General features: G+C 36.5%; 4 protein-coding genes across 10 annotated transcripts; 3 read left to right on the forward strand and 1 right to left on the reverse strand.

Moving 5' to 3' along the window:
- The first annotated feature begins 4,835 nt into the window (after positions 1 to 4,835).
- Positions 4,836 to 21,878, forward strand: LOC133871808 (chloroplast envelope membrane protein). Of its 4 annotated transcripts, none has more exons than XR_009900875.1 (8): positions 4,836 to 5,907; positions 6,882 to 6,967; positions 10,208 to 10,381; positions 16,148 to 16,262; positions 19,403 to 19,500; positions 19,945 to 20,080; positions 20,790 to 20,911; positions 21,514 to 21,878. XR_009900875.1 is itself a non-coding variant. In XM_062309233.1 (7 exons), the coding sequence occupies exons 1-7, from the start codon at positions 5,296 to 5,298 to the stop codon at positions 20,856 to 20,858; spliced, it is 1,290 nt and encodes a 429-aa protein (XP_062165217.1). In that variant the 5' UTR covers positions 4,836 to 5,295; the 3' UTR covers positions 20,859 to 21,201. The 4 variants fall into 4 exon arrangements, 1 of the variants encoding a protein (XP_062165217.1); XR_009900876.1 differs by lacking the exon at positions 21,514 to 21,878 and adding an exon at positions 20,993 to 21,201; XR_009900877.1 differs by lacking the exon at positions 21,514 to 21,878 and adding an exon at positions 21,017 to 21,201.
- Positions 21,879 to 25,064: 3,186 nt separating this feature from the next.
- On the forward strand, positions 25,065 to 35,437 carry LOC133870797 (squamosa promoter-binding-like protein 12). Its single transcript, XM_062308019.1, is given in 8 exon segments — positions 25,065 to 25,180; positions 26,493 to 26,639; positions 26,917 to 27,356; positions 27,478 to 28,340; positions 28,579 to 28,715; positions 29,068 to 29,322; positions 34,908 to 35,191; positions 35,193 to 35,437. Coding segments are annotated over 5 exon segments (1,530 nt in total). The 5' UTR covers positions 25,065 to 25,180; positions 26,493 to 26,639; positions 26,917 to 27,356; positions 27,478 to 27,675; the 3' UTR covers positions 35,382 to 35,437.
- Positions 35,438 to 37,781: 2,344 nt separating this feature from the next.
- LOC133870265 (YTH domain-containing protein ECT1-like) lies at positions 37,782 to 46,327 on the forward strand. 2 transcript variants are annotated; one of them, XM_062307351.1, is made up of 8 exons: positions 37,782 to 37,962; positions 40,765 to 40,802; positions 40,918 to 41,095; positions 41,491 to 41,567; positions 41,673 to 42,089; positions 42,926 to 43,465; positions 44,457 to 44,669; positions 45,500 to 46,327. In XM_062307351.1, the coding sequence occupies exons 1-8, from the start codon at positions 37,920 to 37,922 to the stop codon at positions 45,902 to 45,904; spliced, it is 1,911 nt and encodes a 636-aa protein (XP_062163335.1). In that variant the 5' UTR covers positions 37,782 to 37,919; the 3' UTR covers positions 45,905 to 46,327. The 2 variants fall into 2 exon arrangements, with proteins under 2 accessions (XP_062163335.1, XP_062163336.1); XM_062307352.1 differs by having other exon boundaries at positions 37,858 to 37,962; positions 40,973 to 41,095.
- A 72-nt stretch (positions 46,328 to 46,399) lies between these two features.
- LOC133870266 (uncharacterized) lies at positions 46,400 to 60,172 on the reverse strand. 3 transcript variants are annotated; one of them, XM_062307354.1, is made up of 15 exons: positions 59,898 to 60,172; positions 59,476 to 59,690; positions 58,817 to 59,338; positions 58,139 to 58,240; positions 57,962 to 58,014; positions 56,460 to 56,517; positions 55,784 to 55,866; positions 55,119 to 55,196; positions 52,467 to 52,546; positions 51,744 to 51,940; positions 49,925 to 49,999; positions 48,936 to 48,976; positions 48,568 to 48,673; positions 48,118 to 48,200; positions 46,400 to 47,580 (listed from the first exon to the last, which is right to left on the reverse strand). In XM_062307354.1, the coding sequence occupies exons 2-15, from the start codon at positions 59,638 to 59,640 to the stop codon at positions 47,460 to 47,462; spliced, it is 1,764 nt and encodes a 587-aa protein (XP_062163338.1). In that variant the 5' UTR covers positions 59,641 to 59,690; positions 59,898 to 60,172; the 3' UTR covers positions 46,400 to 47,459. The 3 variants fall into 3 exon arrangements, with proteins under 3 accessions (XP_062163338.1, XP_062163339.1, XP_062163337.1); XM_062307355.1 differs by lacking the exon at positions 59,898 to 60,172 and having other exon boundaries at positions 58,139 to 58,237; positions 59,476 to 59,817; XM_062307353.1 differs by lacking the exon at positions 59,898 to 60,172 and having other exon boundaries at positions 59,476 to 59,817.
- Positions 60,173 to 64,401: the final 4,229 nt, after the last annotated feature.

Raw genomic sequence — 64,401 nt, forward strand, 5'->3', positions numbered from 1 at the left:
TAACCTCCATTTTAGTCTCTTGCAATCACACAATATCAGCATTCCACTCCCTCAGCAACCTTCTAATCTTCATTCTTTTCTCGGGCTCATTCATGCCTCGCACATTCCATGGAATGATCATAGGCTTCATGATTAACATTTACCAACCCGCCCCTTTCTTGCCAATCTAGACGACTGACCTCCTTTCACTTCATAATTCATCGAGCATTCCAGCCTCTTCACTTCATGTTGTCCTCGATTCTCAATTTTTACACTCAGATCAGTGATAGGACCCATCCCACTGTGATAACGATTGGCATCAATAGCATTGAACAAAGCCATCAATTTATCTTCATATCTAGCACAAGACAGACCTACAACGTGACATAAGTCTTTAACCCTCTCTACAACCCACTCTGTAGGTACTGAGTTAGCCCAAAATTGTTCCTCCAAAACCGCCAAAGGTTGAATATCCAGCAGCTTGCTTCCCCACTGTCATCATATGTACGTGGCACCACTTCTAATGAATCAAAACCCTTAACCCCACACCTAGATCCATCTTCACAACCCACATAACCCCTAGTACCTGGTTCACTCTCCACAAACATTGATACAAACCTAGAATTTTTGTGTCCTTCTGACCCCTTACCCATTTGTGGTGACCCCATCTCGCCCATTCCAAACAACCCCACCTCGATAGCTACATCACACGGACTCATTCCCCCCTTATCATTGCGCCCTTGAACCACCCCATCACCCAGCCTCTCTCCCACATCAATGCCCCGACCCACACGAGCATTAGAATTAAAAACCAACTAAAATTCACCATCAAAATGGCTTTCATCTCCCCCACAAAGCTGATCCTCGGCGTTCTCTACCACGAACCCCTTGCTTGCTTCCACCGCACCACGCCTTGTGTCCATGTTCTCCAGAGACTCAGGTAGTGAAATCCATATGCTGGCCATCCTCGTGCCCCCATGAACACGATCGGCTTCCTCTGGTTCAGACCCAATCTTCTTCAATGTCGCCTCCTATCGCCCATCAGTAGCATCTAGAGACCCAAACCCTATATCGGCGGCCCCTAGCTCAGTATCAACTTCACTGTCATCATTTCTACCCTCAAAAGCTTCTCTGCCATCTTGTCCAGTATCCTGTCAGCCTCAGATTGTATCGGCAACTTTGATTGAGACTGACGACTGTATGTGATCGTCGGACTCCCATTCTTTTCTATTATGTTTTGGGCTTCGAGTTTTTCCTTTCCCTTGGTTTGCTGCAAGCCCAAATCTTGCTCCTTCAACTGGCAGAGTCCATCATTCTCTTCCTCTCCCGTTAATGTCTTTTCTTTGGTTTAAAAGTATTAAATGTTGCAGGGCCTTCTATTGGCCTTATATCATCTTTAATCGATATCAGCATATTCTTCAATGTTTCCAGCTATAATATTCCTTCCACAAAACGCATATGCATGAAATTCGCGCCAACATTACCCATATGATCTCCAACCACCAATTGCATCTCCTTCATTCCTGCTTTTTCCATATTCAACAGTGCTTGATCTCCAGGGTTTCCCGAACTGCCCCTGCTGGATGCATCTTTTTCCAGTTCTTGTCCCTGCCCTACTAGCACCGCCACAAAATTTTTGCCTCCATGATTCTCCGGCTTCATCACCACCGTATGGGCTTCTTGTATCTTCCCACCTTTCTTCCCCCCCATCATTTGTCTTCATATAGAATTTCTCTAGCCTCCTCAATTGTGCAAGACAGTTAGCCCATCAACTACCTTCGCTTACCTAATCACAAATGTCTAACGACCACCATTTCCATATTTTGACAACTCCAAAAATCTACCATGACTGTTGCCTTGTCATAGGAGAATATGGTTGATCCTCCCCCCGAAAAGTCCTACAAAACTCACGCACCTCCTCACCCTGCTGAAATTCGTCCATCAACCTCCTAAGCCAACCTATGCTCAATCTACTCAAGAAAATTGCTTTGAAGAGACCTTGACTTCTCTCTGCAATTCTTACACCATCCCCCACACGAAACTCAGAACGAATCTCAAAGGATTTGACTTCTACACACACACAAAAAAAAAAAAAAAAGAAGAAGAAGAAGAAGCCCACATAACCCATCTTGACTGCGGATCTTCGTCCTAAACAGGCCCTTGAGGACAAGAGATTTGTTGGTGTGTTTGGGGAGGTCAAATAGGGCGTGGTAATATTATGGAAGTATGAAAGTTCACTCCATTAGGTTTAATGTGATGCATTTGGAGAGAGTGGAATGCTTGGAGCTTTGAAGATGTTGAGACGTCAATTATAAGAGCTGAGAAGGATTATGTTCAGCACCTTATATACTTGGAACTCCGCATATCATAGCTTGATCTTTTCTAGCATATATTTTGAACTCGTGTTCATATTTTTTTCTTGATTAGAGTTTTCTTTTGTGTACTAGGGTTGCATCTTTCTGTGCTTGAGATTGAATTACTTACATGAAAAAAAAGAAAAAAAGTGATTAATGTTTCTTGTTAAAAGAGGATGTAATGTGGGTGCATTGGAGAAGGATCCTTTCCATTTCATTCGGATCCTAGTCCAGGTGCATCAGGGTTTGGAAATCCTAATGATTGATTTATGTTTTGTTGTATATCAACAAATTTATGGGAATAAATTTTACTTATCCAAAAGAAAAACAAAAAAGCACAATTGTAACTATTGTTTCCATATATTTACCTGCCCGCCTATCTTGGAAATTAAAAGTGAAGACAAAAAAATGTGTCATTACATAGATTTGGGTTTAATTAGGTCCAACGTGAGGTTAATTAGATTGGTTTTTAGGTGTGTTGGATTGAGATGGGACCATTTCATCTTATTGAGATTGGTTCTTTGCTTGTTTGAGCTTTTCTTTTTGGTGTGATGCTGCAAAAAATAAAAAATAAAAAAATAAAAAAAAATCATTTTTATTTTGAGCCTACGAAGTGTTCGATGAAATGCTCGGGTGAAAAACGACATCTCTAGCATAAGAAAAATGGCCTCCCAACAATAAAAGAGCTCTTGCTGATTGTTCTTGAACCTTATTGTCACATATTTGACAATCCAAAGCTATTATCATTGCCTCTGTATACATTGAACTCCCTCCATAGTATTACCCTGCAACTTAAGTGCTATTGGCTATGGTGATTGCTCAAGAATGCACAACTGTATTGTACAAATGGCTTGTTTGGTTGCTCATAATATTTGAGGAACAATTTATGTTTGTATGACGGTAAAGGCGCAAGACTTAGAAGGTGCTAATTTTGGGCTTGTATTCCTATGAACGGTGACGGGAGAAACATTGTCCCAACGGGAAGGTTTTGACTTTTGTGAAAACGTTTTGTTGGTCTAACCAAAGAAAATGTGTAGAGCTAACAAAACGTTTTGTGCAAATGTTTACCTTTGATGCCCTCTCAAGGGGAGGGGAGAAACACTTTTGCCCATGCCTCTACCTATCGAAATTTTAATTTAGGGTATCCATCTTTCAAATTTTTTTTTTTTTTTTTTTTTTTTTTTCAATTTCAACTCTCCGTTAGAATTTTCCGTTAAATCCTATCAAAATTTCAAAATAACCCGTGTTTACTTTTTTTAAGAAAAATTTATAAAAAATTTTAAAGATTCAGACATGGGTATTTTTACAAATTCCGTTAAATTATGACAAATATCAAAATCCTAATAATTGTTTTTTTTTTCCTAAAAAAAAGGGGTATTTATTCCAGACAAATTAGGGTGCAATGCCTACCCAATAAGGAATAGGATCCTCTCCATTTCAAATGAAATGGATATTATCTATTTTATGGTTAGGATTTAAAGTTGATGCATTTAATAGTGTAGATGATTTCATATTATTTAAATTTTAAAAATATATGTCAACATTGACTTCATAGATACTATTAGATACATCAATTTTAAATCCTGACCCTTCATTTGAAATAGATAGTATGACAATCCTTTTTTTTTTTTTGATAATAGAATGAATTGCATTACTCAATAAAATCTTCTAGCTCCGCGATCGCTAGTACAATAGTTTGAATGAAGGAATGACACTCCCCTATCAAAGTGTTATCTAGAGACCGAGAAATTGCACATTTAGCTATCACATGGGCTGCCATATTAGCACCTCTCTTTACATGATGCACATCGACAGAGATAAAAGAATGAATGATAGACTAGATATCTTTAATAATTTTGCCACAAGCTTGATTACATACCTCCTCCTTCATCAAAGCCGACATCACCACCAAAGAGTCTCCTTCCAAAATCACCTTTGCTACCGCCGCCTCTCTGCCAAAAGAAATTGCATGACAAGCTGCTATTGCCTCTGCCAGTAGTATGACAATCCTATTCCTACCTAATAAAGCAAATAATTCAACAATTAATTGTAGGGATTCTAATTCCTCCCATCCCACTCCTATCTCACAATTGTCTACGTGGACTAATAATGTAGGAGCAACCCTAGTGAGCTCTCTATTTCAAAATTTTCACCAAATTTTGGTGAAAAACTCAAAAAAGTCTACTTCAACAAACTCTCTATAATTTTTCTATTTTGGCTATTGTAAGAATTTCACTCTAAATTTGGCTCACAAATTTCATATGCTATTAAATATTTAATAATTTATCTCTCATTTCACTTTAAAAAAATATTTAGAAAGTTTGATGTAGGAAGTTTGTTAAAAGCAGTAGTTAAAATAATAAAAGAATAAGATAAAAATGAGACACCAAACAATTCTCTTATTGGAATATGTCCGCCACTGCAGTTGGAAGAGAAAAAGAAAAAGAAAAAGAAAAAGATTGACTGTAGCTTTAAAGACGAGATCCTCAAACGAAAAGAAGTCACGTCATTTTTACAAAGCCTGGGCAATCAGTTATCTACTAGCCCAACCCAAAACCGTTATCCTATTATCCGTACAGCTCAAGCTCAAGCTCAAGCTCAAAGAGAAGAAAAGGCGCCCCCCTCCCCCTTTTCTCAGCTACTCTTCCCTGCGCATTAGCAACCAAGAAAACTTGAGGTGGGGTTTGGCTGTTTATGCATTTACTCAGTTGGTAATCGATTTTGCACTCTTTGATGCTTTACTTTCTTCGGTTAATCTCGTGATGCATTCCTGGAATTACATAGAGAATCTTTCGTCAGTTTTTGGTTGAACTATGAACCGCATGTTAGACCCTAAACAAACCAAAGAAAGATGTCGTCTTTGAGTGTGTGGGTAGGGAATGAGGGTTTTAGTTGTCTCACGAGCACAACTTGGATTGCTTTATTGCTTTTTTGAGAAGCTGAAAAATGTGGGGTTACATTCATGTTCTTAATGAGCACTTCAATGGTCTTATGCCACAACTTCATCTTCGCTAACCGGAAAGTGCGTCGGGGATTGTGTTCTTTCCACGATTCATCTAATTCTGTGGCTCAATTGGGTTGTAAGCGCAGGTGGGTTAGTGGGTTTATTCCGAATGCTAAGAAGAATAGCCGCAATTCGAGGAAAAGGAGTTGGTGGCAGAAGTTCTTTTTCGATGATGAAGGGAATTGGCTTGGTTTGAAGGATGATGACATGCTTGAGGACCAATCGGAGGGCTTGAGTGATGAAGAGTTGTCTGAAGGAGACAAGTTTGAGGCGTGGAAGAGGAGGGCTGAGGCGATCATAGAGTTGAGGGAAGCACAGGAGGATATGGTGAATGAGGAGAGTCGGAGGTGGGAGGATTGGCTTGTGGATGGGACAAACCATGTTAATGGTCCTTCCTGGAGTCAAGATTGGGACAATGGAGCAGGGGAGTCGAGGGAAGATGTGGCAGATCCCACTGAGATGGTTCCTGAGAGGGGTTGGGCTGAGTCTGTGAGGGATTTGGTCCTTGGTCAGGAAGATGATGATATGCTCTATGAAGACCGAGTATTTCGGTATGCCTCACTGAATTCGGTAAGAAAATATATGCAACTTCTTCAGCTTTCTATTTGTGAGTGTGTTATCAATATAATATGTTCGTATGAAGTGCTACTCTATATGAATATGCATCACGTTAATATTTATGGGTTTCTACTTTCTAATGCTATTCATCTTGATGCATCCTCACAAATAATCATCACATATCAAATGGTTGAGATGGCAAATTGACAACTTCTCAGTAAGGCAACACAAACCTGGTATTTGTGTCTGACCATCTAGAGCACTTGAGTGGTCTTTTAAGATTTTGACACTGAAATTTTCCTTTTGTTTGTTCTCTTCATGACCCTGGTCAAAGTGCTTGATTTCTGTAATAATGCGTCTTTAAGTAAGAGGAGTTCATAAAGTTTCTTTCCAGAGAGAAATTCTTTTGTTGCTCAATTTGATTTTTTGGTGGACTTGAGATCCCCTGTATAGGGATTTCAGGTGTCTGCATACTGCAGGGTATCTAATGCTTTGGATGTTCAGTAATAGGTATAAAATCCTTGGGACAGGCACACAATCAATTTTGAATGGAGCGGAACATTTATAAGAACTGCATATTCAATATACTCTTGGTTTTCAGGTGTTGGAATATCTGGATATGAATGCTGGTCCTTCAAGACTGCTGCTGCTGTAGTCTGATTGTGGAAGCATCTCTGTTCCAAAGCTTTAATTAAGCATCTTGGTGTTGTGATTTGTGGGTGTCTGTGAGAAAGAGAGTTTAATAACTTAAATAATTGAATTTTGACAGTTATATGGCATTAGATTTCTCTCTTCATTACAACATGCAGTGCAGTATTAAGAGTCATAATATGAATTTAATTTTTTACTTATGAAAAAAAAATTGAGTTCAATTATTTTACTCCATCAGCCTGCCTATAATCGTTCTTTTAGAAATTTGGATAATGTGCTGATTTCTATTGTTAAACGTAACTCGATGTCCTAAGCTATATCCTTCCTTGTTTCAGGCTAAATTTTTGGCTGTATTGATAATTATACCCTGGGCCTTGGATTTTGTGGTGCATGACTATGTTCTCATGCCTTTTTTGGACAGGTAAGTTTTGAGACAGTGTGATTTTAGCTTGCATATTGCCTAAGATTTTCAAACAAAAATATGATAACGAATATTCTTTTGCCTAATTTTTCAAGATTAAATATTCTTCTTTGCTTGAATACATACACTCTCCCAAACTTGATGACTGTCTCTTAATCATTGTATGTATCCTTTTGAACTTCCCCCTGAGCATTTTCTGAACTTTAAAGGGAAAGCAACCAAAAATCTTGAATAATTATAAATGAATATTAACTTTCTTTCCATTCTCTGTAAGGGTAGCAGAAGGAACTACATTCTATAGGACATTTCCTTCCATAGCTAGAAAGCCACTAAATGCTGACGCAATGTGAAATTGCCCATTGATGCAGTAAAAATCCAAGAACACTCCAAAATACTAAGAATAACTTAGATTAAATGATTAGAACAAGAAGAACATGTTTGATTAGATGGACATCTCATATTTTTTAGCTCACAAACATAACAAGGAGATTGATTACTTAGTCACTCTCTATTAATTAGCTGGTTCATGCATCTATTGATATTGTAGTCCAGACAAAGAGTGCAACATTGGTGGGACTTGAGCATGCCAAATTATCGTTACTGAAGAGGAATTTACAATTAATGGTTGCTTGTGTAAATGAAAACCGCTGAGATTATTATTGGGATCCAGGCAACAACGAGTTTATCAACTTTTTTGGAAATGATACAAAGAAAAATGTCTTTGTTTACAATAGAAAAAATTTCCTATAATGAACTGTATAATAATTGGAAAGCACTGAGTGTTGGAATCAGAAGCAACACTAGATGATTTAAAACATGTGATAGCTCCTTGTCACTGAAATTCTTCGTGAAATATAAGGATGGAGGACTAGGATCAGAGCCTTTTGGCTTATATGGGCAATTTGGGCCTGTTTGATGGCGACAAAAGCGTACAAAGCTGGGAATGTATTAGTAACAGGCCATTGCTCACATCATTAGTCTAGTCAAACATTCACTTTATCCTGGTCAGTTGCCATCCACCTGAAGCTGGATACCTTTCTTATTGGATATGCCTTTTATAGATCCTTTTGAAAGCTGATATGCAAGAGGAAGAAGCCTCCTTTTTTCACATTCATTAGTGTTTCCATATTTCAAGAGTAACACTACTCCTGTAGCTTTCCAACTTGACACTTACTTCCTATGGAGATTTTTTTTTTTGATAAGTAAATGAAATTTTATAAAAGCGTAAGGCGCCCCTCTAAGTACACTGGAAGTATACACAAGGAAACGCCTAAGAAGACAAAGAAAAACGAACAAGAAAATCAGAAAAGCTAATACACACGGGAAACAAAAAAGCCTCCGTCCAAAGATACAACGTATGAAAAAACGAAGCAACAAAATTCTCCATAGAATTCTCCAAGTCTTCAAAACACCTAAAATTTCTCTCCTTCCAAACACACCAAAGAATGCAAATAGGCACCATCTTCCAAACTGCAGCACTCCTTGACCTACCTGCCTTCCACCAACATGCGAATAAATCGACAACTCTCCTAGGCATAACCCAAGAAATACCAAACCTAGAAAAGACATGATTCCACAAAGTAGTAGCCACATCACAATGAAGAAGAAGATGGTCTACAATTTCCCCGTCTCTTTTGCACAAGTAGCATCTATCCACAATGATGATCTTTCGCTTCCTGAGATTATCCGCTGTAAGAATCTTTCCAAGGGCTGCCGACCACGCGAAGAACGCCACCCTCGAAGGAGCCTGAGTCCCCCACACACTCTTCCAAGGGAAATGACTGCCCTCACAGCCGGCCAAGGAGCTGAAATAGGACTTAACCTTGAACACTCATTTCTTGGAAGGGACCCACCTAAGCCTATCAGCACGATCTCTACTCACCTTGGCTAAATGCAACACATGAAAGAAGGATGCAAAGACACCCACTTCCCAGTCATGTGCCTCTCTAAAAAAGCTCACATTCCACTGTATAGAGCCGTCCAAAACCTCCATATTATCCGCAACGGAAGCATCCTTCATCCGAGCTATACCAAAAAGAATAGGAAATGCTTCCTTCAACACCCTATCCCCGCACCACAGATCATGCCAAATATAAGCTTCACTAGAAGATTCAACAAATATAAGATGTTTTTGCCGTTGAATTTTATATAAAATATAAGAACCAAGCCTTGCAGCCTACATGGGTAACTTTTTTTGCATCCCTAACAACAACAATAGCATTTAAAGCTGGGAATAGCCTGTAACAGGTCCTTGCTCACACCATGGTCTAATAATTTTTTCCCCTTTCTCTTTATTAGTTGCTACTCACCTGAAGCTGAATAACTTTATTATTGGACATGCCTTTTCAAATAATAGGAACAATTTGATAAAATAGAAAAAAGGTTGGGGAATCAATTTACATTATTCATCAATATAACCCTTCATTGTTGCGACTATATCATGAAACATCTTTGCTTGTGTTTGCTTTTGAGTTGATTTCGTGCCTTCTGCTGTATGTTAAATGCTCCCATCATTATCTTTATACGGATAGATGATAGATGAGATAAATTTTATATCATTCTACTAATTGAAAAGAAAAGGAAAAAAAAAACATTCTCCTTTAGTTTCATGCTCAGATAAAATGGTTCTGCTAAAATATGTCATAAATTCACTATATCACTTAACTAAAGTCTTTGGATTTGATTTTTACTTTGATAACATTTGGTAACATAAAATTTAATTGCAAGAAGAATTATGGGGATAGTTTGTCTTTACCAATATTCCTGATTACTAGTCAGGAATGCACATGAAGATATTGGACCTACAAGCATGCACGTGCATGGACATATTTGTTGGTTTTGAAACAAAAAAATCAAGTTAAGGGTTTTCTTTATACCAAATTTAATTTCTGTATTTTCTGACCTTTTCCATTCTCCTTCCCATATAATTATTGTTTATAAATAGGTAAAATTCCTGTTGCAGATACAACAGATGCCTTGTTGAAGCTTGACTTTAACTGTTTGTATTAGAATGTTGTCCCTTTTTTTTTCTTTTTTCTTTTTTTCTTTCTTCAATTTTTTTCCCGATTACTATAGTGATGGCTGATCCTAGATTTTGTATAGAATGATGGATGCTTTTGTTCTAGCTGAAGTTAAAGATTTGTTGGTAAATTTACTTGAATCAAGGATTCCTTTGTCTGCTACTGTGCTTGAACCTAAATTTCCTGAATAGTGAATCAGTAACGCATGTTTTATGAACAGATATGTAAAGACGGTTCCACTTGCGGCACAGATGCTAGATGTGAGAAGAAATCAAAAGCTTGAAATGGTAAAAGAATTAAAAATTGAGAGAGCAAGATTCAAGCTTGAGGTAGACATTGGTAAATCTCCACCTCTTTCTGATGAAGAAGTTTGGTGGGAGTTACGGCATAAAGCGTAAGTTTAGCACTCTTTTGTGTTCCAATTTCGCCAGATCTTGTTTGTGATACTATCTTATTTTGTATTCATCTTGTTGTTGTGGTTGCTAAAATTGTATCAAGTTGAGTAAGGGTTAGATAACAAGGAACTACTTATGCACAAAGAAAGTTAAAAGTAGCAAAACTTTAGAAAGAGTGAGAGATAAGTTTGCTACCCTTACCTATCAAAAAAAAAGTTTGCTACCCTTGAATGCATGACCACATAGAAGGGCCTGATTGGTAAAACTCTCTAATGGCATCATTGTGCTGTTAGTCCTACAGTGTAATCCTCCACATGTTTCACAGCATTCAGGCTGCTAAGACTTTAGAATTGGATCGAAGAATTTGAATAAAGTTAGTTTGGGAAAACGCTTATAATCTCTCTTAAGCAAATTTATCAAGCAGTAAGAGACCTGACATGTAATGTAGGTAATGTTGTCACATGATATTATGGCACCAAAACCATCCTCTCAAATGAAATAATTTTGTTGTAATTGAAGTCTCCAACAGTCAGCTAAGAAATCTTTCTCCTCTTGGTGGTATATCTATTTGTCTTTCTTATCTTTTATGTATGATAAGACACAAAACTAATGAAATATACAGCAAGATATGAGAGGGGAGAAGAACTTGTAATGACAGGAAGAAAAAAGCATGCAGCTCCACTGAAAACTGGCAGCTTAAAACTTCACAAGGCTGGCTAGAATTACGACAACTTGACATGATATATATGCTGAGCTTGTCCCTCTTAGAAGTTCACCTTTTGTTTTAAGGACTTTCCTGTGTATTAGCTGATCAGGGTTCCATGATATGTAAATTCTACAGTTTCTAATGAGGTCGACTCTCTTAAAGATAAGATACCTCTGAGGACCAGGAAACTGCTTATTAGTTGAATGACAGAATGAGAAGAATTATTTTCCACTAAAAGAATCTCTATAGTACTCTTGATCACATCATTTATTCCTTTCTAAAGCCAATAAAAAATTAGCCAAAGACGAGAAAGAAGAGAAGCCACTAATCTGTAATAGAAAAAGGCAAAGACAATATTTCTTGCATCGGTCTACTCTCAATCTCAAGAAGACATGGATCTTTTGGTGATATGCAATGAACATTGACCTTGAAATTTAAATTCATAAAAAAGAAATGATAAATTGAGAACAAAATTTTTGGTAAAAATCTAGATTAATGGCAGTTGCTATATTCTGTCAAGAGGACTTTCTGCCTTAGGGGCAATTGCTCTTGGGCGATAGGACAGCTACAGCACGTCTCAGATTATTAGAAAGTTTTCCAACTTAGCAGTGACGGAATGAGAACCTTGAAACATATGCAAATTCATACAATGATATCCCAGTTGACAAGAGTCCTCCAGATTTTCCACCTAAAGAGCACAAAATCTCTTGATCCCCGTTCTCCGCAGACCATGCAACTTCATTAATTATTTATCGATCAAATTATAAAGAGTTTAGTTTCCATCTGCAAGGATTTTAGGCAGTAAAATCTGGTCATTAAAATGTCGTGCAACTTTGTCAGGGCTTTGTATGGTGTGATGGCATATTACCGGCCAACCATTGGTCTAATTGAGGCATATAGGCAAGGCTAGGGTTCTCAAGAGGCATAGTTAACTTAAGAAGTCCTACAATATGATCATGCATATTCTCATAATTATGTATATGAAATATCTGTAACCAAGAATGAAGGACTATGAATAGCAGAAGTTTGTAAAGTCTGCATATTTGAGTAAATTCCTCCTTTCCACCCTAAATTATAGGGTCATTTACAATATTCCCCTTTAGTCTTAAATTTGAGCAATCAACCTTCTACATTATGAAATTAGGTACAATGTCTCCTCACCGTTATATTTTTTCCATTTATTTTTTCATATTTAACCTTAATTTTCAAGTTCTTATCAGGTGTAATTTAACCTACTTTCAGTGGTGGAAATTAATGAAGGGGTTAATCAAGTGATAAGCACATTAAATTCTAAGGCTGAATAGAACAGAAATTGGGAAAATTTTAACAATTAGTCGAAATTGCGATTGACTCCATAGTTTAGATGGTTGATTGATCAAATTTAAAGTTTACACGGGACGTTGCTACTAACCTTATGGTTTAGGATAGGAAAATGTAATTTACCCATTACTTTTTTTCAAGTTTAGCAAACACTGGTAAATCACAGTTAACTTATTTCATTGATTACTTTTATAAGTGCTGGTGGTTGTTCTAGAAAAGCTATATAATTAGCCAACTACTGGTACCACTTATTTCTTTGTTCCTTGGCTCCTTCACCATCCTTAGTACTTTGTACTCTGTCACCATGAGTTTTGGTTTTGGGTGATAGTGACTCCCTCATAACAGCCTAAGACCCATATGTTGCTACCAAACTGGTTGTAACACATCTCTCATGGAAAATAGGAAGAAATATGTTAACATAGTACCATTTGTCTAAGCTTTTTTTACCAAAGCCTTGGTTTCCATGGCATCACATGTTTATTCTATTGTATAAGAACAAGCCCAAAGGAAACCAAAAAGTTTTCCTGGAGAGAACTTAGCATTTACATCTATATTGTTCTGTCATTTTGTAGATTTTCGGTTAATACTCCAAAATAGTTCACGGTTAATACTCCAAAACAGTTCAGAAACTCATATGTATCCAAATGTTAATTTTCTTGTTATAGATGGTATAATCTAATGTTCTACCTGGTCTCATATTCGTTAGAGTCTCCAAAATTACTACCACACTTGGAAACAAGAAGCTTAGTACCAATCAAATTTAAAATTCTTCTCACTTAAGATACCAATGTTAATTGAAACATGTGGGAAAGACATCATAATGGGAATTTGTCAGTCTTGACTTTGTCTCCTATCAAATAAAAAGTTCATAAATGAGTAAAGTTTCGACTTATTAGCTTAGTGGGCGGAGTGTACAAAATTGTTGCCAAAGTTCTAGCTAATAGTTGAAAATGCTTTCGTCAAGGGTAGGCAGATCCTAGACTTAGTTCTCATTGCCAATTAGTGCATTGATTGTTGGCTTAGATTTGAGGTTTCAGGTGTGTTGTGCAAATTGGATATTGAAAAGGCTTTTGACCATGTCAATTGGGACTTCCTTTTGTACATGTTAAATGGGTGACATACAACATATCCTATGTGCGCTTTTCAGTCTTGGTGAATGGGACTCCGTTAATTTTCTTTAGTAGCTCCCGTGGCCTGAGGCAGGGAGATCCACTGCCCCTTTCTATTTGTTATTGTTATAGAGGCGTTAAGTAAAATGATTTCAGCTTTAGTGGATGGGGGTCTTTTATCGGGCTTCATGGCGAGGTCAAGGAGTGGTGGTGCTATCAACATTTCTCACCCCCTTTTTTTTTTGTTTGCGAATGACACATTGATATTTAGCAAGGCAAATCCAGATCATCTTCGCAATTTACGTAGTTTGTTTTTATGCTTTGAAGCGGTTTATAGTTTAGTATTAATCTATCTAAATCAGAATTAGTCCTAGTTGGCAATGTAATGAATGTCTGGCTAGCATTTTGGGCTACATGGTATCTTTCTTGCCTATGAAGTACCTAGGTCTTCCCTTGGGAGCCAAGTCTATTTGGATAACATTATTGAAAAGGTAGAGCGTTGTTTGGCTGGATAGAAGATGATGTACTTGTCAAAGGGTGTGGGAGAGTTACATTGATTAAGAGCACTTTATTTAATCTGCCTACCTACTTCAGGTCCCTTTTCCCCCTTCCAATTGGTGTGGCCAATCACCTAGAGAAGTTGTAGCGGGATTTTTTGTGAGGTGGTATGGGTGAAGAGTTCAAGTTTCACTTGGTTTGCTGGACTAAGGTGTGTACTCCGATATCCGAAGGAGGGTTGGGAGTTTGGAATTTGCTTATGTCCAGCCAAGTTCTTTTGGGGAAATGGCTTTAGCTCTATGTTCATGAGAGAGAGGCCTTATTGGAGGATGATTGTGGATTCTAAATATGACAGTGCTTGGGGTGGGTGGCGTTCAAATGAGGTCCATGGAATGTATGGGGTAGGGCTTTGGAAGAATATTAGGAGGGGATGGGGGGAGCTTTCTAGCCATACTAGATTTGAGATGGGGGATGGCTCTGAAATTCGATTATGGCGTAATGTTTGGTGTGGGGATCAAGTCTCAAGACAACTTTTCTAAACTTGTTTAGCATTGCCAGTTAAAAGGATGCTGCAGTGGAAGACCATTTGAAGCTTTCTAATGCCCTCCATAAGTGGAATATTAATTTTCTCAGAGTGGCTCACGATTGGGAGATGGACATATTTACCTCATTCTCCACTTTGTTGTATTCCGTTAGAGTGAGACTGGGTGGTGAAGATAGTCTTTGTTGGATTTTTTCTAGGAGATGATTGTTTGATGTTAGATCTTTTTTTGATAAGTAATAATTCATAAAAACACAAAGGGGCGCAACCCTAGTACACAGGAAGTATACAAAAGAGCCCCTATCGAGGAAATAAACGAACATGAAAGTAAAAAATCAGCAAACGACATACGACCCAGGCTATGCGCCGACACCCACAGATATAACATATTAAGCACATTTCTACAAATAGCCCCAACTGTAACCTCCACATCCTCAAAAAGCCTAGAATTTCTGTCGCACCACAAACCCCACAAAACACATAAAGGAACCTGTTTCCAACTACGGATAGCAGAATCACGACCCGCAAGGTTCCCCAACCACTCATTAAATCCAAAACACTACTAGGCATAACCCACTCCACCCCAAACAAGCTATAAAAGTAACTCCAAACAACCCGCGCCACGTCACAATGAAGAAGGATGTGATCAACGGATTCCCCGTGCTTCTTACACATAACACACCACTCTACCACCACAATACCACGCCTACGTAAATTATCATGAGTTAAAATCTTTCCTAAAGCTGCTGTCCAAACAAAAAACGCCACCCGCTTTGGAGCTTGAACACTTGATGTTAGATCTTGCTACAATGTTCTTGTTCCCCATGATAATACTCCTTTGGAGGAGTATTTGGCAGAATAAGGTTCCTTTGAAAGTGACTTTCTTTGCATGGTCGGCTGCTTTAGAGAAGATTCTCACCAATCTAAGGAACCGACATATCATTGTGGTTGAGTAGTATTGCATGTGTAAGAAGAATGAGGATTCAATGGATCATCTCCTACTCCACTATGAGATTGCATGTGCTCTTTGGAATACTATCTTCAACAATATAGGGCTGGCTTGGGTTTTGCCTAGAAGTGTAGTAGATCTCTTTGCCTGATGGAGCGCCATGGGTAGGTTTCAGCTTGATTCAATTTGGAAGATGATTTCGACTTGCCTTGTGTGGTGTCTTTAGAGGGAAAGAAACGATTGGAGCTTTGAGGACCGTGAGAGAACCTTAGTGGAATTAAAGCTTTATTCTTTAAGGCTCTTTTTCCTTGGGTTGCTACCTCAAATTTTAATATTTTTAATTATCATGTTGTTTTTAGATCTCTATTCTGCTTCTAACTAAGTTTTTTTCTTGTATATTCTCTGTGTACTTGGATTGCGCCTTTATGCCTTTTAATGAATTTACGATTACTTATTAGAAAAAAAAAAAAAAAAAAAAAAAAAAAAAAAAAAAAAGAGATGTTACGGTGACAATTTTATGTTAAACATTTGTTGCCCCCAGAAAAGCTTTCTTTATGTTCTATTCTTATGAAAGTAAATTTCCAATTTCAATTACTCTAGTGAATGCTATTTTTATAGGCTTTCTATTTGTTTCTTCAACAGATTAGAGTTGAGAGATGAGTGGAGGTTAGAGAACCGTAGAGCATTTGCCAACATATGGTCAGATGTGGTATTTGGGATCTCATTATTCATTCTTTTATACTTCAATCAGGCTAAAGTAAGTTACCATTGCTCTGTCATATCCTTTTTTCTTTTTTTTTTTTTTTTGTGCAAGAATTCTGTTGCCTATTACTATTTACCACAAATTTTCTAATGCATCCATAGTGCTTTAGTGAATCCTAGTCCATGAGCTACTGCAGATGACAATAATCATAGATCTGCTTTCTGTCTACTGGTTGTACCATCCAAAATATGTTTGTAATTCAATCTCATTAGAAAGTGTAGAGGGGTACAATCCTAGTACACAAGAAATATATAAGAGAAGCCTCCTATTAAGGAGAAAAAGAAAAACAAAAGTACAAAAAATTAGAAAAACTAAAAAATTGCAAAGTATTATACGCCACTATCCATGCATGAAGAGATTTGAACATAATATTTTTTAGCTCAATCCTTTAATCCTCAACCTCTTGACCCTCTCATTCAATTCTCTCACATTCTGTGGTACAATGTTAGGTTTTATAAGGAACACTTAGAGCCCCTCCCCTCTCCTTTCACTCTATTGGAGTGGCCTCCCTTAATGTCATAATTAACCGGACAAACCAACCTCTTTAATTCACGGTTGCCTCTGTTAGCTGACTTAGAACATAAATCTGGAGTACTAGCCAAACTGTTCTGATGTTGACTTGCTCGGATCATTGTAAACATTGCCATCATTTGATCCTCAAACCCCTCACATGACAACCCCACTACATGACATAAAATTTTCACCCTCAACCACCCAGTCTGAAGACACCGATCAAGGCAAACCCTGTTCTTCAACTACAACGTGGGTGGCTATTAATGGTTCACTTCCCTTAACCTCCTCACCATGATATGGCACAACAACCATAGAATGATGAATCACATCCCCACAAGAAGAAAACATACCATTTTCAATCTCATCTCTATCCAAATAGTTGGCCCACGCCACCTCTAAATTATGACCCTTTATGCTCCCTTCCCCCACCTCGTTCTCCAAAGGAACCAAGGAGGTCCCAGAAAACCAATTCAAAAAAGGCCCACTAGCCCCTTGTCCACTGTCTAACACTTGTTGCAAAAACTTAGCACCCACCTTAATTGTCTCAAAGGAGAGAGAATCTCTACCACACATTTTCCCCACCCTCTGCCTTCTCTGCCCCTCGAAATGACGATGAAGCATCTCCACCCTCGTACATCGTATTCCAATACCACCAAGAACCTTCCATGATTATTCGCACGTCCTTGTGCAACATACACGCTGCTACCAACCCTAAAAGCCCGATAGAATGCTCTCAAATTCTCTCCTTTAATCATCTCCTCCACCGTCTTCAACAACCACACCACACTTGGCTTGCCCAAGATCACCGCTTGAGATATTCCCCTGCTCCTCTCGACAAAATGAATACCTACATCCCCCCCTTCTGACAGAAGCTTGAAAGATTTTGATTTGACATAGAAATAACCCGTTGCTAACAAACAAAATGACAAATATCAAAATTCCGGTGACTATTTCGTCGAGACGTGCCCTCACAAGCCAACTGCCATCGCATAACTTTACTTAATTTGTAAACACAACTCTACTAATGGCATCCGATAGATCAAACTATGCGAACAGTAACATGAAAATAATGTAAGTGGGGTTGATTAAGTGATTGCACTGAACTGGCTCAGTTGTTTTAAGAGTAAGGATGTACAGCATCATATGTTTGTTATTTAAGAAGAAAAGAAACCCAGTTAGTTCATTGGCCTATAAAGATCTAGAAGCTAGACCAAGCTAAGTGAACAGTAACATGAAAATAATGTAAGTGGGATTGATTTAGTGATTGGCCTGAACTGGGTCAGTGTTTTTAAGAAGCAAAAATGTACAGCTTAAGCATTTCCTACGTATAGGAAGCTTTAAAGGATTATGCGTTGTCATTGCCAATGTAAGTGGCTAAATAGGGCCTAGATCTGCAGCTCATTATATTGTTAAGCACTCTATTCTTGTTCATCTTGGTCCTAGAAGAAGCTAACTAGTGGCTAAATTAGAGGGTGCCTAGACTGATCTCTTGTCAACATAAAAATACAGCAGACTTACCATACCCAGTGAGCACATGCTTCAATTCTTGAGAAAACTTTTGTTGGTATGATGGTATAGGAAAAACGGTCGCATGCATTTTAATCTTAAAGTGGTAAGTTTTTAAACATGAGCATGAAAGAACATATGTCAAATTAATTTGGCTTTGTTTGTGTTCAGAAATTGTCACAAGATACTAAATATGACTAGATCAAAAGGCTGATTGGCATATAACTACATTGCTTAGTGGCAACATTCAGTAAGATGCAATTTGTATGCCTACACCCCATATACTTAATATGTTTTTCCTTCACTAGGTAGTTTCCTGTGAATTTTATAAGCCATGAAATGTGTGTGAATGATGAAACAGGAATTATAAATGTTATCCTGAGAGCAATATTCTTAAATGTATCTCTTCCCGCTCTTTCCCCCTCTTCATCTTAACAAATAATTGAACTAGTATATCGCAAATGGTCACCCTTCAGTACCTCATGACCATCTAATATTACTATCTGCTCATTTCTACTCCGACTTTTTATTAAATTTACATTCCACATAATACCATCCACAAACAACATGCACCAAGGGATCTCATCTTGGATAGGTTTAGTGAGCTCATCCATCACTAAAAGCAAATATATAAGGATCCAAAGCTGATCCTTGATGTAATCCTATGGTAATTGGAAACCCAATCGGCATTCTTCTATAGTTCTTACGGTAGGTATTGCTCCCTTAACATATCTTTGATAATATTAATGTGCATAGCCAAAGCACCCTTCTTTTCTAAGACCCACCACATCACGGCCTCTTTATTCTTATAAACGTAATATCTAATCAAGCAATACATATGAATAGTGATTGTGAATTCTTCTTCTTATTATTTAGACAATATGTTATTAATGGTAGCATCTCAAACATTTTCAATCATGGGATTTGCCTTGAGATTCTTTTTGTGGGTGCTGAATGGGTATTGTCTTTCACTATTGCAACATGCCAAAATCTTTTCTCTTTTCTTTTTCTGCTTAAAGATATATAGTCAAGAGACAACATCTTAAACTGCATCTAAGTTTCACGGATTTTCTTACTAATCATCAATTCTTCTCTTTCTTCCCTCACTTTTGCAGGTAGCTTTGCTGAAGTTCACGGGTTACAAAATAATAAATAACATTTCAGATACTGGGAAGGCATTCTTAATTATACTTATCACAGATATTTTTTTAGGGTAATATATTCTGGTCTTCATAAAATGTAACCATTAGTATGCATTTTCTGTTGAATTAAATATGACTAGTGCAATGAATTCATTATAGTGATGAAAATTAAATGTGGCGTTATTTGATCCTAACCAAAATATTGTTTTCGTTTGATAATTTCACTTCTTTCCCTTGAGATTCATTTTTTATGGAAAAAAATTCCTTTTGTTATTTGTTCATGTGGTACAGCATATACAGATTGAAGTAGGTCAAAATGTTTTAGCTGAGTCAGTTTAAAACCTTTTCCTCATGACTCCAATCTTCTTCTTCTTTTTTCTTTCTTTCCCTTTTTTTTTTTTCCTCATGTAATCTTGCCAAATCCCTTATACTATTTCTATAACTTGGTTCATGTTGTGTGACTGATTTTCTGCTTCTCAAAATTTTAACTCTAACATGAGGTTATGGACTTGCAGGTATCACTCTGAATCTGGATGGCAGACTTTGTTAGAGATAATTGTTGAGCATTATGGGCTCGAGGTTGATCAGGCTACTGTAACCATATTTATCTGCCTAGTTCCAGTTATCATTGATGCGTGTGTGAAACTCTGGGTATGTTCTAGACTTGATTATTTTGAACAATTTTATGTCTTCCTGTTGATTTTCTTGCGAGTGTCACCCCAGTTCCCCCATCATATAGTTATTCCCTGTCACTGTGCTCCACAGCATTGTAAAGGGACTGAAGTCTTATTTCATCAAAACAACAAATACATGTCCATGTGAACGTGTGTATTTGTGTCTCTTCTGTAAAGGGTTCTGAACAGAAGAGTGTCTCTGGCTTAGAGGAGTTAATATGTTGGGTGTGGCTATGGTACCTGGCCTTTTGAATACTTAAATTCTTTTGTCAAGTAGCACTTTTGGAGCAAAAGATTCCAAATACTTTATTCTTTTGTCAGGTGGCGACTGCGAAATAATTATGAACTTTGTATATGTTGATTATTAATTTCTGACAACTATACACTCCTTTCCCAGTTTATTTGTAATTGTGGGGCTGGAAGTGCCTCGCATCTCCCTCCACCTGTGCTTATCTTTCTTGGTAGAAAAAAGAGCAAAATGTAATGTTGTTGTGTGATCAATTGTTTTGTTTGTGATTTATGATAGATGCATCTCATAAAATCTTTTTTTTAATTAACCTTTAAGGAAAGTATATTCTTAAATTTTAGCAATTTATTCAATGATAATCATGCTCTCTTATATAAATGTAGTTTTGTTTCCATTTGTGATTGGTTTTATCTCATATTTTGTTGTGCTTGTGGCCCAGTTGTTCAAATTCCTTCCAAGGTTATCCCCTAAGGTGGCAAACATTTTCCGCGAAATGAAGCGTCACTAGTGAAATTTTTAATTAGGGTTTCCTCTGGCCATTTGAAGAAATTCTGAAGGAAGGTAATTTGTCAAGTTTTTTCCTCTGCGATTTCTTCCTCAATCTTCCTTTTTATAGAGAGGCGTATATGGTTTTGAATGTAGTTGGCTATTCTATATGTAAACCAGGAGCTTCTTGTGTTTCAAGCGCCAGTGATTCACTTGGATTTATTGTAATATAGTGAAAGATCAGTCTTTACTATGAAAAAACATGAGATTTTGTTCATCAGCTCAACTATACCTTTTCATAATGACAATAGAGACAGCCTTGTATTCACAATATAAAGATATTGTAGTACTTCTCATTTGAAACAGGCATTGTAACACCCTTTAATTTGTTTCCTTTTCTTTTATTTTATTTTTTGGTATGACTAGTCACAACTGGTGAGTTTAGATGCTTAATTGTTTGGACAAAGTTTTCCACCAAACTATGTTGGGAGGAAATTTGTTCAACCCGCTCTATTAAATTGGCATTTGCCCTTATGCTTTCTCTTGTTTAGACGCACATGAGAATTACACGCCCTAACAACACATGTCAATTTATATTGAAAGTACAAATGTGAGATTTAGCATTCTCTTAATATTTTTACTGATCTAGTTGGCCCTTAATTTTTGGATCTGAACAGGTGGTGACCACACTCCACAGGGTTTTGGTTCCTAAAGCCAGCTGGTATATTTCTTGTTTGTTTGTAGCCATTTAATGTTGGGGGGTGTGTTTGATATTTTTTTTTCTAGTTTGGTTTGCTTAGAGACTAAGGATTAAATTTAAGGTCCCCCACGGCACCACAACAATTTGACTGCAACAATTTTGTTTCTTAACAACCACGCTAGCTAAACAACAAAACGCCGATCAAGCTGTAATAAAAGCGACTTCAATGCCACGCGGATTGCAGAAGAATGAATTATTTATTTTATTTTATTTTGTAAGTGAAGAATGAATTATTAATTAGTCAATGAATGGTGTGTGACCGCCATATTGATATGGAGAAAAGTCTAAGTCTTTCCTTCTTCCATACAGGCTACAGCTTTTTGATCATTCATTCATTGAATATGTGCATCCAAATATTGCAGCTCTTTAATATAGGTCTGAAACTTCTGCATCATATACTTTAATGCTCCCAATGACTTTGGAGGGCACCAACTCTGAACTAAGCTTCTTTTTTTTTTTTTTTTTTTGACAATATTTCTAATGATATTAATGCAATGGTAGCTTAATTATGGCTTAAGTACAATTTTAACTATGTGTATATAAGCTCTTTGGCACCTTCCCTCCCCTTGCGAGAATTACATATTTTTTTTAATAGCATGTGTTTTTCACATGTTTTTTTTTTTAATAACATTAATAAGAATTCATGTGCTTTTCACATGCTTTATAAATGTATGTCACTTTATTTGAACAGTTTGTAAGAATTAGTCGCAAACCAATTTGTATTACTTTCACAACCTATTTACTATTTGAATCATTGATGAAATGAGAAAATGGGCATTGATTAGAACAGTAGAATTATTTGTTTGACATTTTAGATTTATTTTACCTCCCTGTACTTAAGTACTGAAATTAAGCACAATTCAATGCTGAGTTGCTTTTTATTATAAATTTTGGTTCTCTTATTATGATAATAACAACATTGGCATATTTTGATTAGGCTTTCTTGATACTTTGGGATTTTGCGAGTACCAAGTATGTTATTTATTATTGTTTGTTACTTTTATTAAGACATTTTTTGTTGATTTATAAATAACTATCACAATATGCTAAATAATTTTATTAAAATATCATTAGAGTATGTGTCATTAGCCCTGAGTTGTTTATTGTGAAAAATCTCAAAACTAATAGGTAAATAACTTTTTAGGTTACAAAAAAATCTTATATTACATCATGGGTAGGTAAAAAAACAATTGATGCATTTTTTAAGTTTGGTTATTTTTTGTGATACACATATTGTGTTATAATTTATATTTTGAATTGTGTTTATCATACTTTTATATATTATAATAAAAACATATAGAGAGAACAAAAAAATAAAAAAAAGTTATTACATTTTATTTTAGTTATCCCCTACTAATACAAATTCCTGCTTTGCCAAAAAGAATGGGATAAAATGGGTTGTAGCTTTGTGTCTAAGTCACGGAATGAGTAATTTATAGGTTGGATTAAAATCTTGTGGTACTACGTACGGATATAGTGTTAAGTTATTGTATATTAATAAGTGAGTGAAGTCACCAAAAGAGAAAGGGGTACCATTAGATCAATGTTGATAAAGTGGGCCATCGTGAATGTTGGTTGCGGAGCGCAGTGGTATGTTACAATTTTAAGTATCTCACATGGTTTAAATACAATTTTAACAATATGTATTTAAGCTTTGAACAACCCCCATTGCAAGCTGGCTTTCAATTGCGAGTTCTATATGAAGTTTGTATCAGATTGCTTCTCACAAATCCGGTTCTTGTGTAATGAGGTTGTCCATTCTTCATGTAAGAGGGCACTCAACCCCACCCTGCTCAGGCGAGCATCACAAGTATGTAGAGTCCAAATTATCTAAACACTTACTGAAGGAGATGGCTCAAATACTTGAAGTTACTCATTTTACCTTATCCCTGTATGCTTGTCACATCAAACTAAGGCCAAGGGATTGTTTCTTCAAAAGAGCTGCCGACTTTTAAAAGTTCAAAGTAGATCTCTCAAACTGTTATTCACTGTTGTTTTCGTTTTGGACCTATTATTAAGGGAGCATTCCCTTAGGATCCTTCCTTATTTTTTTCATTCGAACCAAGAGTGTTAAGAATTTTGGCTTTGTAACAATTATTCTTAATTCAAATAGAAATAGAAAAAGAAAAAGTATAAGTGGAGCTGTAAAGTTGAGCCAAGATACCCATTGTTAAATGGCTTAAATCTAGGTAGCCATCTATAGATGTTGTAGGTGTCTAAGCGTCCTTTTTGATCTTGTTACAAAATGTCATTCAGAATATTAGGGCTATGTCAACTGTCAAGACATATAAACGTCACGCCAAGCGTGGCAATATTAGTAATAATAATTAGGGTTTTATTTGCTCTTACTTGAACGCCGCCGTATTTGGCCATCACTGTATTTACTTCTGACTTTTGAGCTATCTAAAATTTTTTTTTTTTTTTTTTTTTTTTTTTCAAGAGAAGCTCCAAGTTTTGCGTTACTTTAAGACCGCAGACCTACATGTGTCTTGTACCTGTCGGCGTGGCAGCACTTTCAAAGACATGAAGTGCTTTTGTTTGTACAACACTAAATGGCTTACAAAACAGTTTATAGGATATGTTTGGCAACCGGTGAAATTTTTTTTTTTTTTTTTTTTTAGTTAGTAAAAAGTGATAAGTGTAATATAAAGTAAAAATAATTTGTATAGAAAAATGAAATTTTTTTGAATTGTATTGAATTTCTTTTATTTGAATAATAATAAAAAATTATTAATGTGATATAAAAAGTGAAAAAAATTAAAATGTTTTGATTGTTTTTGAAAAATGCAAAAATAAAGTAGAAAAAAGTAGAAGTTGGTGCCAAACATATCCTATATATATGTCTTTGTCCTAATTAACTTTTAAACTACAAAATTAAAGAACAATCATTTCTTCAAATTTTCATATTCACACAAGTTAGCTAGTTTCATTGATGTGGATCGGAAGAAGCACACCCATGACTATACAAACTTGCTTCCGGCCGGGGTGTTTTAGGTGAAAATTCTATCAAAGCATTTGATTAAACAGCATATTATATATATATATATATATATATATATATATATATATATATATATATATATATATATATATAATGATAAAAATACAACACTTTTACAACAAGTGTACAACAGCTTTCTATTATATATTTTGAATTCTTTGATAATATTTTTATTTTGAGAATATAAAACAAAAGAGAGAAAACAAAAATTGTAAACAGTATATAAAGATAAATTGTATCTCAAAAATAAGACGTTCATCAGAGAAGGTAGCTGAGGGGCACTTCTGTAGTTCTCCCCTAACACTGAAGATGGGCACGTTCTACAGTAAACAACATCTTCTGAAACCAGAAGCACCGGACCGGACACGTTGCATCACATAATTGAGTGGGGCACACGAAATTTAATCCCCATGCTGGTAACGTTAATAGTTATTTGCAATACTATAAATAGCAAGAAATCTGTGGCTTGCCTTTCTTCCTGCCTCTCACTACTTTCCACTTTTGGTACAGACCAACACCATCACTGAGTCCACTCGCCCTCTGACTCAGCCCACATGGCCTGAGCCAGTGGTTTCCAGCACCCGTAAGTCCTGAAATTTCTTGCCTTTTTCTCTCTTTAGAAATGGGTTTTGCTCTGATTGTGAGAATTCCTCTTTTTTACTGGATTTCTTTTTGGTTTTTGGAATTTTAATTTTGAAACCCTAGAAATGGGTTTATTGGAAAATGGGTAAAAGGTAAAAGTTTTTTTTTTTTTTTTTTTAATTTCCCCTTTTGTTTTTAATGATTTTGTGCGTGAAAGTAAAGTAAGCCCTCGAGCTCAGAAGGCTGCTGCTGCTGCAGAAAAAAACTTAAAGATGGGCTCTTTATTGGTGAATCAATGAATGGGGATAGCTCAGGGAAAAAAAAATGGATGGGTATAAGAGTAGCTCCTAGTATACTACGCATAGTGGTGCCAAGCTTTAGAGTGGTCCACTTTATAACTTTGCATCTTCATGCATGCATATATGTATGCAGATGGGTATGTATGTACACGTATATGTAACTTCACTGGTATGGACAATGACAACAACCGCACAGTAATAAAAGGGTTTCTAAAATTTATCATTTAGGGGTAGAATGTGCATGTGGGTAGTTGGGACAATGTTTTTAGTATTAAATATTTGTAATCTATCCTTTTCTTTTCGAGGGGTATAAAATTAATCTGTCAAAAAGTTTTGAGAATTTTGTTTTTGGTTGGACTTAGAGCTTGTTTTGAGATATTTTTGAGCAGGAAGCAAATTTCTAAGTGGTTTTGTGTGAGAGCTGCATGCCTGCATGGATTTGTTGAAGCAAGTGGTTGTAAGTTATGATAGACATGGTTATATAAGATTGGGCCAAGGATTCTTAAGACTTTCTTCTGCACATATGTTTTTCTTAAGTTTGTGCAGTAATTGGAGCAGAGTTTCGTGGGTTTTGTGCAGAAGTGCTTGAAGTAATGATGCATCAGGGTCTAGATGAATGGGTTTAGTCAAAGATCCTTTAGCTTGGTATCCACTGACAAAACGGCCATAGTTATGTTGATATTCATGCTTCTGTATTGTTTGGACTGGGTTTCTCATGTAGTTATCAAAGCTAATGTAGAGTGAGGGGCTATTGAAACAGACGTTTTTTTATTGGACCATGTAAATTCATTTATACACATGCATCTTAGGACACCTCTCTGTCAAACTTATAGTAGACAGAAGTGTGATCAATTGTGTGCAATAATTGTTGTTGAGAAAGAAGTGACACAACTAATTAATTATAGCTACAAGGTGATAATGTTTGACTTGGATGCCCATTAAATTGCTGCTTTGAGGGTAGTTATTGGTTAAGACGGTGACTCTTTTTACAATTTTGTGTCATTATCTTGTCAGAAATTATAGGGGGGTGGGGAGAGAGGCAAAGACAGAGAGGAGGGAGTGAAGTTCACTTGTAGAAGATATAAAAGAAGAGTCATTCAGTCAGTCTTTTGTGCTGTAATTCAGCGCTGTCTCAACAAAAGGGTTATCTTCTGGCTAATGGTAACTCCTACTTTCTTAAGAAACTATGTGATAAAGAGGGTTTTCTGAGACAATGAATATTAATAAACACTTACTGTGAAGTTCAGAAAAAATAAAAGTAAAAAAAAAAATGCTACTTTTTGCTGTTTTGGTTTAAATCTTGATTCTGATTGAGTAGGACTTCTTTGACCATTGCTGTGATTGATTCTAGCTTGGAATGGCAGTTACAGTTCTAGTTTGAATATTCTAAATTGCTACCCTTTACTGAATTTGTTGACTTTTTATGATGTGTGACTAGGATTCTGTTATGTGGCTTGGAAGGGTCTGGAGGGCATAGTGTTTGAGTGGTGACTTTTGGGGTAATGGGTTGGCAGAACCATTCCGATGAGATGTGCCTCACAATTTTATTTTGGCCAGAATGGGAAGGAGAAAGATCCACGTGGAGGCCTTTGACAGATTGAATTTCAGTTGTTTGTTTGGTGGGGAGGGAGATTAGGAACTAATGGGACAAAGGCACTGAGAGTGGCATATTCAATGGCACGGCAACTGTTCTTTTTTGGTTACTTCATTTTTTGGTTTTTGCTTTATTCTATGGGTCTCTTCTAGACTCAGGGATCAGAGGTCCCAATCTGGTCTGTTTGAAGGGAGCGACAGAGAAATTTGCTTCCTACGCTTAGATGTTGATGCTCAAGTAGAGGGGAATGGAGAAATGCTGCAATTCCAAGATTTGAGTTGAAGGTAACCTCTTTACTTGAGCTTTATATGTCAGAGCATAATAGATAAGTCACATGTTTATCAACTAGTGTTTTATGTGGCTCTTGTCTGGTTCTAATTTCTAGTCCTTACCCTTTTCCTTCAGGTAGCACATTTTATCAAGAGTGTGATTGTTGACGGCCCTCTGCAATATCTTACTTGCTTTCATCATTTTGGCAAAGCTTCCTACTGGTGGCTACAACCTTTGACCAAATTGAGCTATTGCATGCAGGATCCAAAGAGAAAATTTTATGCACATTGTATCTAGGACAGATTGTGAATTGCGCATAGTTCTTTTTATGAGATGGACTGGAACTCAAAAACTGCCTCGGAGTGGGACTGGGAGAAATTAGCTGGGTTCAGTTCCAAGTCAACTGATATTCCAGAATTGGTACAACCATCAAATCATGAGATTGAAGGAGATGGAGGGGTCGATAATGGATCTGTATATTCATCTGGTGGTGGTGGTGGTTTCTCAGGTTCTGATTTGGGGCATGGTTCTTCATCTAGAAGCTCCATCTCTGCTTCAGCTGATTCCTCTGCCAAGGAGGGAAGTAAGAGATATGGGGTTGTTGATGAATTTCCTAAAGATTTAACTGAGAGAAAAGAATGGTCCAGGGTGGACAATACTGGGAATTTTCCATCTCTTGGGGCTTCTGTCAGCTCTGGTGAACCAATAATTGGTTTGAAGCTTGGCAAGCGAACTTATTTTGAAGACTTGTGTGCAGCAAGCACCACTAAGACATCAACTATATCTATGATTCCTACATCCTCAGCTGTTCCCACAAAGAGGTCTAGGGCATCTTATCAGAGTACACAAACCCCACGTTGCCAAGTTGAAGGATGCAATCTTGACCTAAAGTCAGCTAAGGATTACCATCGCAGGCATAGAATCTGTGAATGCCACTCAAAAAGCCCAAAGGTCATTGTTGCTGGAATGGAGCGTCGGTTTTGCCAACAGTGCAGCAGGCAAGTTTGTTTTGATCTTGATTTTATAAAGGCACATTGCCAATTGTAGATCTTGATATTCTTCATAGTTTATTTATCAAAAAAAAAAAAAGAAGATATTCTTCATAGTTTATCTTAGTGACTTTTTTGCATTTTCAACACTTATTGATACTGAGATTTTGTTTGTGCCAAGTCTCTGTGAGGTTATCTTATAATAAAATGAATTTGTTGATGTGACAATTGGTTTGTAATATTAAAGGTTCCATGAACTGTCGGAGTTTGATGATAAGAAGCGAAGCTGTCGTAGGCGTCTCTCTGATCACAATGCACGGCGACGTAGGCCACAGACAGAGGCAATCCAGTTTGATTCTTCTAGGCTGTCTTCATCACTATATGGTGCTAATTTTTAATTCTGAAAATTTCAGTACTTTTTATTTAGCCCAGTAGTTATAGAACTTAATTGATTCCAAACTTCCTTCATATGCTGTCTATGTGCATTTAAGCCATCTTTTTGTTGAAAGTGATTATTAGAATGGTAAATGTTCTTATTCTCTAAATCTTTTTCTCCTCTAAAAGTGCCTATTAGGGTTATTATATATTTGTTATGGAAACATTTTTTTTTGCATCATTTATTTCTAATGATATATAATTGTTTTATTATCTTCCCCATAGAACCATTTTCTCTGATTCATAACCAATCATTGAAGCAAGGTTACATATTTTTCGGTTTTGGGGTTTAAATGTACAGATGGGAGACAGCAGATGAATCTTATGTTGAATAGGGTTCCATTGTCAACTGCAAATCCAACATGGTCAAGTGCATGCAGCTATAATAAAGCCACCCATGCCGGAGATTCTGTAGCTAGACCTACAAAAACCGGTGGCATTGATAGGCAGCTGAAATTGCTCTCAGATGAGATGCCAGGTGCTCCTTCTATGCTACAAACAGATTCAATCAAGATGTTGTCTTTTGAAGGCAACACACCTCGAGTCTTTAGTCAAGGTATCTTCCCTTGCTATTATATAAAACTGTTTGTATCGCAGGAACTGTTAGAAATAAATTTTTATGTCTTAGCTGAGTTGTAAATTCAAATATACCGTCAAATGTGCTCAGATGTCCAAGAAAACAGGCAAGTTCATATTTACCTTTGGAAAAACTTGCACAGGACAGTGTATAATAAAGAGTGATTGTTATAACAATGAATGATTATTCCCCTGAAATTCTAATCTGATATTACATTTATCAGCTCCTCTCTGATGCAACTCCATTATTATTTTTTTCCCAAAATCTGTGGACCAAAATCCCACAGATTGGCTGCTGTCATTGGTGCTACTTCCATGAGGAATAGCAACACTGCTTATGTCAACACAACTTTTAACATCGCCATCATTGGCTTTGAAGCTCTACTACCTCTTCCATTACCATCTCCTGCTACTACCATAGTTAGTTATCGTCTTTCTGGGGTTGTGTCCTAATAGATTGCTCTCTAATTACTCTTATAGCAGCATTATTTGTCAACAGTTAGGATATCTAGTGTTTATCCGTCTACAATTAAGCATTCATGTTACAATTTAAGAAATCAAATTTCCATGAAACCACCTGATGTTTTATTCGGGAATATTTGAGTCATAGCTTTGGTTGAACAAACAATTTTAACTTAACCCTTGCTGAATGATGCACATATGGTAACCGATTCAGTGTTCCCAATCAACCTTTGCATTTTGTGGAAACATTTTATGCAAACTAAGGCTTCAAGTACTAGGTTGATGTAGTGGCCATAATACAGCTGGAGAGGAAATATCCTCTTAGGAAGCCTGATCCTAAGGCTAGCCTCTGCCCCAAGCAAGAGACCTTTTTGGTCCAATTGTAATGTGTTCACTTTAGGAGAATAGTTTGTAAGTCTTTCTTATAGCAAGTGCTACTTTTGGTAATAAAAAAACCCTCTCCCCATCCCCACCACCTTTTGTTTTCTTACTCTATGCTTAGAAATTTAAATTTAAGAAGTAATCAAGCAAAATATCACGGCATTTATAATGTTTATTGTATCATATGTTGTGTGAACATCAAGCTACTAGGCAACTAAAAGGGCCAGTCTATAGTCTCTCTTAGGTTTTTCGACATTTGTGTTTCTCCTCATTGTGGCTTAGTAAAATTATGGAAACAAAAAGATGATTCTCACCACTGAGTATCATTTCTTCACATATATCCATGAGCATTGAATCAGCACTTTGTCAATTATTGGCTTCAAGAATTAATTGTTAGATGGACAATGAATAAGATAGTCCTCAGTTGGTAGATGGATCAATTTTCATAAAGTTTTTCCATAGAGGGGCTAACTCAAATAGGAGAACAACTCGATCGAGTCACTTTTGGTAAATGGATCAATTTCCTTTCTTACCGAAAAGCGAAGAAAGGCAATGTAGGTCAATTGGACGTTTCTCTCCTTGCAGAGGCTGTGGCGGCATTAGTGTTCCGAAGGCGCAGTCTTGGGGTGTTCTTTCTCAGGCCTCGGTCAGGGCCGTGGTCTAGCCCACGTTGGCGCCAGGTGGAGGAGGGGTTGGTTTGGATCCCTTGATCTCGATGGAGACCGAACCATTTCAACTCTCGAAGATGGGGGATTGTCTTCTTGCGGAGGTAGTGTCAGTGGTTGCGGCGCTTCCTGTGCTGCATACTGATGGAGTGGTAGCTTCTAGGAAGACTGATGTTTAGCATTCTACTCCGGGGAGGAGATTCCTTCAGCGGGGTTTTCTCAAATTGAGTCCGGTAGTGCAAGTTTCTCATCATCTATCGCCTAAAGTGTCGATCGCGTCACCATCGACTCTGGTTCTAAAGGAAGATGGGGTGGAAGGGGCTTCCTCCCTTTTGGGTGAGGTTTTCAATGGTTTGCTCCAATCTCAGAAGTGGCTGGTAATTTTTGGTCCGTCTGGGGAGATCGTTGTGTGGGATCAGGGCGACGGGGTTTGGGATGGGGAGGATGGAGACTCCCTTGTCCCTCGGGGTGTTTTTCCTCCTGGCATGCCCTTGGATTGGGCGTTGGATGGTGTTGAGGATGAGGATCTATCATGACGATTTTGGATGCCATTGAAGAGGATTTTTATCTGGAAGTTAAGGTTGCACGTCCAAAGACCAAAGGTAGTACGAAGCTGTTGAATCTGAAAAACTCCATTGAGTGATCCATGTGGGTTTCGGGTTTGAGGGCTTTAGGTCCTTGCGGGTTTATTGGGTTTCTTTTTGTGGGCTGTTTTGGTTGTTCTTGTGTATTTAGGGGCGTCTTACACTTCTTTTTTTTTTTCTTTAAATAAAAATCTTTCTTATAAAAAAAAAAAAATCTAAGATTAGGGAACACGTTTTGCTTTTCAATAATAGATTGTTTATCGAACAGTGTAGTTGGTGGCCCAAGCTTGATGACCTTGCCTTTGACTCCATTGATGAGGAAGAGGGGCCACTTGGTTAGAGAGACCGTTTTAGGAGTGAAAGGTATGAATAATGACAAAGTCCCGAGCCCTGATGGTTTTACTATGACTTTCTTCCAATCGTGTTGGGATGTGATTAAAGATGTTATGAGGGTGTTCCATGATTTGCTACTTTTATTGCTTTCATTTCGAAGAAACCTGAGGTTGTTGATGTTAATGATTTTAGACCTATTAGTCTAGTGAGTGAGGTTTATAAGATTATTGCCAAAGTCTTAGCCAATAGGTTGAAAGGGGCTGTAGAGAAGATTATTTCGAAGCTCCAGAATGCGTTTGTCAAAGGTAGGCAAATTTTAGACTCCGTTCTTATAGCTAATGAATGCCTGGATAGTAGAATCAGATTTGGTGAGCCAGATGTGCTTTACAAGTTAGACATTGAGAAGGCCTATGATCATGTCAATTGGGAGTTCTTATTGTACTTGTTGAGGAGGTGTGGTTTTGGGGAGAAATGACGTAATTGGAAAGCGCATTGTATTTCTTCGGAACGCTTTTTTGTTTTGGTGAATGACGCTTCTGGTTTCTTTAGTAGCTCCCATGGTCTGAGACAAGGAGATCTTTTGTCTCCTCTACTCTTTGTCATTGTGATGGAGGCTCCTAGTAAAATGATAATTGCTATTGTAGAGGGGGGCTTCCTTTCAGGCTTTTCTGTGGGGTCTACGAACACGAGTATGCTTCACATCTCCCATCTTCCATTTGCGGATGACACCTTATTATTTTGCGGGCTTACCCAGAACATATCCGTTATCTGTATGCCTTATTCTTATGCTTTAAATTTGTATCCAGTTTGAAAATTAATTTGGCTAACTCAGAATTGTCTTTTGTGGATAATATCAATAATGTTGATGGATTGTCCAGTACTCTGGGTTGTGGGGCGTCTTCTTTGCCTTTGAAGTGGCCTTCCGCTACGAGCTCCTTTTAACCCAAATTGATTTTGGATAATGTTATTGAGAAAATTGGGCGCCGTTTGGCGAAATGGAAAATCATGTACTTGTCTAAGGCCTAAGGGTGGAAGGATTACCTTAATCAAGAGCACCCTCTCCTATGCCTACGTATTTTATGTCTCTTTTACCCCTTCCTATTGGCATTGTGATTCGCATAGAGGAGTTACAACAGGACTTCTTATGAGGTGGGCTAGATGATGAGTACAAATTTCACCTGATCAATTGATCCAAGGTTTATTTCCCGATTTTGAGGGAGGGTTGGGGTTCAAAACTTGCTCACTTGGGGAAGAGGCTTTGGTGCTATTTGCATGAGAGAGACGTAGTGGATACCAAATATGGCAACTCGTGGGGTGGATAGTGTTTTTATTCCATCTTTTTCAAACTTCTATTGACGGCCCATTTTGACCTAGTAAACAAATTTGTTTTTGAGTTAGCTTTCCAATGCCACCAAGCTAGTCTTCATCTGATGTCATAATCAAAAGATATAGCCATTTTACTTCGACAAAATCTTTCTCGGACATCATACACAAACTTGTTTTGTTCAAGTTTCCAATCACAATTTGATCATGACTCAACCCTAAACTTAATGATTACAACCGACAATGTTTTGACATTGAATTTGCCAACATTAAAAAAACGTAACACCTTGAGAGCAGTGTTTTTTGCTCTAGCAATTGACCTAGAGAAGATTTTCACCATGAATATCCTAAGGAAACAGCATGCCATTGTGGTCGACTGGTGTTGTATGTGTAAGAGAAGTGGGGAGATTGTGGATCATCTTCCTCTCCATTGTTAGATTGCCAGCTTTTTGTGGAGTGCTGTCTTTAAGTAGTCTTGGGTTAGTTTGGGCTATGTAGACCTTTTCGCTTGTTGGAGTGGGTTTGGAGGTAGTCTTCATAGTGCAAATGTGTGGAAGATGATTTTGTCCTGCCTTTTGTGGTGTCGTTGGAGGGAAATAAATTATAGAAGTTTTGAAGACAGCGAGAGGATAGCGGTGGAACTTGAAGTCTTTCATTTTCAAAACTCATTATTAGATAGTTGCCTTAAATCTTAATATTCATTTTCATGATTTTCTTGACTTGTTTTCTCTTTCTAGATAGTTGTTTTCCCTGAATATTCCTTGTGTCCTTGAGTTGTGTCTTTTGCGCTTATCAATGATATTTCGATTACTTATAAAAAGAAAATAATAATAATAATAATTATTATTCCTCAGGCTAAGCTTAATTTGATTTTATTATGGACGTTGATATGGGAATGATTTTGAAAATCATCATATTATCATATTATGGCAACCCTCGAGTTTGGCATGACACCCAAGCTGAAGCTGTACCAACAGGCAACAACTTTCGATTTTCATTAATACCCCAATCTTGCAACTACGTAACTCCCACTTTGATGTAGAACAAGATGAGCACTCTGCTCGATGATTGCTTGAAGAAGCGCTTGAGCGGTTCTCTACTCGGGGGGTTGGGGGAGCTGCTCGACCACCGCTCAAGCTGTGGTCCACCAAGAGAGGCACATAACCCTCCGCTCGAGCCACACTCGACGAAGGGCTTGAGCGGATCCATCAGTAGCAGACCAATTTTGATGATTTTTCAACATAGGCAACAAATCAACTAATTTTATGTTGATTTTAGTTTATTTTTGGCTTTGACTTTCCATATTTCCCAGATTTCCCATCTTTAGATTATTGCTAGCATTAGTTAGGCTTTCCATATTTAAGAAAATGTCCATCTTTAGATTTCCGGCATTAGTTTTTTTCATTTTTTAAGCCTTTTGTTTACTATTATAAAAGAAAAATGTCCTGATCGTATTGACGAATCAAGTTTTGGATCAGATGTTAAAGAACCAGTTTTGAATAGTTGTAAAATTTTGAGTTCTTATGCTTTTTAAATCTAATTTCTTAGCTTTGTTAAGTTTTAGAATCGAAGACGCAGTTCTATCCGCTTCTGCTACGGCACACTTTTCGTTTTTACTTTAATTATACGGAGAGTGAGGATAACTAACTAGGGAAATAACAATAATGTGAGCAAGGAAGCATATGTATAGCTGGTCCCACTGCTACTAGTGTATTTTATTGATAGGACTCTACTAGGTTCGTTTGAGTTTGTTCTTTTTTTCTTTCTTTTTTTTTTTGTAATATGTCTACTTTTTGTATGACAATATTCTTCTACAGGTTTAGAGGCATCTTCATTTGCGTCTAATGTTGATGTAGCACCAGATTTTCGGCGTGCTCTCTCTCTTCTGTCAACCAATTCATGGGGTCTGAATGACTCTGAAGCCAATGCTCTAGACCAACTCATGCATGTAAACAGAACCAGCATGGCCCAGCCAGCGGTGCATGCTGAACTGCAAAACTGGGAACTTTCTTCATCAGGACACGAGCAGGTCGGGCAACCACCACCGCCCGAGTCCCGCGTGCATTCACTAAATCAACATAACAATGGCGGCATTCATTTCCAGGAATTTCAGTTGTTTAAATCACCCTATGAGTCTGGCTGCTTTTATTCCAATCAAATCAACTGATTATTGGAAACTAGCATTTCCTGTGAAGCCATCGCTTTTGTATACAATTCATGTTAGTTCTGGTTGTCAGAATACGGTTAATGGTTATCCTTTATATTTGAACTTGTTAAGCATAATATCATGAATTTCTTTCCTTCCAAGTCCCAAATATGATAGATAAACAAGAGATTTTCCTTTCAAGCTTTATTTGCCCACCTAATTTTTCTGTCAGTCAAACCATTTTTGATGAAGCCTTTCCCTTTTTGAATGGGAAGCCAAGCTATAAATGAGTTTACACTACATTGCTGCTACTTCTAGATAAGTTTTGAAACCAGCTGTTTTATTGAAAGAGGATCACTTGTTCTAGAAAAGGACGATGAAAACTTGCTCAATTGCACATGTTTGGCAACTTTCATGGGTGGCTATCCATTGATGTTATGCTAAATTAACTCCAGGGGGGAAAGTGGCTAGGCTTTATAGTTTCTTGGGCATATATGTATAGGTTTCAACCCCTTTTATGCTCATTCCGAGGGAAGGCATATATATATAGTAAAACCATGAAAATATGGCCTTTTATTTTTATTTTTTATTTTTTTATCTTTGTTTCTAAACGGACTTGATTTTTAAAAATGTATATGAAAATCATATGTATTCTTGACACATGTTAGTTTAATAAATCGAGTTGAAGGAAATTAGAGAAAATCTATCTCTTTTGACTCTTTTGTCAAAACCGTTTGTTTAGTAACATACCACCCATTTTTTCCCTTATTTTCACTTCTCTAAAAAATAATTAATTTTAAAAATTTTAACTTTTTTCACTTTTTATATCACATTAATAATTTTTATTATTATTCAAATAAAAAAACTCCAATACAATACAAAACTTTTTCACTTTTTTCGTACAAATTCTTTTTATTTTATATCATATCAATCATTTCTTATTATTACTAAATAAAAAAAAAAAAAAAAAAAAAAAAAATCAATTTAACAATCTTTACCAAACACACCCAGTGCTATATGATATTTTCGATTATATCATCTCGTGAATCACCAACTCCTTTCACTTGATCATCCACAAGCTTTCTTCAAAAATGGTATTATATAGATCAAACTCTTCAAAGGTTTATTGAGACTACCACATCAATATTGTGAAATAAAAATGAAAAATATAGCATTAGTCCTTTCCAAGTATTCATATTACATATTCCAAAACGCATGTGCCAATTATAGGACTCTGGTTCCATAGAGGTCTTGTTATTTTGCAACAAAGTGAGTTAAATTTGTTAATGATTGTTTAGAACAAAATTTGTAATAAGTTTGCAAAAACATATTTTCACACGACAGGATTGGTTGACGAGTCACCTATAAGACGAGAAAATGACCACCATAATAAAACTGGCCGAGGCCCAGCTGGAACCCTCTAATAGTTAAATTAGTAAAACATTCATAGAGTAAAGAGAGTTTAGAGAGAAAATGAACTCTTATATCGTTTGAGAGTCATTTTCCTTTATCTTAAACTCCTGTTTAACTGCCATTTAGAACACTGGCAACAAATTTCTTAGATTTCATTCATATCGTTAAATGTAGGAAGAAGAAAAAAAAAAAAAAAAAAAAAAAAAAAAAAAAAAAAAAAAAACAACAACTCCTAAAAACCCACATGCAGCAAACTCTCTTAGTGTTCCCAAAACCAAGGGAAAGCCAATGGAAGCTAAAGTGCTACCTAATAGCACTTTTGCTTTCCTTATCCTTATTTTATTTATTTATTTTTTTTAAAAAAAAAAATTTATCTTTCTTCTCTCTTTCCCTTATCATTAATTTAAAAGAATATTTAAATGGTATAGAGAAATAATAATTGAAACTATTGTGGAGTTTATTAGGATAAAAAAGCAAAAAATGGCTTGAATTTTCTATTTATTTATTTTTTAGAAAAAAAAAAACTAAAGAAATATGCTGCAAGTACTTATATAAGCTCGTAGACTTTTTAACATTTTTAATGAGTAGGCTTTTAGATGTCAATTGGGGCCAAGGACTTTGGCTTGGCGTATTTATGGTATTAAAATCGTATCCCTTTCATAGGTAATGATTGAGTACATTCATTTTATAGTCAAGATTAAATTTTATTTAGAGACGGAAGTATGGTCCAATTTAGAAGGCTTGGGGTTCAGCCCTGAGCCTCAACATGCTTTTCCAAATGTTTTTTAATACTTTTATAATTCTTGCAAAATTAATTTACGCCTTCCCAACTTTTTTTATTTTTAAAATTTTGCTCCAAACGCTTAAAATTTTAGTTTTGTCCCTAATTGTACTTATCTAATCTTATATAGTACGTCATTTTAAAGAATATGTCATTATATATTGTTGATGCAACAAAATAAAATCTTAATTAATACGTTGACGATTTGACTTGAAAGTAGAGGATTGCAATTCCCTTATATCCAAAATTTAATAATTAGAAACAAAAATAAAGAAAATTAGAATAAGTATATAGGAGTAATATATGTATTTACATTTAAAATAAAAACAATAAAACCTAAAACCCTCATTTAGTTTTCTGTCTTTTTGAAAACCAAAACCCCCCTCTCGAAGCTATCTCTGGTCTCTTCCTCTTTCCAAGTATTTTCCCTCGATTTTTCTCACTCAGAATTGAATTCCTTTGATTTGGTGTCTCGTAGATCTTTGATTCATGGACAACGCTCTGCAGGAACGGGATCGAATCAACTCCACTGGTCTCTCTCTCTCTCTCTCTCTCTCTCTCTCTCTCTCTCTCTGCATATGAATTTGAATATTTTTCTTTTGGTTTTTCCTTTTTCAAATGTGATTTTGTATGCTTGGGTATCTATTGCGGAACGCTTCTCTGTTTGTTTCATTGTCAAATCAGGTTTTAGACGGCCAAATTAGCATTTCTCGTTTTTCTAATTCATTCATTTTTTTTTTAATTGTGAAAATTGTGGGACATGATTGTGCTTCTGTTTGACATGATGGGACTTCTCTATTGGATCGCATGAAATATACGTTTAAGCATGTGAATGTGCAAGATTAGCAACGTCTTCTAATCAAATTGTTTGTGGCAAATGGGTTTTCTAGGGTTTCTGTTGTGCATGTAGACTTCCTAATTTTGTTATCAGCGTTTTTTTTTTTTTGTTATTAATCTTATACCCAAGCAAATGCAAAATTAGCGGGAAATGAGCATTGAATTCTCATTTTAATTGTATTTGATAAAGCCTTTCATTGTGATACAAGTGGTGAACTGCTCTAGGGGCCTTTTTTTTGGTTTGATCTCTTTCAAGTGTGGGTTTTGATTTTTTGGGGGAGTGGCCAATTCATGTTAGATTGCTAATGATTGTTGGAGTATCCAGATCTATCCTCCTAGGACCCTGTGTTACTGAGGCAGACACTGGTTGATGGCCATTTTAAGTAGTGAAATAGCTTTCTTGAAGTTTAGACATACAATTGTAATAAAACTTCTTTGCCAGCTGTAGTTGATATATTTATATGGGCAGATACTAGACTAGAGCTGCCAAGACTTTTGCAAATCGAAAACATGAATTTGATTTTACCTTTCCAAATTGTCTTTAGAGTTCCTTGGTTGACTACTCAATCTAGCAGTAGGTACAGTTTTCCAAGAAACTCGAAAAGAGTCCCAGATTTGGTAGTTCATGGCTCGTACTCCTCTGTTGTATGGATTAGGGATTTAGATTTAAAAGACTAATGGACAAAAGGGCTACCCCGAATTGAGATTTGAAGAGAAATTGTTATGGGGAGCACCTCTTTTGTGATTCTACAGTTCACTTGTGAGAAAAGAGATGTAATTACTTTTGATACTATGGAATTAGAAATAAAAGATGTATAAACTGCTGAAAATCGTGGTGTTTTGGTGTGTGGGGCTTCGGTGTTTATACAAATCATGCTTCAGATTTGTTACATTCGTATAGAGAGCACCACTTTTGTGATTCTACAGTTCACATGTGAGAAAAGAGATGTAATTACCTTTGATGCTATGGAATCAGGAATAAAAGATGTATAAACTGCTGATGCTATTCCCCAAACAACTCGATGAATAGGGAACCAAGCAGTCGACCATTCACCGCACCTCAAATTCGAAACCAAAAACATCTAGCGATCGACAACAAAGCGCCTCTTACTCTCTTTTTGGCTTGATCAAGTCTCGGCTCAAGCTGCCGATGGGCATCCAGAAAGCAAGGAGTTTCTGTCTCTTCCTGCGGATAGCAGATTCATAGGCAAAGTAAAGAAATCCTGTGCAACCAACACATGGTTTTTTTACTGACATGAGATGTCTTGGAAATAATACATGTCTTCTTTCGAATCTCATTTCTTTCTATAGAAAGAAAAAGACGAAATTCGGGTGATAGACGAAGGCGTTGGTCCATCAGTGCCTTGGGGTTTGCCCCTAAATCTGGGCTACCGAACTTGTTGAAAAAGTTGGTGTTCTGTAGTCAACATCAGGGGTTGGGAGGAGGGAAACAAACTCTAAATATTTCGTTCCACCAGTCCACATGATTGCATCGGCTACATCTATTTGCTCATTAAATTTCTTGCTAAATAGAGGAACAAAAAACCTTGATCGGTAGCAGATCATTAAGATCGAACCACACTTTCTAAAAATAGTAATATTTTCAACATTCTTCGATTGACACAAAATTTTTCCACCGTGTAGACATCGCCAATGAGATCGTGTCGGTAAATTTTTGAAGCGTTTCGATCAGAGTGGAAAGGCCCGCATCCTGTTGCGTTCTTGGGCGAAGACAAGACTCAAGCTTCGTAGTTGTAATATTTAAATTTCCTATTGAGGTTTGGAGTGAGTTAAGACCATTGAACATTTCAATGTCTTCTCCGAGATCGAGCTTTTTTGAAAGTTTCTGTTCTTTTTATCTTCGAGGACATTTGCAGCTGGTTCTGCTTCTGAATCTATAACATTTACATTGCTCTTTCCTTAACTCTTTTTTATGTGAAGTGTTTTGTCTCCTTCCCAACATACCTTAGTGTACCTATCAGAGTTCCTAAGAGAATACTTCAGAAGTTAACATATAGAGAGCTGGAACTTTTTTTGTTCTTTTGTTTTTTGTTTTTTTAAGTGAGAGTATATTAAAACAGAAAAAGAAAATACAAGAGGAGGGGGTGAGCCTTCTTGGACTCTCCTGGAAATTTAATATTTTCTTTATTTCTAAAGCCTTTTGCTGAGTCTGAGAAGTAAATCCTTTAGTTTCATAGATATAATGAGTTTTATGAGACACGTTTCTGTTCTCTCCCTCTTCTCCTCTGTCAATACTTTGGAGGTTGTTTTCGGACTAAAATCATATTCCCTACGTATTTTCTCTCTCCCATTATCATGTTCATGTGTGTGTGTGCCAGGTCTTCAGTGGGTGTTGATGTTGGATGTGCAGATGAAATTAGCCTTTGTGTATTTATAATTTCCTTTTTCTGATATATTGCTTCACTTACCAGTTCTATGTAATGCTTGTGTTTATTGCATTCTACTGAGACACTTGACTTGTCAATTCTGGATGCAGGAGAGAGACCTGTTAAGCCAGATAACTTGACACAGCAGGTATTTTCTAGCTACTTCTTTTAGAAAATCATTTCAATTATGATTCTTTCTATATATTTTGGTGGGATTAGGTAAATATGTTCCATTAGCACTTCATTTTGTAATTTATTATCAGCCACTTTCGCCCAAAGATGAAAGGATTGTTTCAGCGAATCCTTCTCCAAATGCAGTCATCATAGGAGTGTCAAGAGATGTCAACGAACAGCAAGAATCTTCAGAAGTAGCTGGAGATCTGAGCAATGTCCATCCGCTCGATGCTTATGTTTCTCATGAACAAAATATATCATATGGCGGTTAGTTTGTTGATCTTTTGCTTTTCTTAACAATTTAGGATGAAGCTCTTACTCGTGGTGGTAGCCATGAGATATGTTCCTGTAAATTTGAGTACTTTGACACTTCTTTGCACTTTTAAGACATTTTGAAAATGTGATCACTTGAATACAACATTTCTAAGTTTCAGGAATTCATAAAAAATATCTGGAATACATCAATATATTTATATTCCTACCTATAGAAAGATCTATTTTTTGAAATTCAATTTTTTTTTTAAAAAAAAAAAATCATAAAAAAGTGATGGTCATTGTTCGTAGGTTCTGCATCATCTTACCATAAATAATTTACGCTATCAATCAATGTAAATCATTTATGATATTACTTAATGTTGTCTCAACTTTCGCTCTTGATTCAGGTTATAGCAATAGCACTGGTCTTTGGGATGGATATTCTCCCTATGTTAATGCTGATGGCATGCATGTTGTATCACCGGTGAGGATAAAGCCCATATTCATGCAACTATTCAGATTCATATTTGAATCCAAACTAACCATTTTTTTTTTCAATTTTTTCCTTCTTATTTTTAATCTGTATTAGGTCATCTACAATGATAATCCATCTGTTGTGTTTCATTCTGGTTATGGCTACAATCATGAAATGGCATATGGACAATTTTCTCCAGTTGCTACACCTCTGCCATCTTTAATGGTGGATGGCCAGCTTTACTCTTCACAGCAAGTCCCATTTTCTCCATCTTATTATGCACAAGCCCCTGCTCCAAGTTTGCCTCATATGTCTTCAGCTATTCCAATTTCACCAGCTGACCTAATGGTGCCAGAGAGTAGCAGCATTGACACAATGCTTTTTGGGACAGGATCAGGTTACATACCAAGTTTTGGGTCACTTAGTGGAGGCAATATCTCTGGAAATCTTGGTTCTAGTCCTCTAACATCTCCAGCAGCTTATCCCCAACCCATGGGCATACTTGGATCGTATGAGCACAATGTTGGACAGGTTTGAATATCATCATTTCTAATAATGTAATAGCTTTGGCACTGGAGGCCAAACTGCATGTTTGAATCGCACACAACAATGCTATCAAAAAGAGTCATTCAAAAGTGAGGAAGATGGCACTGATGAATAGGATTATAATCTAACTTGGAGAATATTGTTTAATATTTCTTAATAATAAATTCCATTAGATAATCTTGTTTTCGCGATCTTTTGTTTTTTATTATTATTTTAAGGTAAATACAACTCTTATACCGGCATATAACACACCTGTTAATCTCCCACTCTTGCTTTTGTTTTGATGAATCTATGTTGCAATCTTAATTGATCAAGATAAGTGAAAAATAACCCTAAAATGGTTTCTTTGTCCAGAACTTAAATGACTATCATGTCAAGAGTTTCCTGGGGGTACCAAATTTTGAGAATACCTGCTTGAATCCACCCTGAATTATTGTGCCCCTTTTTGATGACGAAATGGACTGATCCTATCTACAGGCTTCTTTATGGAGAAGTCAAAATGCCAACTGTACATGCTGAACATTATTTGATGCAAACTACTAACTATTAAAGTATGCTTCCATTTTGAGATTTTGAAATTAAACGTTTGGGTACTGGTTGTCCATTTCGAAATTACATTGGCTCTTAATTAACCATTTTTTGTTTAGTGTAGTGAAGCATAATGTCCCTGGCTCACTCGAACTACATATTGCTACTTCGACTTTTAGCTCAGTGACACTCCAAAAAAGAAAAGAAAAATTATCCTTGCCCATTACTTTAACTCAGGATAAATGTAGACATGCTAGTTTCATGTCTGACATTTATTTATCATTTAATTTCAGATTTCTCAGCAACAGAGACCAATGCATGGATATGGCTTGATGTCGAGTTCCTTTAGCGGACGCTACCCACATGGTAGTTCTTATCACAGCTCTACCTTTGGTGGTGCTTCAATTTCTTATCCAGTTGCTAATGACCGGAATCGTCTCACTCTTGACAAGGGAAGGAGAAGAGAGAGGGACAGCAACTCAGTTTGCATTTTTAATGATTCACAGAATATCTTCAATGACCGCAATCGTGGTCCAAGGGCTTCAAAGCTGAAGAGCAAGAGTGCCACTGAACAGGGTTCTTCATCTGTTGTTAACAAAAACATTTCATCTACTTCTGGAATTCATCTTGATTCATACAACCGGCAGGATTTTGTTACGGATTACGAGAATGCAAATTTTTTTATTATCAAATCTTTCAGTGAGGACAATGTTCATAAAAGTGTTAAGTACAATGTTTGGGCCAGCACACCACATGGGAACAAGAAACTAGATGCTGCTTATCATGAAGCAAAGGAGATTCAAGGCAATTGTCCAGTATTCCTATTGTTTTCAGTATGTTGCTTTGACTGACTAACTTTTTAATATTTCCTATTTGTTGGAATACAATGATTGAAACTATTGTTCATTTCTTCTTCTTGACATTTCACATTTATGAACCTCTTGAATGAGTCTCATTTTGATGTATAAGGATGTATAAGACACCACACCATCAGAACTCCAAATCAAGAACTCTGCCATAAGTCACTTGGGCAATTGATCACTTTCAAGTGCTTTGATGTCTGCATTATATGATTTTGATCTAGCATGCACATAATGCTTTACTGTATGGAGTTATTGTAGTGTCTGCAATACAAGCTCCTTTCTTTCTTTCTTCAGACCTAAAAAAGTTGTTCACAAAATGTTTTAGGGAATTGCTTATTGTATGCTTGCTTCCTTTGTAGTGGTGGATGATGTACTAGACCTATCACTTTTAAGTTAGTTGTGCCTGTACTTCAATTCATGGAAAAACTTGAGGTTAACTACATATCTACTATTGGGGTTGCAATGTCCCCCTTTTGCAACTCAAAATGACAAAAATACCCTCCATAAGATTAAAAAAAAATGATTTTCTGAAATTTTTATCTTATAGAAAGTATTTGTCATTTTGAGTCGCGGAAGGGGGGCATTGCAATCCCAATGGTAAATTAGAGGGACATTGCAAAAAGGATGGTAGTTAGGGGGGGAAATTTAGTTTTCCCAAAAACTTGGGTTCATGCTTTCTTTGTTGGATGCATCGCAAACTATCAGACTCATGATTCTTTCTGGAAATTTCATCTACTTTTGTATTTCTTTCTATTATATTTCCTGGCTTTAGCAGTATTAGTACCTAAGGAAACATACTAAGGGAATAACTTGTTTGATTTCTCTTCTTTTGTAATTGATAGGTATTATAAGAAACTTGCCTCCATTATTCCAGTTCAAATTTTCTGCCGCTGTCTAAACTTGATTTTTTTGCACCTATTTAATGAGTCCCTTCAGATTTTTCTGGTTAAAATTTTTGCAGGTTAATGGTAGTGGCCAGTTCTGTGGGGTAGCTGAAATGGTAGGACCTGTAGATTTTGAGAAGGATGCAGATTACTGGCAGCAAGATAGATGGAGCGGGCAGTTTCCAGTTCGGTGGCACATCATTAAAGACGTTCCCAATGTTCGATTCCGTCACATACTACTTGAAAATAATGATAATAAGCCTGTTACTCACAGCCGAGACTCTCAGGAGGTAGCAGTTAATTGATTATAAAGACACAAGCCCACACACTTACTCATGCAAACACATATATACTACCCTCTTTTTTATAGAAACTAAAACCATTCTCGAGCTTATAATTGAGGTGTTCAGGGACACCTATACATTGTTTAGATGGTTGATAATTGCCACACCCCCGAAGGAACTCCATGCCTTGGTTCATGTTGCTTTTTTCCTGAATAAAATTTCACCTTTCCCATCTGGTTGATAGGTTTGTTGCCTCAGCCGTTGGTCTGAGAATTTTGAGCTCAAGGGCTCTCATAGTTTACCTAGTGGAAACGGAGAAATCTTAGATTGAAGAGCATATTATGGCATGTAGTGGGATGCAGGATAGTGGAACAGGTTGCTTTGGTTGCTGCAAAAAGCATACCTGATATTATGTCAATACTGTCCCTAGATGTGTAACTTACGCACATCCTCACAAATCACTAAGTGTTGGTGTTATTGTCAAATGTTACCTCACATATGAAAGCCAATTTAGTATAAGTGTTTAGTTTGCCCTAATTATGGCCCTTACCAGCTTCTCATGTTATAATAGTATATGACATCTAATATATTTTTCAAGCAGCCCTACTTCCTAAAACTTCCATAGTGATCCAACTGGTGTCAAACCTCAGTTTATATTTCTATCGACCTCAGTTTATATTTCCATCGAGACAAATAATGTTACCGTAGGTACTTGATAAATTCAGTTTATTGGCATTTACTTCTCTGTCTCTGCATTCAGTAAACTCTGCTCAATTGTTGAATAATGAAGTTACATCTGCCTTGCGTTTTCTCTCTTGATGCTGAAATATTTTCAGGTGAAACTGGAAGAGGGTATTGAGATGTTGAAGATTTTCAAGGATTACGATGCACGTACATCTATCCTAGATGATTTTGATTTTTATGATGAGCGGGAGAGAGCCTTGAAGGAGAGGAAGGCCAGACAGCAGCAAGCTTGTTCAACGGCAGATATTCCTGATTCTCTTGCTGATGAGTCTGTTAATCAACTGTCTGATAGTTTAGCTCAAGCCCTCAAGTTGGAAGTGAGTAGTAATAAAGAAGTAGCAGCTATTGAACACAGTGGTAGCTCAAGAGCAGATGCTTCACTTTCACTTGCCCATGATGCCATGAACCAAACGTCTGCTAGCTTGTCTCAAGTCTTACAGTTGGAAGAGAGTAACAATGGATTTCCGGGATCTGAAACAGGTGGACACAAGAATTGAGTCTGCCAACAGGAAGACAACAGTTGGTTTGACTGCTTGTAGCATTTAGTTGAAGGTGTTGCCAGCATCTTTGGTATACACTCCTTGTACCCTTGTGAGCTTATGAATTATAGGGCGCTGACAATAGTTGAGGTCATAATTCGGGCATCTTGAATGGTCGGGCTGCAAACTGACATTTTCCTTTTTCCTTTACTCTTTTCGGATCAATTGTTCAAAGCAGTTAGGAGGTAATCCAGGCATGCTCGGCAAGGAGGAAGGCTGTTTGATATCTGACACTTTCTTATGAGTTCTCTCTTTAATTGTTTCCTATTTGAGGTAAATTGTTTTTGGTGTTGTGGATCTGTATACTAGGGCTGATTCCTCACAGTTGTAACGCTACATTCTTATACTAGTTATAACGGGGGGCTGCTTGGTAACTGCAAAGGACGCTGAAACCCTTGTTTGGGGGGGGGGGGGAGGGGGGGCAATTTAATTGAATAAAATACTAAAAATGAATTTGTTAGAAGTAGTAGGACATTTTATTGTCTTGATTGTTCTTTTTGTGATGCCGATTTCTGTCCGTAGGAGTGTTGGTTTTGTTCTAAAGCAGAGCAATATACAAGAAGAAAAAAATTTCAAAAATCATTCTTCGTGATTTTTGTTGGAGTGTACGCAGTGCTTGCTTCCTACTCTTCCAAGTCCCCAAGCATTCCCAGATTAAGAACATTACTCCATATGGAAGCCTATCCTCTCCTGAGTAGCATCACAATCTCACTCTTACTGAGTTGTAAACGTCAACATATTTCCCAGCCGTGTTGTTCCAGCTATTGTCCACTTCCATAACCTTCCCTATAATGCCATTCCATTCATCTGCTTCTGCATTCATCAAAATAAATGACAATTTTGTGACCAAAAAAAAAAAATGGAGTAATCTCACGCAAAGATTGATTCCAATGTATTCCATGACCATCATTTCCCACCCCTTTGATTTCATAATTCAAAATATTTTACACAAGGCGATTTCAACTACTGGAGGTGGATGAATTTTCTTGAGGGAATGTGATTGGTGATAAATTTGAGGATCTCCAGGTACCTTGGTGACTACTTTTTCCTTTTTTTGTAAGCACCTTACTGACCACTTGGAAACCTCAAGAATAAAAAACTTGAAGAAGACTAAAAATACTAAAGTTACGTTTGGGTATGCGGAACGTCCATTCCATTAGAAAAATAAATAATTTTTATTGAAAATAGAAGAATGTAGAATAAAATAGCATTGAAATACCTTTTCTTTTTGCCCATGAGGGAATGACTATTTCAAGGGCTACATCCTTCTCATATATATTCTACACCAATGCTATTCTATTCCATTTTCCTCCATTCCTAATAAAAGCTATTAATGTTTTTTAATAGAATAGACATTCTACATACCAAACGTAACCTAATACTCCAGTTACTTTAGTCTAGCCATGACAAGACCCATTTAATTAGGTTATCTGCTCTCAAAACCTAGCAATATTAGCATTCCTCCTCATAGAAGACTAAAGCAGTCTAAGCATTAGGCGGTTATAAAAGATCATCAGCAACAATTAAAGATGATACACAGTCTAACTAGATTGCACCTACTCTCGCTGTAGTAAGCAAATGCACGGTCTAGAGCCCAATTTAAGGATCCTTCATCAATTCCTTCAAAAACAAACCTGAAATGTGAGTAAATAAATAGTTAAGTAAATAAACAATGACATCAGTAAACAATTGTGACAACAGAATTCAGGACTGAATAACCTGGCGTATAAAGGTAACAATTTTTGGGTCATTTACATGGTTCAAAAGAGAAAGATACATCAATTCATTTAACTCATGCCAACTACTTAAGAGTAATTAGCTATATGAATCCTAGCTAGACCATGCATATCACATTAAAGAAGATATCGATATATTAAAAACAGGGAAGGCTTGATGCAGCAAGGGGATGAAACTAACATCATGGCTTAGGACCTGGTGATATTGCTTTGGTAGATCATAAAGTTGTGGGCGGGATTCATGTAGAAACCAAAATTTTTATCTTCAGGTTCTTTAAATATATAGAATAAAAGTAGAATAGGCAATTGTCTTCAGTCAAATGGCATCTTCTCCTTCCATAAGACAAGAGTAAAGGGTATAGTAGTGGGTTGTATCCATATGGGTGCATTGTACTTGCCTATCAGTAAATAAATAAATATATAAAAATAGAGTACCCATTAGCTCTGTCATGGTTTGACTGATCATCCATGTCAAAAACTGTGTCTGCAAGACCACCAGTCATTCTTACTACTGGGACCTGCAACAATCATTCAATCCAAATGAGAAATTCACCTCATGTCAGTCTTCCCTAAGAACTAATGTAATGCATGTATAGTACATGCAAACATCATCTCAAAAATAAAATAAAATAAAACCACAAAATATTGTAGCAAACACGTAGGCAGCACCATGGAAATTGATCATGTTTAACTGGGGATGTACCTCCTTTCACCATCCCACTAATCACATAATCATTAGCATCTCATTTTCAGATTGTTTCTCCAAAAGTTGCCAGTCACTATGACCACCATAAGATTATTAAAAATTGAGCTTTAAATACTGTTTCTTACTACTATCATCATAAAATAGATAGCAGAACCTAATCAATTTATTGAAGTACATACTGCTCCATAACGCATTCCAATCATTTGGGAAAGTCCACAAGGCTCATACATGGAAGGAACTAACACCATGTCTGCTGCCGCATAGAGCATGTGGGACAACTCTTCACTGCATAGAAAGCATACCACGAACAAGAAAGTATTAGTCCAGTCAGTATCCAGTGACAGTCGTGTACATGTTATTTCAGTTAAAATAGGGTAATTTATATTGCTAGGGAAGACACTTCAGTGAGAACTAAGGAATGAATTTCTCTCCAACCTACAAATAATTATAATTTGCAAGTTACAACAACTATAACAATATTAGAGATACAATTAAAGAAATTCTAGGAATTGAATAACTGTTGTATGGTGTTCAAAAAATGATTTACCTAAACATCAATAGGATCCGGATGGAAGGACCTTGATTATGCTACAAGAAAAAAGTTGGATAAATGAATGTTGGTAGCTCATCAATTTATTTGCACTTTAAAACAAAAAGACTGCAAAAAAAAGTATCAATCCCACGAGTTCAACATTTCATAAAGAATTGAACGTATATGAGTCACATTAACATACTTCAATTAATGTAATTTTCTATAATGTAATTAGGGCAGATCAAACACCAAAATGGTGCTTATATCATGAACAGAGCTGAGGTATAATTGAAATCCATGTTTCATGGACATGCCCAAGTGGTAGGTTGTCCAAGTGTCCAACACACATTGGGCATGGACACATGACATACATGCCTCTAAAACATGTTTTTTTTTTTTGATAAGTTAGAAAAGTTTTATTAAAAAAGCATAAGACGCCCCTAGGTACACAGGGATTATACACAGGAACAAAACCCATGTGTTGAACACAAATCTGAATGAAATAATACTGCTCCACGCAGGACACAGAAGAAATACAGCTTGGACAAATTTTGGACAGGGCCAGGACACAGCTCAAACATGGCAGTACAATTTAAATTTTTAGAAAATGTTTTTTTTGTAAAATAAATAAAAAAATAAAATAGAGGCATAAGGACTTTCAAACTTAAGTAAATAAATAAAGGATGAGACACCACTTACTATGAAAAAGAGAGATGAAATTCTTTTGTTTTGATCCAAATTGATTGAAGATATTAGTGCCCACATACTTTTACTATGATTTCTCCATTCTTAGAATTATATAAGAGTCTTTGATTTCTCCATATGTTCCTTTTTTTTGTTAGCTTTCCAATGAATAATGTGTATGTAAATTCTATTCTCAAACTAGGTATATTTAGATAGATACATTAGTGTCCCTGCCATGTTGTATCGGACAACATGTCGCATGTCCATACAATCTATGAACTCTAGAACAATCTGTAGAACCAAACTCTCAGATCCATTACCAATTTTGCAAGCCCTTCAAATTCTCTTTCAACCCGAACATCTGAAGCTTTCCCCAGTATGACCATCTGTCCACCCTAAAAGTGACTCCATTGGAAAAGATGGAAACCAGTTGAAATCATATCGTGAACAAACTTAGTTCAAACTCAGGCAGTCAAATTAAGAAAATAAAGCATATATTCAGAGAAAAAACAACATCAAACTTCCCAAAATTTTAGTAAACTAACAGATGCTTCATAAATGAACACTTGTTTGCATGATAGACATCTAAGTGTGTTGAATACAACAGTGTGTCAGCAGATCTTAATAAACCTCGCTCAAGACATAAATAATCATCAAACCTAGGTCTTTTTAAAAGTATCAAACACCTGAAAGATGAGAAATTATTCTCCAAAATCTCATCCAAGGAAGACAAAAGCTGAGTATTGAAATTAAGAAAGACAACAAATAAAACTTTGACCTCATAGTTGATTTAAATGACATCATCTCAAAAGGATGTTGTTGTGCAAAAGACCACAATTAAAGTAAATAAGACAAAACAATCACTCAAGAACACCAAAAATTTACGTGGTCCCTCAATGTGAAGTACGTCCAAAAGCGGAGGCAATCACAAAAAAAAAAAAAATCACTATCAAAGATGGAATACAAAATAGTGAAGAGAAAATCACTCAAAACCCAAAGTCTCAATACACCCTTACTTTCACATAAAAGAGATTCTTCCCCAAAGGAGAGAACAAAAGGATAAACTTCGCTTTTGCTGGGACAAACGGCAGCTCTATTTCATTCTATTTCTCTCTCATTGTCGCACATCTCTTTCTTTCTTTTTTTCTCTCTCACCCCCAATAGGCTCTCTCTTTTTCTTCGTGCAGTGTGTCGGAGAAGAAACAAAAAGGTTGTTGTGCAGCGCTATGTTTTTTTTCAAAATACAAAACTAAGAGTGCGGCTCCCATTTTTTATAAAACACAAAGTTGGCTATCAAAGACCAAATACAATTCAGCCAATGAAAGTAATCCTCTCCTTCTCCAAGGGGTAATTGCTGCTGGGTGCCACCAACTTGATGGGTGAAGTCACACGCACGTCAAGAGATCAAGGCAGAAGTTGTTCAATTGTTCAAAAGAATGTGGATTACATTGCTGAAAACTTTTTTCCCCATTCAAAAAGAGAATATGCTAGTTCCTGCTGAATCCTGTTATTCTTAACCAAGAAAGAGATAGGGTATGTTGTTCAGTTATTATCATTAAACTTCCAATGTTTCAAGAATAAAAAATTCTTTTTCAGCTACTGCAAATTTTGAGGGTTAGTGGGTACTGGAGAAGGTGGTGATTGCCAATTAGTGGCTGAAAGTCTCAATCAGGGGTTTTTAACTTGACTTGCATGTCTCGAATGTAAAATTTCACCTTTAAGTTGTCCATCAGCCTTCCAATAATAATGGCCATGGACTAGCACACTATTGTTATTGCTTCATTCGCAAAATGGTGGATATTGATAAGGGGCTTCAAGAAGTGTATTGATATTCCATTTATAAGAGAACAGACATTCTTTACTAGTATTATGGAGTTTTTCTATGGTAGCCAGTCTGGCAGAGTCGCATTCACTATATATATTGTTTACAGATTACTTATCAAAAAAAAAAAAATATTGTTTACAGATTTTCAGGAATGTTAATAATACAAAAACTGTAAAAGCATTGATATAAAAATTGTAAGGTGATATAATCTCACAGATATTCTTATTTCTATCATGTTGAGAGAGAGAGAGAGAGAGAGAGAGAGAGAGAGAGAGCTCCTCGTGAAAAAAAAAAATAGAAAAAGCAAAACTTACTAGTTCCTCAACACGCTTGATTGCATGAGAAATCAAATGAAGACCCTTTTGTGGGACCAATCGAGTAATACATACAACTAAAGGCACCTTGCATGTTATATCTGGCAAATGGTTACCATCTAGAGTGCCTTCTGAAGCCAAACCAAGCCCCCTTTGAACATAGTATTTGCATAACTTCTTGCCCTCAGGCTTTTGAGCTGCAAGCAACGAAATACAGAGAATTTAAAGGAAAACTAGAGAACCTTGGGAAGCAAATCTTGAAGATAGATAATTATGATTTGATCAAAATAAAAACAGTTCACACATGAGGAAAAACTAGAGCTGGTACTTTGATGACATCATATTTGCAATTAAAGCTACTTCCTACCCTAAGGTTGGCAGACAGCAGAGTCACGAATGTATAAATCTTTCTTGTCTTTTAATACTATGGAAGCATGTTATGATAATAGTAGTGGGAGCCTGCAGGTCTCAACACTGCACTATATTGAATCGGTGTCAATCTCACAAGTATGTAACTATACAAGGGCTCAACAATATAAAAGTAAAATTTACTACAAAAAAAATAACAATAAAAAAATAAAATCTGAGAGAGAGAGAGAGAGAGAGAGAGGGACTCCTTCATTTTCTAGACATATTACCCTGTTCTTTTGCTGATGTGAGATCAAACAAAAAAATTATTGGCTAGATAAAATGAATTCAATACATATGGAAACTAAATGTTACCATTGAACTTAGCAGGCAAGAAGATGTCAGTAGCAGGGTTCCACATTGCAGTGTCTATCCCATTCAAAACACCAAAGTATCTACAGAATTACATAGCACAACATTGTCAGAAACTACGAGAACCATAATAAGTTACTTTTATTTATTTTGGATAAGAACAATAATAAGGTCTGTATTAATTATAGATTCATGTAAAAACAAAGGAAGTAGATAATCTGAACACAGCAATGGATATTTATCAAGCAAGTACCCGTCACGTCACAAAGATATTCCACACAAGATTCCCAAGCATAATGGCACCGCATAGGCCCAGACTGAGCCAAGAGAAAATCAGGGAGATATTTGAAGAAAACAAGACTGCTACAAAGCAACTCAACATGTACAAGTAAATAAATGCTAACGCCTTAAATATTGCAAAGTCACATCAAATTACAAACCAGCATCAAAAGAACAACTGCTTTTGGCCAAAACATTGAAACAAAGAACACCAACGTGCATTTAGGAGTCCCGCATACTATTTTGGTGTTTCACGTGGGACCCAAAAGTTCATATTGGTTGGTAAATCTTTCTATTTTAATAGATTCTGACATGGGAAAAAGGTTTCATGGAGCAGCTTCCTTCTTACATAGTTAATGAACCCCACTCAAAACATCATATAATATCCACTAATGCTTGGATAAAGATGTGCAGAATTTCCTATGCTAGTCTTGCTAAGTCCAATGAGTGGTCCCACTATAAAACAAGAAAATGTTTCAAGTTGTATTTCAAATTACTAGAAGTTAACATTAGAATTGCATCATGAGTTGATTCGGAAATGGATCTTAATTGTAAAATATACTTCATGTAGACGTGCCCTAAGAAGATAGTAAGTATGAGTGCTTATTTCAAGCACTACCAATTTGTAGTTTAGAACACAACTGGAAATAATTCAACCACACCTAGAATAGGGACCACATCCTGTTAACATATTGCTGGCTCTCCCTTAAACTTGGTATACAATTAAATTGCATAGAAAACACATTTTGTTAACCTTCACATGCCCTAGGCTTGAGCACGTTCAATTTCAGACTACAATACATATGGCATGTTATATACCTACTAAAGGTTAATATGTTGGGAATATTCTTACGTGTCAGCAACAGTGGGCACACTATATGTGTTAATATTTAGTAGTGCCATTTATCCATCTCAGCATCCTCAAGTCTACTAAACCAATTTTATCAACTTATTGACTGACCAGACTTTCTAATTATATAGTCTGGCTAGTTTCTACACTCAAAGATAGTTCATAAAACTTAGTATTAAATAACAAGCATACGTCAACCATAGTCATTCCATTAGCACTTCCCCATTTCATTATCCTATCTCTAATCTAATGGGCAATGTAATTTGCACTCCCCTTCCCCTTATGAGTGAACAATCTTGCTTTGTCAGTTAATAGTACCTATCCTCCTCTGGAAGGTGGAGTTCCAGGGCTCTAGGATTTAATCCCTCATGAATGCAGGATTTTTGGGGATAGGGCAATTATATACTTTGGCAAGGAAAAGAAACAGGAATAATCTCTGAAGCCATCAACCTTCACAATTTATTCTCATCAACTACGATTTTTTACTGAAAATATACTGCACTTTAACAAACTTGTCATGTTCCATATTTTTCCCTTAAGGATAAACCTTCATTTGGTGTCATTGACTGAAAAAAAGTCACCAACTAAAGTCATCAACTGCGGGGAGGGGAATGGAAAAAAAAAAAATGTATAATAATCCAATGGAGTGATGGACCTCCTCTAGAAAATGCCCATTTACTGTGACTTTTTTTCCATCCTTTTTCAATTTAAAGGGATTTGTGTTGTTTTGTGATGCATGCAACTCCCTAACATATACAAAGATTTGTAGGCATTTGAAACAATTATTTGGAAAAGGAGTAAGTTTCCTGAAAATGAAACTGTCTACTTTGAGAAATCAGAATTATTACCATGAAAAAATTATAGATTAAACAATCAAGTTCTTAGCTATAATGTAACTCGCAATGGCATTGAATGTAGCCATTACAAATACCAATTAAGACACTGGAATATATTCAACGTAAAACAATTATAGGCTTAAGACATGCTGACCATTTTAGCTTACATCAACTCCTTTTAAATCTACTTCTTTGGATTTTTTTTTGATAGCAATAAAAGATATATCATATGAGTAGCACCCAAATCAAGGTATGCTATAAGAGTACCAGAGAGATCTAGTGTACAGTTCCAAACATATATGACATTCCACTTAACTACAAGTGCTAAAACATTGGCTAATTTATTCTTGAGAAGGCTCTTTTTTGCTCTAAATACACTTTGAAATTTACCTTTGAATGGGATTCATCATGAAGACAGTATTTCAATTGGAAAAATAAAATAAAATTACAGCATTCTACAATGAATTGGACTAAATGTGTAACACCTAATAACATAGGAAACCTGACTTAACTTGGCAATGAATAACTAGGCATTTACTGTATGGAAATTATCTGATTACTGATCTGTAGCTACAGTAACAGTTTAAGGATACTTCATTTGGACAATACAAGAGCTATATAGAAAAGTAAAATACAATAAGCCAAAGTGAAATGTAGTGGTTATAACTTAAAATGTATGGAGGAACTTACTTATCCCGATTCCTTAATAACGTGCTTGCAAGCCATCCAGTGCATAGGGTTTCCTTGAGATATGTTGGAGAGACTGTGCTGAAAAATTATGGAAAATCACTTACTAGACAATAACGTGGAAATTAGGGTGAGTTGGATTTATACATTTATGCACACACGTCATGTATCATGAAGATCCTATCCAACAGGCTGCGTCAACTTCTTCCTCTCATAATCTCTAAAGAGCAAGGTGCGTTTGTTAAAGATCACGCACCGAGTCCCACGGCACGCTGCTCCGTTCTTCCCTGCTTTCTCCACATAGTCTACTATTTATCTACTATATGTTTACATTATGCGTGCATCTTGGTATATCTCCACATGTCAGTTTATTCAGGATATAATTTCTTGTGAGGATTTCCATTAAAGTGCTCAAAAGCCATCCAAAGCACAGTGATTGGCCTTTTCCATCTTCAAAATCAAACCTTCAACATTTTACAAATTGCTCACCATGATGGAAATCCTTCTTATTGGTGTGTTTATTCTTCCTTGTACCAAATGGCACAATGTCATTCGAAAATTCAGGGTATACTGGCAATTATATATTAATAAATGGCTATTGACAAGTATGTGCAAATGCACAAACTGTTTGCAAATGCCAAAAAAAAAAAAAAAGGAAGGCTACTTACACTACTGCATTGCTATACACAATTCCACCTTTCAATAAGCTCAATCTCTCAGGATTGTGGCCAATAGTTCGATCATCAATTGCCTGCCATGTAGAGAGATAAAAGCAAAGCCAGAAACTTTAGTCAATTACAAGGGAGCGAATTGGACAGACAGTTGAAACTTGACAAAATAATAATGACCTATACTGAACCATGATCTGAGTTCACAAAGGTTTTAGCACTGAAAGCAAAAGTTTCTAGCTGGATGGAGGCGTATAACTAAAAGAACCCTTTAATCAATTAAGAAAACTCATTGGCATGGAGAATACATCAATTCATGAGAATTTGTGGCACAATTGGTGCCAAATGAAATCATATACGATAACCCTTTTTTCTTTTTCTTTTTTGGGGAAACTTCACTTAACCCTCTTGAACTTCATGGCATTTGCAATTACCCCCCCACTCCAAAGTTAAACAAAACACTCTCAATTTAGTATATCGAACTTCTAATCTTTTGCAATGTCACCCATCCGTTATGATTTTCTGTTAAATCCTAACTAAAGGGTGTGAAATTCCAAAAATACTCATCAAATGAAAATTTATTGAGCGATGTAATATTGACCAAAGTTACACCAGATAATATTTAATAAAAATCTAAACAGAAAGTTCATGAACGTTCAAGAATATAAAGAAAAACCTTGTCTATGGTTGCATATATAGATCCATCAAGACCACTCTTACTGAGCTGCTCTTGGCTGCCAAGGTAAACGAAGCCATGTCTATGAGAGGTGTGACAGGCTTAAAAGAACTCAAAAGATTGTCTCAACACTAGTTTCATTTATAATTCATGTCACAGAAATCTGCTAAGGGGCATAAGCATCAATCTCCAAACATTTTTAAACTTGTACACAAGTATTAATCAACCAAAAAATGAAACAAGAAGCAAAACATATTAAAAAATAGCTAATTCACTACTCCTACATAGCTTGCTATGTTTCAAATAAGCGGGCTATTTAAATTGGGGCATCCCTTGCAAATTCAGTATCGTACTCAATCTCCCATCATTGACCAGACACCCAAATAAATAACAAAAAAAAGGAAAAAGAATATAAAAATAAATTATTCATTTCTCCTATATAGCTTGCTGTGTTTCGAATATGTAGACTATCTGAAACTTTTTGGCCATTCCTTTCAAAGTGAATAATATGATCTCTGTCATTAACCATAAATATAGTTCAACGTTTTCTTCTCCACTATCAAATTCAACATACGAACCTCATCGCGTTTCAAATCTAGAAGAATACATGTAAAATACATCCACGACATAAAAGAAAAAGAAACTTCAAGAAGTTTTTTTGATAAGTGAAAAAGAAACTTCAAGAATTTTGGAACAATATATAAAACATTTCTACTATGAAAGACTGGATATCTACAAACAATCTCACCTCTGCTCTATTGAAAGATGTGCAGAAGAAAGTGTTTTAGCTTAATAGAACATATGCCTTTTTGTTACGATACATGTGATAAGCTATTAATTTATTTGTTATTTGGTACTGATATATGATCCGTTGGTGCTCAACAGTACATAATTTTCATTCTAATCAAAGTCCATAATATAAATACACCGGCATCTTACCCTTCTTGTCCCTTTACCCCTTCACTAGGACAGCTTTGCCAAGGGTAGATATAATTTTTCATTTTCAGGCTTAAACTAGTAGTTCAGGTTAATTCTTCTTTGAATTGACTTGAATCAAGCATAAGACAACTCTCCATTTAATATCCACATGGTGCAGCCCTGTCCCCACATAGTTTTTGCAGGATTGATTTATCACATAAACAATACTGCTCTCCATAAAATTCACAAACATAAAGCCACATAACCATGCCTGATAAGACGCTGTGTCTGAATTCCATGTTCATATCACAGCAGACATCCCATATTCCTGTATGTAGCCCGTAGGATTTCTAAAGGAGAAGGGTAAGACAAGCAGGAAATTTCTTTCAAAACTGCTCTCTTTGGAAAACCGTAAAACTTGTAAAACCTTGTGGTATCGAGGAAAATAATTTAATGAGACAGAAGATTGTGGTAGTGGGGTGAACCAAGCAATTGCAAACCATGGGTGCATAAAATGGAAAATGGCAAATGTTGAAGGGAGTTGATGGTTAAAGAACAAAGGAATAACAAAAGGATAAGCTTACCTACACTCCCCATAATGCTCCATATTGTGGATTGTCAATACTATTCTTGGCTTCTATAAACGTAAATATATCAATATCAATATCAAAAATCATATAAAGAGAGGTAAAACTATTTAACACCTCCGTTATCTGTTGAAGTAGAAAATGCTAGATAGTAGCAATAACAGAAGTAAATACCTTAAGTGAGAGATAATGGTACATATCCCAGTAAAGCAGTGGTAAAGCTCCTGCCTGCCATTCATGGACATGAATGATATCGGGTTGTGTTGCAGTCAGCTGCTATGATTGGAAGAACATGGTTCAAGATGTCACTGATATAATCCACCCCACATTTTTCAAGCCAGATGGCTTAAAGGAATAATTAAATTATCTCAAGCCTAGAGTCAGTCAGTTAAAAAGAATCAAGAAAAACACCACAGACAACTCATTTACAGTTATAACAGTTTCAGAACCTATTTAGGGTTGTGTTGGAAAATAAAGCTTTTTAGAAGGAAAAAAAAAAAAAAAAAAAAAACTTCATTTTTAAGCTTTTTCCAAAAGTGCTTTTTAACTCTTTTTAGAGCAAAAAGTCAAAAGTATTTTGAGTTTTTTACAAACAAACCAGCTTTTTGTTTATCACAGCTTTTTATGTACTAAAATTACATTTTAAGTTCCTTAACGCAATCCCAAACAGGCTCTAAGCATCTTTTAGCTTTGACACAACTTTTGTGATGTCTACTAACACTCGACTGTAAGATACTGATCCCTCTATTATTTCTACATCAGCAAGCCAACTTGAGCTTTTTAAATCAATCCAGGTAAATAAAAAGTGGAATTCAATACATTAAAAGATACCCCAAGTATTCATCCACAAACCTGCATCCATTCAAGGCAAGCACGACTAAAGAACAAATATGCCTCCAGCTCATTGTATGAACCCCCATAGACACATTGCCCCTTAAAGAAATGGTTGGACGGTTCAATAAATACTACTGGGATGCCAGAAACTTCCCCACGATATGCATTAGTTGGAACCCAGTTGCCGTCATGATAAGATTCATATGTAGTGATTAATGCCAAGTCATTGATCTGCTGCTTCTGAATACATTCATAGAAAGGGAGCATTATCTCCACTGTATGACCACGTGACAAACATGCACGAGCAAGTCCAGTTACAACATCACCGAGGCCACCAACTTTCGCTATGGGTGCCATTTCAGCTGTAACATGAATTATGTGCATGCGATCAGAATCCTTGTTTATGTCAGCAGGAACTTCTGGGCTCACACCCCAAGAAGGGAAATCCTTTTTCCAAAAAGGGATTTCATCACTAGGAGAAGGCCAGACAAGTTCTCCAATACCAACATCAGTTGAACTTCCCAGTCTTTCAGCCCCTACCTACAATTAGAATTGATATTTCCGTAGTGCATTCAAATCATACTGATCTCACCAATCCAATACTTGTCAACTTGTTATGATTAATCAAAAAGACGCTTATAATTCATAGGAAGTAAATAGCCAAGATTGAGAAATACCTCTGATGAGAGATGAGTCTCAGCCTCAAGAGCTTGAATCTTAAATTTGGAAGAGCAAAACTTGAACTTGTTGAGGATACCCAATACCTTCCTTTTTTCCACCACCAAACTCCTTGGACTTGACAAGGTTAAAGGACAAAACTTACCCATTATAGCACACTCCATTATCACGACGCTTGACTGCTTACCATAAGTAATTGCCCTTTATACAATACCTGCAATAGGAACAACACATTCCACGCAAGGGAAAGAATGACTCCGAGTACCCTTTGAACGAATATAAAGGAAAAATTAAATCTTTTATCCTTAGAAAATGAAATGCAATGAAATGAAAATTTAGCCAGGAGGGGAAATTATCTCAGTTTTTTTTTTTTTATAACAATTTTCTCACAACCAAACAGAGCAGAAAACAAAATACTGACCTGTCAATCTTTGGTTGTCTCCGTCTCTTGGTCCCTCTCTATACTATAATACTACAAGTGGCAAAACAGATGGAGTATAAGCCACTGAGCGTTTTTTTTTTTTTTTTTTTTGGCTTGCAAGGATCTCAGAGGTGAAGGATTCTCGGATTCTCGGATTCTCTTTGCTGATGTGGGTAATGATTGCGTCACCGGTCGAGGACGTTGCCAAAAGGTCGCCAGTTTACTCTCACCTCCTACGCTCACAGTGGCACCATCATGTCAGCTCAATAAAAGAAGGTTGAGAAATGCTGGACATTCTCCTGGGGAGCTAAGATTTAGGATTTGAGAAGTCAAATTGAAAAAAAAAATGGGGGGGCCAAAACTATAAAAATAACAAAATTTAAGAGTAAAATTAATTATTTTTTTTTTGTTTAAGAATTTTTTTTTGGGGGGGGGGGGAAAAACCCCTGGCCTTGGGGGGCCTGGGCCAAGGCCAAGGGTAGCTTCGCTCCTAGACATCCCAACACTTTTTTTTAGAATTTGGTTCCAAACTGATGTGTCACAATTTTATAAGATTGTTGCACACTTTCCAAAATGATAAATTTCATGAGATTGTGACACATCGGTTTGGAACTAAATTTTGAAAACAAGTATTTAGATGCCTAACATTTCTAGTAAAAGTTATTAATTTGACAGTTCAATGTGTCACCACCATCCAAATAGTTTCTCTATTTTCCTACAACTTTGTTTTTGGTCTCTTTTTTTTTTTCTTTTTTTTTTTCCTAATTGACACGATAGAATCTTTTTTCCTTTTGATTCAATATGAGGAATGAGTAGATGATCTTAAAAACGAAAAAATGGGATGGGCTTTTCAATAATAGATCCAACACAAACTAAAACAGTGCAATTTTCATTTTGAAAGTGTTTTAGATCATTTTTAAAAGTGTTAATTCTAAAATGGCTATAGAACTTCATTTTATTATGAGAATAATTTTGTTAAATCCCTTTTGCCTCCATAATTTTTTTCTTATTATTTTTTATAATTTTTCCACCACCTATATCGGATTTTAACCCGGTTTAGGCAAAATCGAAATTCAAGTTGAATTTGGGTAGGATTTGGAACAAATCTCATATAGTTGGATAAAAATTTTGAATTGGAGTATTTTTATTATTATTATAATTATCATAACCAGACTCATTACTGTGCTTAATTCACTAGGCGTATGCTCTTCTACTGCACATGGATGTATATATATCACAAATAAGCAACAAAAAACTAAAAGAAAAGGAAAAAATAAAAAAGGAGTTTCAAAATCCACTTTTTTATTACTAAAAATTATATATTTAATTTTGGGTTTTACAATTTTATGGGTATCAGACATATCTTAAAGATGAAGCAAAGTTTTCAATCTAAAATAGCACTTGTCTTCAACGGTTTAACAAAAATCGTTAAATACACACATAGTATAGTTGATGACTTTGTAAAATTATAAAGGAAACTTCACAAAAGGGTATCAAACTATAGCGTTTTTTCACTTAAAGGTACCGATGTAGTAAAACGTTCAATTGAGTATATGTATTTATTAAAACCATTCAATATCGGATATTCTGTCAGCTTCCGTTCTAAATCGTTAACGAAAGTGGAGTCACATGACTTCCATGTATTTTTTAAGCAAATCATCCCTTTATGCCCCTCAGCTCCCTTTTCTCTCTCAAAACTTTCCAATCGGAACACGGAACCAACTCGGCCCTCTTTGAGTCCCTAATATCGCACCTGATTTCATCATCCAACGAGCTTCGCTCCCAGGCCGAGTCCATCTTCAACCTCTGCAAGTGGAACGAACCCAACTCGTTGTCCCTAAAGCTCGCCTACCTTCTCCAGTCCTCTCCCCATGCGTCCCTTGCGTCGGCCAAAACACAGTGAAGATAACTTTTGAGACATCTGCTGCACATGCATGCTCATGATCCTAAGCTACTGCATGTCCCGTAGCTTCGGTCAAAACCTCCAGCCATGAAGTGCTTACATATGTCAAAACCTCCAACTCCACGTGCAACTCATCCTCAAGTGGGACTCTATATGACCAACAACTCACAATAAAAGACAAACAACTCACACCAAAAGACACGGTCACCAACAACAAACCAGCTCATGCACTACCAGATCATAATTCCTTAAACCTCATAATTCCTAGGTCTTTAATTAAGCTTGGTGATAGCTTCTATCCCGTTTTCTCTTGACGAAGTGAAACATTATTACTTTATGATCTTCTCTCAGGTGTTTGCTTTTGTTTGCGGACTGAGTGAGTGATACGGTTGGGACATCTCCACGCACCGTTTTAGCCCATCAAAATGCCTTCCAGCTAGACTGCACTATACTACTTCTCTTCTACCTCGCCATTCTCAAGCTTCAACCTTTAGCTCCAACTCTTACTCGTGACAAAGTTAACGCCTCTGCATCCATAGTCGGCTTATCAAACCCAACTTCCAGGTCTCCATATGGACCCGTCCTGAGCCTCTTCGTGTGACATGTACTCTCCGATCGATCCGAAGTATTCTCTGAGCTCTGAGCTCTACTGCATAGGTTTCAGCATCATTGACAGAAACCGCTTTTCTGTCGTAAACCATTGCCTGTATATTTTCACATCGAGCACCATGATTAGAACTGCAAAAACCAGCCAAAGAACCGATAAGTAAGATTCTCTGTATAAGAAGTTTGAAGACACTATTTGATTGGTTGTAATTGTCTTACTCAGCACCCACACGGCCACACTTGTTCACTATTTATAGAAGTCAATTTACAGAGGAGGAGAATAAATAAAATACAAACATCAGTTGAAGGACACGTTAACTACAGAAGATACAACAAGTAAACATCAGAAAAACAAAACACGTTAGCTACTGAGAGGAATGGCATGCAGATTTGAGGAATGACACGTCTTGAAATTAGGGAGAGAAGAAGTCCCACATTTCTTGTTGTCAGCACTTGTTTTGCTTTGAAGTTTGGTTGTCTCAGAATCGTGATCTTCATTGAGATTGTTTGCAGAATTGGTTGAATGTTGACCTTGTTGCATGTGGGAACCATGAGGTGGATCTAAAGACCCGTGTCTGCTCACTGTCATTGCAATTGGCCAAATAAGGACATAAGAATTTGCATAATTGATTAAAGGACAATAGGCTTAACAGTAAGCAAGTGTATTTCAGCATCAAGGATATATGTGTTCATCCGGTAAGGACACAGACAACACTGTGAAGCTTCAGTTCAAACACTTGCCTACATGCAACTGATGCTCTTACAATACATTCACTTCGAACCAAGAATGGCCTCTCATTTGCCAAGAAGTTTATTCCTCGTGTTAAAGAGGATTCACGAGGAACTGATGCTAAAACAGAGGAACTATTTCACTTCCATCACATATACTCTATTTTACTCTGTTTATGGAAGTTAAAATAGAGGAAGCTTATTAACAGTCTTGGACATTGTTGCCGTCATCTCCTAGCGTATCGGGACCGTCCATCTCATGAGCTTTTGGACTATAGAGACCAATGGAGATGGGTTGCTTGTTCTGGCCAACTATGGGGAGAGGCTTCGTCAGTTGCCTCCCGTCTCGAGATGGTGAAAACACCACTGGCAGGTAGTGGTCCATTCCATGTATATATATGGGATCAAAGCTTGTAATAAATTATATTTAAAGTATAATATTGATTAGAGGAATAACAGGTAGATAGATTACTTGAAATCAATGGGGAGATACACAAAATCGTAGGAGGACAAAGGTTGGTCATCGCCGTCGATTGTCCAGCATCTTTGGTGCTATGTACAAAGCCATCCTTCACGTCAACGTCCTTGGGTAGAGTCGAGTCCCATGATCGAGTACTCCTGCCATGGACGGCCCAGGGGCGTATTCGAATCTCGACGGGTAGAATTGTGCCGGAGATGGTGCATGGTGTTTTATTAATAAGCATGCTATTAATACGGTGTCCTCTGGGAGCATTTTATAAGTTTTGTCCTTTACGTGTATTTGAGCATTTTCTTAAGGGTAATAGGAAGAACGCTCTTAAAAATCACATGGAAGTCACGTGACTCCACTTCCGTTATCGATTTAGAACGGAGGCCGATAGAATACTCGACATTGAATGATTTTAATAAATACATACACTCAATTAAACGTTTTGCTACATCGATATCCTTAAGTAAAAAAGCGTTATAATTTGATACCCTTTTGTGAAGTTTTCCCAAATTATAATTTTACCCTCAAATACATTTTTTAAAAAAAAAAAAAAAATTACAGTTCACTAGTGAGAGGTGGTCACTCCTCATCTCTCGAAGGGCGATCGACCACCCTTCAATTCATTAGAGAGGGTTGACCCCTCTTTTATATTACTAATTTGAATATAAAACTGTAATTTTACAACAGACTGAGTCATAGCGTGAATCCCACATGCCAATCGACGAATTCGTTTGTATATGCTCCGTCAAGCATAATAGTATAGAATGTTAAATAATCTGTTACCCAATCGTTTTAAG

This window comes from Alnus glutinosa, chromosome 6 (genome assembly GCF_958979055.1).
Source record: "Alnus glutinosa chromosome 6, dhAlnGlut1.1, whole genome shotgun sequence".
NCBI classification, from domain to species: domain Eukaryota; kingdom Viridiplantae; phylum Streptophyta; class Magnoliopsida; order Fagales; family Betulaceae; genus Alnus; species Alnus glutinosa.

Bases quoted from the DNA above. Each gene is read 5' to 3' on its own strand.
- LOC133870265 (XM_062307351.1), top strand. From the start codon at position 37,920: ATGGACAACGCTCTGCAGGAACGGGATCGAATCAACTCCACTG. The intron at 40,803-40,917 runs GTATTTTCTAGC...ATTTATTATCAG, and splicing joins CAGATAACTTGACACAGCAG to CCACTTTCGCCCAAAGATGA. The intron at 42,090-42,925 runs GTTTGAATATCA...ATTTAATTTCAG, and splicing joins ATGAGCACAATGTTGGACAG to ATTTCTCAGCAACAGAGACC.
- LOC133871808 (XM_062309233.1), top strand. From the start codon at position 5,296: ATGTTCTTAATGAGCACTTCAATGGTCTTATGCCACAACTTCATCTTC. The intron at 5,908-6,881 runs GTAAGAAAATAT...TCCTTGTTTCAG, and splicing joins GGTATGCCTCACTGAATTCG to GCTAAATTTTTGGCTGTATT. The intron at 19,501-19,944 runs GTAATATATTCT...ATGGACTTGCAG, and splicing joins ATCACAGATATTTTTTTAGG to GTATCACTCTGAATCTGGAT.
- LOC133870266 (XM_062307354.1), bottom strand. From the start codon at position 59,640: ATGGAGTGTGCTATAATGGGTAAGTTTTGTCCTTTAACCTTGTCAAGT. The intron at 58,241-58,816 runs GTTTGTGGATGA...TTCCAATCATAG, and splicing joins CTTGCCTTGAATGGATGCAG to CAGCTGACTGCAACACAACC. The intron at 55,867-56,459 runs GTTTTTCTTTAT...TCTACATGGCAG, and splicing joins TATATGCAACCATAGACAAG to GCAATTGATGATCGAACTAT.